This window comes from Carlito syrichta, unplaced genomic scaffold, assembly GCF_000164805.1.
Source record: "Carlito syrichta isolate Samal-C Ts95f unplaced genomic scaffold, Tarsius_syrichta-2.0.1 Scaffold141092, whole genome shotgun sequence".
Classification (NCBI taxonomy): Eukaryota; Metazoa; Chordata; class Mammalia; order Primates; family Tarsiidae; genus Carlito; species Carlito syrichta.
The window spans coordinates 85952-158040 of record NW_007085188.1 but is presented as its reverse complement, the minus strand read 5'-3'; the positions used below and the strand labels follow the sequence as shown (position 1 = coordinate 158040).

The 72089-nt window shown below is 34.4% G+C and overlaps 1 pseudogene; it reads right to left on the bottom strand.

Moving 5' to 3' along the window:
• Positions 1 to 33962: 33962 nt before the first annotated feature.
• LOC103251359 lies at positions 33963 to 35013 on the bottom strand (annotated as a pseudogene).
• Between the last annotated feature and the right edge of the window lie 37076 nt (positions 35014 to 72089).

Genomic DNA, 72089 nt, shown 5'->3' with positions numbered 1-72089 from the left:
CATGTAAATACTTTTGTAGGGTTAGGGAAATTTCCTGTTATTTCTAGTTTGCTGAGAGATTTTTGGAGGAATGAGCTTCGGGTCATGTCAAATCATGTTTGATTGCAGTTGCTGAAAAAAATGAGTTCTTGGCTAGTACACATATTTAAGACTTTAATCTTTCAATAAAACACTTGCTGAACGAGTTAAGAACAGTGGGGAAAATTGTCAATTATAAGATAAAATAAATGGTTTGTGTGCTTTTGGGGGGTCTTGATGAGTCAAGAGATACACTTTTTGCTCTCTTGTCAATTCAAGAAAAAATGCTGAGTTTGAAGTGACTAAAAAATTAGTAATACATAGAGTAGCAATGGCAATGTTTTACAGCAAAATATTAGTACTATATTATACTAATAATGTATATATTACAATTGAATATATAATGTATAATCGAATATATATACATATATATATATTAGATTCAGGAAGTACAAATGCATGTTTGGTAAATGAACATATTATGCACTGGTGAAGATTGGACTTCAGGTCGTTCATTACCCACACAGTGAACATTGTACTCAATAGGTAATTTCTAAACTTTAAGTTCCCTCTCTCCCTCCCATCTTTTAGTGTCCCCAGTATCTATTATTTCTTTGTGGTAATTTCACTCCCACATATAAGCAAGAACATACAGTGTTTGGTTTTATGTTTCTGAACCAGTTCACAAAGGATAATGTTCTTCAGTTACATCCATGTTGCTGCACAGAGCATGCTTACATTCATTTTTATGGCTGTGTAGTATTACACGGTGTTTATGTACCACATTTTCTATCTAGTCAATTGTTGATGGACACTTAAGTTAGTTTCATCATTTTGCTATTGTGAATAATGCTGCAATGGACATATGAGTACAGGTATATTTTTATTTTATTTTATCTTTATTTTATTTCTTTTCTTTTGGGTAGATGCCTAGTAGTGGGATTTCTGGGTTAATTAGTGGTTCTATTTTTAATTCTTTGAGAAATGTCCATACTGATTTCCATAGAGGTTGAACTAGTTTATAAGATTACCAACAAGGTATGAGTGCTCTCTTTTCTGCACTACTGGGCCAACATCTGTTGTTTTTTGACTTTTTAATAATAATCATTCTGCTGGTGCAAGATGATATCATATTTTAAGTTTATGACTGAGATCTTTTTTTTTTTTTTGTATTAGAAAAACTGCTCGCAACCACTATCATTGGAGTGGATTTGGGTATTTCCACAAAAACTGGAAAATGTGTGCTAACAAATTTCATCTAAATTTAGAAGGTGACATACAACATATATTCATAACTGACAATACTGTAAAATATTTTGAAAGAAAATTGCTGTTTGCATAAAAAAGTATTCTGAAGCTGTTTTATACACTTTCCATGTTGTCAAAAGATTTAAAAAATTGGATTCCATGTTACTACACAAATTTGAAACACATATGTATTTCAACCTCAAACTGTATTTCCAGCAATATTTTTAGGACTGCAATGCAAATGCAAAGGACATTTTCAAATTTTAAATCTCTGTAGCTGTGCAATTGAAGTGCTTACATCTAAATAGAAGCGATTAACATATAATTGTTGTGACACATCAAAAACAACAAATATTTACAGGATAATTTAATACAGAGATCAAGAAACATTTACTGATAAGAACCTGTGTCAAATAGTATGATGTTTCTCAATCTTTAATTATGCAAAAAATAAGAATTTCTTAACTTGGGGCTATATAAAGTAGCCTATTGGCTGGATTTGTTCAGGTCTCTAATAGAATTCTGTAAATGTCTTTCAGAAAATGAATGTATTCAATCAACATCTTATTCTCATGGCTTGATATCTTTATTTGACTATTTTTCTGTAAAAGGAGACATTTTCAAAGATGCACAAAAAATATAGTGCATATGAATACTGACAGGTAGAGACAGAAAAAAACTAAGTTGGAATGCCAATTAAGTGAAATGATATTTTTTCCCTACAATCAGTCTTTCTTTTTAAAAGATCTATATGAAGAAAATATATTCATTTTTTAATTTTTATTTTTTGTTGTCAATTGACAATCTATAATTTTATATATTAGTGAGGTACAAAGAAATGTTGCAATATATTAATACAATGTAAAATAATTAAATCAAGCTGGTTAACATATTCATCATCTAAAATATTTAACTTTTTCTGAAAATATTTAATATTATTCTCATAGCAATTTGGAAATGTACAGCAGTGTATTGTTAATTATATTCACCATTTTTTGCAATGGATCTCAAATAAAAGTATGTTCCTTCTACCTAACTGAGATTGTGTGCTCTTTGACCTCATCTCTCCATCTTATCCAGTAATGCTGGCCTTTGAAACTACCATTCTGCTCTCTCTATCTCAATGAGTTCAATTGTTACCTATTCCACATATGAGTAAGAATCTGTGTATTTGTCTTTCTGTACTTGACTTTACTTCACTTAGCATAATGTTCTTCAAATTCATTTGTATTGTCACAAATAGCATAATTTCCTTCTTTTTAGTGTTGAATAGTATTCCACTGAGCATGTGTGTGTGTGTGTGTGTGTGTGTGAGTGTGTGTGTGTGTGTAATAGCTAGAAAATAAGTAATACCCAGAAGTAAAATTGTTGGATCACATGGTAATTTTATTTTAGTATACTGAGGAACTGATGTACAATTTTCCATAATGGCTGAGTTAATTTACATTCCCACCAGCAGTACAGAAGAGTTCCCTTTTCTTCACATCCTCACCAACTTATCTTCTTTTTTGTTTCCTTTGACAATAGTCATTTTAACTGGGATGAGATAATACCTTGGTTTTTGGTTTTGATTTGCATTTCCCTGAAGACTAGTGATGTTGAATATTTTGTATGCCTATTGATGATTTATATATCTTCTTTTGAGAAATACCTGTTTAGTTCCCTTACCCATTTTTTAATTGATTTTTTGTTTTCTAGCTATTGAGTTATTTGAGCTCCTTATATATTTTGAATATGTATCCCTTATTGGATATATGGTTTACAATTATTTTATTCTAGTCTGTATTTTTCCTTGCACACTGTTAATTGTTCCTTTTCTTGTGTGGAAGCCTATTAGTTTAATATAATCCAATTTGTTCATTTTTGATTTTGTTGCTTGTGTTTTTGGGTCAAATCAATAAAACCATTGCCCAGACCAATGTTGTATGGTTTTTCCCTATGTTTGTTCTAGTAGTTTTACAGTTTCCGGTTTTAAATTTAGTCTTTAATCTATATTGAATCATTTTTTGGTATGGTGTGAGACAAGGGTCAGATTTCATTATTCTGCATGTGAATATCCAGTTTTCCAAACATCATTTAATGACGAGTCAATCTTTATCATTGCATATTCTTGGCACCTTTGTCAAAAATCAGTTGAACATACTTGCATGAGTTTATTTCAAGGCTCTCTATTCTGTTTCATTGGTCAAAATATCTATTTTTTGTCAGTACCACTGTTTTTCCTTAATTACTATAGCTTTTTAGTGCAGTTTGAAATCAGGTAGTATGATACCTCCAGCTTTGTTCTTCCTGCCCACGATTAACTAAGCTATTTTAAGTTTATTATTCCATGTAAATTTGCAGATTACTTTTTCTATTTTTATGAAAGATGGCATTCGAATTTTGATAGATATTGTACTGAATCCATAGCTTGCTTTGATTGCAATGGACATTTTAGCAACTTTAATTCTTACAATCTGCAAACACAAAATATCTTTTCATGTATCTGTGTGTATTTCTCAGTTATATTTTAAAAATATTTTTCTTAGGTTTTTCTGCTTTTGAGTTTATAAAACAGCTAAATACCTTGTTCTAGGCCTAGACATATGGATATAATTTTTCTGCATTGTTGGATAGGCATTGAGATGTAAAATCTCCACAAGTGATTCTCATGTTCTATTAAGGTATAAAGATGCTGCACTACAATCTAGAATATTTATTCACAGCAGCTAAACTATTCCTACTGTGCTGTAACTGACTAGGGACATATGGGAAACAAACCTTGAGGCACCTGGTCTTATAGAAGGTACAGCATTGATGGGTCTTCAGGTGGTTCTTCTTCTTAATAGCTCCATATGTGGGAATGGTGGGTATGCTATCTTCTTTAACTGCAGTGCATCTTCAGCCAAACTCGTATGGTCATCACCTCATTTCTTGCAAAAGAAAAGAAATGCAAATACTATGGCAATGCAATATGTAGAAATACTTTTATACTTAAAACATTCAGTTTTGGTTGCAATTAAAATTATTTTATTATGTACATTTATGATACGCAGCATGATGTTATGGAATATATTCAATCAATAGTAAATGATTATTATAATGAAGCAAATTAGCAATTTCATAATCTCATATTGGTACTCACATAACTACAGAAGCAGCTAAAATTTATTCATTTAGAAGAAGTCACTGATATAGAGTGACTATATTACCTCTGTACATTAGATTTCTAAACTTGTTCATCCTACATGGCTGCTACTTTGTATTCTCTGACCAATATCTTTCAATTTTCTTTTCCTACCCATGATAAGCACTATTTTATCCTCTATTTCTGCATTTTTGACTTTTTTTTAGGTTATACATATGAGTGAGAACATGAAGCATTTGTATTTTTGTATATGGTTTATTTTACTTGTTATAATAGCCTTTCCAAATGTTTCCATGTTCTAGTAAATGGCAGAATCTTCTTTTACAAAGATGGACAATACACACACACACACACACACACACACACACAACAGTTTTTAAATTCATTTTTCCATCAACAAACAGTTTTTTTCCCCTATATTTTGGCTACTGTGAATAATAATGAAATAAACATGATCATATCTGTCATTATTATATGAGAATTCAGTTATCTATACAAAATGGAGATTTTATTTCTTTTTGGCATAACAAATTAGAAGAGGGATTGCTGGATTATATGGTAGCTCTATTTTCAATTTCTTAGAAACCTTCACACTGTTTTCCAGAATGGTTGTACCAATATACATTCCCATTAACAGTATATGAATCACTTTTTCTCCACATCTTCACCTATATTTATTATAACTTTTTAATGATAGCCATCTAAGAGTTGTGAGGCCGTGTCTTATAGTGGTTTTTACTTGTCTTGCTTTGATAATTAATTACTCTGAGCACTTTTTCATGATACCTGGTAGCCATTTTTGCACCTTATTTGGAGAAATATCTATTCAAGTTATTTGACAATTTTTTAGCTAAGTTGTCTTTCTGCTATCGAGTTGTATGGGTTTTTCATAAATTTTAGATACTATATTCTTAACAGATATATGGTTTACAAATATGCTTTACCAACCTGTAAATTGCTGTTTAATTTTATTGATTGCTTCCTTGCAGTGCAGAAATCACTACATTTCTTTCAGAAAAACATGCAATTGCTCTGGGCAATAAAACATGAACAAATAAGTTATATACTTAAAAACACAATAATTCAGCTTGAGTCATTATTATAATTAAAATATGACATAGGTCATAAATCATAATGACATATAAGACATTTTAAACAAATTTTTTAATATAGATTATTTATTAAAATAGTTAACTGGTCTATTAATGTTGAAGAAGAAAGTATATTAAGAAATATTTATTTAGATAGCAATGAACACAAAGGAAGAAGAGCAAAGAACATTAAGAAGACAAGCTGAAGACCTTACACATGTGAAATCAAGTGCAAACTCCCCACTTGAAACTAAGATTCTGTCAAATTTATTTACTGAGGATGGGAAGAAACTTCTTGAAGTATTTTGCTATTAACTACAAAAGATCTCTAGTTATCTCTTGTGAAATGTAATTTTTAAACTGAGGCTTATGTTAATTTCGGAAGCTATTAATTATAATTGTTACAAAAATTGCCCTTTAGTTATTACAGTTGTAGAAATATAGACTATACAAATTATAATAGTTTTATGTTATAAATAATTTTTTTTCACAAAAGTGAATTTGCTTACTAACTTTAGGAAAATAACTTCATTATGTTTTCATTTATTTTAGCAGAACTCACCATACCAATGAGTAACCTGGTAAATTCTATAGTAGTTAAGAACCTACCTGCCAAAGTATATCTAGAGATTTTTTTTTCCTGTTAGTTTCACAACTAAAATAAAATTGCATTATAAACAGATTCATTTTAAAAAAACAAAATTATTTTAAGAATCTATATTTTTAACTATTTTATCTCTATCAAATCTAATATTTTCCTTTAAACTAATAGAATGTTTATAATCTAAGCACTAGAACAATACTAAGCATAGTCTTTCTCAAAATTATAATTTTCATGCTAATTATACCAAACAGTCTGTGTAGGCTTCTTGTGGGCAAAGACCTAGAAGATCTTTTTTTTTTTTTTTTGTAGTTATTCATGAATCAAGTAACACAAACATTTGCACAAAACAAGGATCCTCAATATTTTTGCAAGTATTCAATTGCTGCTTCAGCGCTTTTAATATCTAAAGAAAATGCATTATTTTCTTCTATGTGCATCTTTTTTGTTTCCTGCATACCAAGCTCAAATGTCACCTTATCCCTGAAAATTTGTCTTACTTTTATAACCCATACACGTTTGTCCCTCCTTTTAACTCCTTTATTACAAAAAACAGTGGAGACATTAGAAACATGCAATATTTCTCTATTGATTCTTTAACAGTTTTATGTGTGCACAATTGGTTCCCTAGTTGACTCCTTTATTTATGATTAGAGAAGAGGCAATTTGGGATAGGGAAAAGGAAAGCGTAGTCAAGTAAGAGCAAATAAATTCACAAAATCATTTACACTGGTTATACCTTGGTTTCCTCCTCTATCAAATGCTGATAAGTTCATTTATCAGGATTTTGTAAAGATTGAATAGTTTAACACTCAAACAGTTTCTAGCTCATAGTAAACAATGACGAAATGTTAATAGTTTATTCTGTCAAGCTGAAAAAAAATTCAAGTGAACTTTTATTCTTCCTTTTCTCTGAGAAAGAAAGGAGAGCTGAGATAAAGGCGAGGGGCTAATTGTACCGGGTTTCCCACAGTCAGGCATGGAACAGTGATGGGCAGAATTATGGCTGATCAGACATGGAACAAAGTTGGGAACAATTATGGCTACATAACCATCTATTCAAAAAAGAAAGTCAGATTTATAATACTATTAAACATTAAATGTTTCCCTTTAACCATGTTGAGGTGTTTCCATTTGACATAGATACATTATTCTAGGTCTTTAGAAACACTAACAGCTTCAGTGTAGAAACCATCAGTAAAATATATAGGCCCTGGAAATATCTTCCGCTTTAATTTAATTTGCTTTAGTACCAGTAAACTGCTGGGCTTAGAGTTAATAACAAGAGATTGATTTAATTGATCAGTTGTTTTATTTTCAAATATCTTCTGGAACAACGTATTGATATCTATATTTTCATTGTGTCTTTAAGAATTGCCCTCCAAAGTGACAAAAATTTATTAAAATAACAAAGAAGTATACAGTTTTATTTGCTATTATGAACTTCAAGACAATTCTACCTAGTTAGGACAACTCAAAGTCTTCATGCACTAGCATTAATGTCAAGGAATTCTGAAATACTCATGATTGTCATACCCAGCAATTTCTTTCCATGCATTCTCTTAATCACCAGATGTGCTAATGAGCACATATTCTATTAATCTTGGTTTACTTAGTTTTCTCCAAGTCCATATCAAAGACAAGTTAGGCTGTATATGATTTTTGTATCTTCACTTGAATATTCAGATGGCCAGTTTTTTTTAATGATGAAACTTCTAAGTAATTTCAGCACCACAGTTTTACTTTAACACTTTTTATATGGGATTTGTATTGCTACTTTTCAAAGTAGAAAATGTCTCTTAGTATCCCAAATTGAACTTAGACTGTCTTTTCTCTTCAAAGAACTGTAGTTATTTTTTGATAGAATTTTTTTAAAAAAGATTAATAACACATTTTTCATTGGCAACAGCAACGGCTTACATTATAATAGAAAAATTCAATCAAGCTATATATGATAGTCCTTGGTAAAGAAATATATAAGATTTATAAGAGTATGCATCAAGTACTTAAAATATAATTGTTGATGATGCAAAAAAAAATTCAGTTGTCTTAAGGACTATCTGGTGAATAACTCGTATTCACATAAAACATTAAGTAAGTCATACTACTCTCATACTTGCTTCTTAACCATAGCAAATGACTAAAATGATTTCTCTCCAAATCTTTTCTGATTCCTGGCATGGAAGGCATTGTTCAAATATAAATTCTAATTTGAGAAAGTTGTGTGTTGATTTTTTAAGGTCAGTAGAGCACTATATAAGGAATTATTCCTCCAGTGTCTTAAATGATATTTTAATTCTCTTAAAGAATTAATACAGCTTTTTAAATGCCCCATTTTTCCCAGAGAACAATTTGTTCTGTTAGACTTTGGCAAAACTTTTCTCTAAAATAAAAAAAATAGAAATAATCAATTTAAGATTGATGTTTTTAGTTCAAAGTTAATGACTATATTTTCCCCACATAAATAGAACTAAGATTTATTTCAATGTTTAATTAAAGTGATTTTTGAAATAATTTAACCTAATAATTAGGTGTGAAAAAAAGGATGAGGGAGTCATACATTTCTGGATAGATACACCATACCGATAATGTGCCTGCTTTAATAATTAATAAAAAGGTATTAATCTACCATTGTGTCCATGTCTCCCTTGTCATCACCCTCATCACTACCAATTTTCCTATCAATAGTCCAAACACTTCTTTTTTTTAAGGATTTTTTTTTCTTATTATAAAGATGTGGGGTACAGTTCAGGGTTAGGTATACAAATATTGATTATGCAGGTACCCTTGTTGAAGAGGTATGCCCCTCCCTCCCCTAGCAATTTCCCTCAACTGCCAACCTCCACCCCGACAATTTCCCACTACTGCCAATCCCTTTCTGATAATATTATAATTGTTCAAGATCCACTTATGAATGAATTAAAGTACTCTGTTCTTTGATTCTATAATAGATCACTTAGTAGATCGACTCTAAATACATCTAGGTTGCTGCCAAGTCCATATGTTTGTCCTTCTTTATAGCTGCATAGTATCCATTGTGTATATGTACCACATTCACTTTTTTTTATCCAGTACAATTTCAGTGGGCAACATGTTTGGTTCCATGTTTTTGCTATTGTGAATAGAGCTGCAACAAACATACTTGTGCAAGTATGTTTTTTGTAGAATGATTTGAGTTCCTCTGGGTATATTCCCAGTGGGGACGTTGCTGGATCATATGGAAGGTCAATTTCTAATTCTTTCAGAAATCGCCACACTCTCTTCCCAAAAGGTTGCACTAGTTTGCATTCCCATCAGCAGTGCAGAAACATTCCTTTTTTCCCATATCCTTGTCAACATCTGTTGTTGTTTGTCATATTAATCATGGCCATTCTTACTGGGGTTAGGTGGTATCTCAATGTGGTTTTGATTTGCATTTCTTTTTTTTTTGAGTTGGAGTCTCACTCTGTCGCCCATACTGGAGTTCAGTGGCCACTCCCAGCCACCGCAGCCTTGACCCGCTGGGCTCCAGCGATCCTTCCGTCTCAGCCTTCCAAGTAGCTGGAATTACAGGCATGCGCTACCACGCCCGGCTGATTTTTTATTTATTGTAGAGATGAGGTCGCGCCAAGTTGCCCAGGTGGGTCTCGAACCTGCGGGTTCAGGCAATCCACTCACCTCAGCCTCCCAAAAGCGTGGGATTACAGGCTGAGCCACCGAGCCCGGCTTGATTTGCATTTCTGATGACGAGTGAGCACTTTTTCATGTGTCTGTTGGCTGCCTGTATATCTTCTTTTGAGAAGTATCTATCCATGTCTTTTGCTCACTTTTTAAAGGGGCTGTTTGTTTTATTTCCCTTCCAATGCATTTGAGTTCTTTGTAGATCCTAGATATTAGACCTTTGTCAGATATACATACAGGTGGCAAATATTTTTTCCCATTCTGTAGACTGTCTCCCTGCTCTCCTGATAATTTCTTTTGCTTTGCAGAAGCTCATTAGTTTGATGACGTCCCACTTGTCTACCTTATTTTTAAGGTATGGGCATTTAGAGTTCTGGATAGGAACTGATTGCCAGTTCCAATTTTCATAAGGATGTCTCTTGAGTTTTCTAAGATTCTTATAGTTTGAGGTATTATGTTTAGGTCTTTGATCCATTTAGTTAAATTCGGAGTATGGTGATAGGAAGGGGTCCTGTTTCAATCTTCTGCATGTGATTAGTTAGTTTTCGCAGCACCATTTACTGAATAGATTTTCCTTCCACAGTGGCTGTTGTTGGAGGCTTTGTCAAAGATGAGTTGGTTGAGAAATTGAGGCTTTGCTTCTGGAATCTCTATCCTGTTCAATTGGTCTATGTGCCTGTTCTTGTACCAAAACCAGGCTGTTTTGATTACTGCAGCATTATAGTAAAGTCTGAAGTCTGGACGTGTGATACCTCCTGCTTGTGTTTTTGTATTTGTTTTGTTTTGTTTTGTTTTTTCTGTGGATGGTTTGGCTATTTGTGGTCATTTAGGTTTCCATATGAATTTCTGTATTGTCATTTCCAGTTCTGAGAAGAATGATGTTGGTAACGTAATGGGTATTGCATTGAATCTGTAGATAGCCTTTGGTAGGATGGACATTTTAATAATGTTGATTCTTCCTATCCATGAGTATGGAATATTTTTCCATTTGTTTGTGTCTTCTTGGATTTCTTTAAGCAGTGTTTTGTAGTTCTCATTGTAAAGGTCTTACACTTCTCTGGTAAGGAAGATGCCGAGATATTACATTTTTGTGTGTGGCTATTGTGAATAGGATTGTGCTTTTAATTTGGGTTTCTGTCTGCTTGTTGTTGGTATATAGGAATGCAACTATCTTTTGCACATTTATTTTGTACTCTGAGACTTTGCCAAATACCTTTATCAGTGCAAGAAGGTTTTTGACAGATTCTCTGGGATTTTCAAGGTTTTCATAGGATCATCAGCAAAAAGGGATAACTTGACTTCCTCTTCTCCTATTTGGATATGCCTTATTTCCTTCTGCTGTCTAATTGCCTGAGCTAGGACTTCCAGCACAATGTTGAACAAGAGAGGTGAGAGTTGGCAGCCTTGTCTTTTTCTAGTTTTCAGGGGAAATATTTCCAGTTTCTCATCCATTTACCAATATGTTAGCTGTGGGTTTATTGTAGATGGCACTTACTATTTTGAGGTATTTTCCTTCTATACCTAGGTGTCTGAGAGTTTTTATAAAGAAAGGGTGCTGAATTTTACCAAAAGTTTTTTTCTGCATCTAATGACATAATCATGTGGTTCTTGTTTTTACATCTGTTCATGTATTTGATTATATTTATGGTCTTGTGAATGTTGACCAGACCTGCATCCTGGGGATGAAGACTACCTGGTCATGGTGGATGATTTTTAAGATGTGCTTTAGAATCTGATTTGCTAGAATCTTGTTGAAGATTTTTGCATCTGTGTTCATAAGGGATATTGGCCTGTAGTTCTCTTTTTCATTGGATCTTTACCCGCTTTGGGCATCAGTGTGATGTTAACCTCATAAAATGATTTGGGGACAATTTCATCTTTCTCAATTGCCTGGAATACTTTCAAAAGAATCGGTATCAGCTCCTCCTCATATGTTTGATAGAATTCTGCTGGAAAGCCATCCAGTCCAGGACTTCTTTTGGTAGGTAGTTTTCATATGAGAGAGTCAATTTCCTGGGTTGTTATTGGTCTATTTAGGGTCTCAATGTCCTTTTGTTTTAACCTGGGGAGTTTTTCTGAAGTCAGAAAGTCCTCCATTTCATTTAGGTTATCAAGTTTGTTTCCATATAAGTTTGCATAGTAATCTCTGATAATCTTTGCTATTCCTTCAGGGTCAATTGAGATTAGATCTTTTGTATTTCTGATTGTGTTTATTTGGACTTTTCCTCTTTTTCTTGGTCATTCTGGCTAGGGGTTCATCAATCTTGTTAATTCTTTCAAAGAGCCAGCTTTTTGTTTTGTTGATATTTTCTATGATATTTTTGTCTTCTATGTCTCATATTTGGGTTGTTATTTTGGTGATTTGGATTCTTCTGCTAAAGTTGGGGTTTTCTTGATCTTCTCTTTATAGCTCCCTTAGCTGATTTGTTAGGCTCTCCACTTGTGATCTTTCCATTTTCTTGATGTGTGCTTGTAGAGATATAAATTCCCCTCTGAGAACTGTTTTCATGGCACCCCAGGTTTTGATAAAATATTTCCTAATTTTTATTTGTTTCCAGGAATCTTTTAATTTCTTTTTTGATTTCAGTGGTGACCCACTCATTGTACAACATCATACTGCTTATTGTCCGTGTCTTTGTGGTCTTTGGGGAAATGTTTTTGGTGTTGATATTTATCTTTATTCCACTGTGGTCTGAGAATGTTCATGGCAAGATTTCAACCTTATAGAATTTGTTTAAGCTTGATTTCTGGAAAGGATGTGATTGATCTTGGAGTATGTTCCATCTGGTGGTGAGTAGAATGTGTATTCTGTGGTTTCTGGGTGGAATAATCTGTAGGCATCTATTAAGACCATTTTGTCAAGTGTCAACTTTAGGTTCTGGATTTCCTTGTTGATTTTTTGCCTCTATGATCTATGTAGGGCTGTTAGTGGGGTATTAAAGTCCCCTGCTATAATAGTTTTAGAGTCAATATCTTTTTTTAGTTTACTTAGTAGTTGCTTTATAAAGGCTGGTGCTCCTGTGTTGGGTGCATATATGTTTAGGATGGATATTTCTTGTTGATAGATTAAACCTTTATCCTTATGTAGTGTCCTTTTGCATATTTAAAAATTTTTGATAGCATAAAGGTTGTTTTGTCTGATATTAAGATTGAAACTCCTTTCTTCTTTTGTGATCCATTTACTTGGAATCAAGCTTTCCATCCTTTAACTTTGAATTTGTGTGCGTCCCTTGTAGAGAGATGAGTCTCCTGGATGCAACAAATAATAGGGTCATGGTTCTCTTGGGAAGTGTGTGGTCCTTCTTTTTTTTTTCTTTCTTCTGTGCTTAATACCTTTTTAAGTGACTCCAGTAGAGTTGGTCTGGAAGTTGCATAATCTCTTAAGGATTGAGTGTCTGGGAAGGATTTTAATTCTCCATCACTGATGAAGCTGAGCTTGGCTGGATAGGAAATTCTTGGTTGAAATTGTTTGAGGACTTTGACATTAGCCTCCAGTCCTTTCTTGCTGGTAGTGTTTCTGCCAATAGGTCTGCTGCTATTCTGATTGGTTTTCCCTGGTATGTAGTCTGACCTTTCTCTCTTGCTACCCTTAGGATTTTTTCTGTTGTGTCTACTTTGTGTAGGTGAATTGCTATGTGTCTAGGGGTTTGGTCTTCTCATTTGATATCTTGTGGGGGTTTTTTGTATTTCTTGTGCTTGGCTGGTCACACCTCTGGTGAGATGGTGAAAGTTTTCTTGGATTACCTTCTGTAATACTTGCTCCAAGTTGTTCTAAATTTTCCTTTCTTCTGGGATACCAATAAGGTATAGGTTCAGCCTCTTGATATAATTGTACATCTCTTGTAGACTTTATTCTTCCTTTCTGAGTCTTCTTTCTATGTCTTTTATAGAGTGGGTTAATTCCATGTTGTTCTGATCTTCAAGTTCTGAGATTCTTTCTTCAGCTAGATTAATTCTGCTTTTCTTGCTTGTCATCTTGTTATTTTATTTACTGGATGAAATTTTTTATTGTCAAAATCTCTGTTACAAGTTCTTTCAGGATTGTACCTCGTCTTTTTTTTTTTTTTTTTTTGAGTTGGAGTCTCACTCTGTCACCAAGACTGGAGTGCAGTGGTTGCTCTCGGCCACTGCAACCTTGACCTGCTGGGCTCCGGTGATCCTTCTGCCTCAGCCTTCCAAGCAGCTGGAACTACAGGCACGTGCTACCATGCCTGGATCATTTTGTATTTATTGTAGAGATGAGGTCTTGCTAACCCAGGTGGATCTTGAACCTGTGCCTCATCTTTATTGAATTTTATTCACTCTTTCCATCCACTCATACACATTCATGCACAAAGGAAAATTATTTTTAAAAATAGATGAACTAACAAACAGTACAAAAATTTAAAAATTAAAAAAATTGAAAATTAAAATAAAAAACCTGCCCTCTTGTGTCAGGCTCTGTAATTGTTCCTCTAATCAGGTCTCTTCTGCAGAGCCACCTCTTTCACTCTTTCCTCAGTGTCCAAAGCAGGGAAGGAGTAGGGACAGTGGAGGTGGGTGGGGCTGCAGGCCTCCCCTCCCACTCTCCTATGGTCAGGGAAATCTCTGGTTGGGAGGTATGGGACTGTCTCTTCCCTAGGTATGTACTCTCACTGGGGTGCCCCAGTCAGGCTTATCCTGGAATGGAGCTTTCCTATTGTAACTGACGTCCAGACTCTCCCTGGGTTTGTCCCTCTCAGTCATGGCCCAGCTATGTGGGTCTGACATTCAGAGTTTGCTGGGGAGGAGGGGGTTTGGGTTAGCTCCAGACTCACCACTGATCTCTTTGGAGTCCTCTCTCAGCCTTTTCTGGCCACATCCTTTTTCCCACAGCTGGATCAGTGTAGAGCGTGGGACGCCTGGAACTCAGCACTCATCAGGTCCCTCTGAAGTTTATGCTTTTTGGATATTCCCTCTGGGCCACGATCAATCCCTGAGTAGTTGATCTGCCCATCACAGAGTTTGGGTCTGTTGCTCTATAGTGAGCAAGTTGGAGCACTTTCCTGCCCCTCCTTCAGGCTGGTGGTGGGGTGCCTCTCTTGTCCTCTTCCATGGGACCTTGCCTCTGAATGCCCTCCATAGCCCCTGCTGCCAGTGCCCTGCCAGATGCCAAAATGGTGAGGCAAAGCCAGGATCTGGTAGTCTCTCTCCTGCTGCAATGCCGGGGGAGAGCCTGGGGTGATTGTTTCTCCCTGTGGCTTTTTCACAGCAAAACTTCTGTCCACTGAAAAAAAAAAGTGGTACTTTGCTTCTGCTATCAGGGGACAGCCAGGGATAAAGTAGAGAAGCTGCAGTACCAGCTGTTGCACTACGGGCCTGACAACCCGCTTATGAGTCCCCACTTATAGACAGTCTCTTCCAGCATTTTCTTATCAGGGAGTGTTTGTTGATTAAAAGAAAAAAGAAAAAGAAAAAGAAAATGGTACACAGCTTCTCTGTCCTGGGAATCCCTAGGGTTCAACCGAGCAGCTGTGGCAGCAGATGCTGCACTAGGAGAGCCCTGGCCGCCAGCTCCCTAACCCTAACTCAGTCAGCCACTCACATGCCCACTTGCACACCAGCACATACACAAAATTTTCCATACACTCACTCACACGGAGACTCACATAGTCCGACTGATTCGGCCGCCATCTTTCCCAATTACTCCTTAAGGGGGGAGAAAAAACAGTTTTAATTGCCATGAGATTTAATCAGGTTCCCTATGTACAATTGACATCTTCACTACAAAACTGCATCTTATGTGTAGTATCATGTGCTCATCCAAAATCTAGCATTTTATGGTGTGTTTGTGGATTAGATGCTGATTGTTTTACAACTATCAGGGAAGACAGGAAATCACAGTGATTTTTACATTCTCATAGTTAAAGTTATTTAGTAGGCTCTTCCTCTGAGATGTTGGGACTGCAGGAGTTGGAATACCAAAGGCTTCATCCTAACCAACAAAACAAATCCAGTGTCTTGCTTATACGTATAGGTGTGGTTGCTTAAAGATGCTGGCATTTCCTGAATATCGTTACCTCATTCCTCTGAAGCAAGATGAGGAATAGAGCTTGAAATACGAGTGTTGGCAGGTAGAGGTATTCCTCACTTCTTCCCTAGGTTTGAAATCTTAGTGGGGCGAAAGCCATTATTATTTACTAGGCCATGAGAAAGATGAAAACTGTCTTGAAATTTTTGTACAAGAAAGTATGCTTTCAGCCGGGCTCAGTGGCTCAGCCTGTAATCCCGCGCCTTTGGGAGGCTGAGGTGAGTGGATTGCCTGAGCCCGCGGGTTTGAGACCCGCCTGGGCAGCGAGACCTCATCTCTATAAATAAAAAAATCAGCTGGGCGTGGTAGCGCATGCCTGTAATTCCGGCTACTCGGAAGGCTGAGGCAGAAGGATCGCTGGAGCCCAGCAGATCGAGGCTGCGGTGGCCAGAAGCAGCCACTGCACTCCAGTCTGGGCGACAGAGTGAGACTCCAACTCAAAAAAAAAAAAAAGAAAGTATGCTTTCAAAACGTATGTAAACCAGTTTCAGTTTATGTACATGTGCTATCAAATTTCAGCTCTGATAATAAAACTTATCTACTCTGTTTCAATAATTTCACTGTACAATATCTAATTTCACCCACACAACCTATCAGCAAACTATTTTTATTTAATTTTACATTAAAAATAACTGGGGCATGGCCGGGCTCGATGACTCAGTCTGTAATCCCAGCACTTTGGGAGGTTGAGGCAAGTGGATTGCCTGAGCTCGCAGGTTTGAGACCAGCCTGGGCAACTTGGCAAGATCGCGTCTCTACCGTAAATCAAAAATAAGCCAGGCACAGTAGTGCATGCCTGTAGTTCTGGCTACTTGGAAGACTGAGACAGAAGGATTACTTGGAAGACTGAGACAGTAGGTCAACTCTGGGTTGGCCATAAGTATGCCAATGCACTCCAGCCCTGGTGACAGAGTGAGATGCCAATTGAAAAATAATAATAATAACTAGGGCTTAGACAGGGTAAAATCAGGTTCATAATATCAAAGTTGTCATTTAAGTCTAGATGTGTCTGGTTCCAAAGTCCATGTTCATCACTACCCTGACTTGCCATTCCTCTACTTTTGGAGGACTGAGTTGTAGTATCTGGGCTGGTTGGAAACATGGTTGAAAAGATTCAGACTACTGAATTTCTATAATTCAAGCAAAGAATCTTTGCCCAGACAGATTAAGAGTTGAGCTTTTATTTTGTAATTTTTTAAGTCACACATTGTCTTGTAACAAATTCTCTGCTAGAGTATAGAAAAAGAGTGAATGCTTTCCAGTTCATTCTTTGACAGTTACGTAACCCAAAACTAAAACCTGAGGGAAAAAAATAGTAATATACAAACACTGACCTATCTTATTACTTCATATCCTTTTAAAAAATACTAAATTCTTCAAAAATTTTGAAAGACTAATCTAGAATGATTGAATACAGAGTACAAGAATGAGGCAATAAAAAGCAATCTGCTATAAATTCCATCTCATCCTTATAGATTATTCAAAGCCTATATCCACATTTTTATTTAAAAAGGAAATAAAAATAAAAAAGATTACATAAACAGTAGCAAGCATATAAAATAATAATAAATTTATTACTTAATTTTATAAACTGAAAGTCATTTTCATTATATTTCCATTGTAAAAGATTCTTTTATTACCATTAATTTAATTGTTCTGGAGTTTTTCAACAATAAAAGATTTAGAAATATTGACATAAATGTACACGCAAAAGTATATTACACAAATATTTAACTCTGATTCATATCAATATTTTTTTTTTGAGTTGGAGTCTCACTGTCGCCCCAGACTGGAGTGCAGTGACTGCTCCTGGCCACCACAGCCTCGACCTGCTGGGCTCTGGAGATCCTTCCGCCTCAGCTTTCCAAGTAGCTGGAACTATAGGCGCACGCTACCATTCCGGGCTAATTTTTTTGATTTATTGTAGAGATGAGGTCTTGCCTGCCTCGGCGGGTCTCGAACCCATGGGCTCAGGCAATCCACCCATCTCACTCTCCAAAAGGCGTGAGATTACAGGCTGAGGCACTGACCCCGGCCATATCAATATTCTTTAAAGAAAGGGTACAATATTCTGTAAACAGACAAACAATTATTAGTTTTCAAAAATGATAGCTTCCCCCTTGTTGATTCATATTAAATATATTTTAGATAAATGTTATTATTAATAAAGAATCAAATTATAAATACATGGAAATAGCCAAATTACTCTTATCTTTAAATGAGAAAAGCAGTTCTAACATAAAAGCAAGGAAGTAAGCAGTAGAGATTGAGCAATGCGACTATTAAAAAATCTTTGGTATTTGACAGAGTGCAGCGGCTCATGCCTGTAATCACAGCACTTTGATTGGCCAAAGTGATAGGTTTTATTGAGCCCAGGAGTTTGAGATCAGCCTAGGCAACCTAGTCTGTACAAAAAAATAAAAATCATAAATTAGCTGTGTGTGGTGACACCCACCTGTAGTCCTAGGTATTTGGGAGACTGAGGTGGCAGGATCGCCTAAGCCCAGGATGTTGAGAGAGAGGTGAGCCATAATTGTGCCACTGCACTCCAACCAGGTCAACAGAGTGAACTCCAGCTCAAAAGAAACAAAAGTAGAATTTATTCATGTCAAAAGATACTAAAAACAAAATTGCAATATAAGTGACATCCTTGCCTCTAGCTTCCCAAGAACTCCCATTGCCTTGAGTGTTCTGGTTAAGTTGAGTCTGAGATGCATCAACAAACCAACAAAGGTAGGATGAAGAGGCAAGAATTATTCTGAGAGAGTTGCTTTTGACACTGCTTAACAAATCAGAGCTGTTCTCAGAATGAAACAGTCGCAGTGTGTGTAACAAATGATTACCTTTTGTGACTCAACAATTAAAATACTTGGAAGAAAAAAGTCAATAGCCAGGCATCTGCCTCTGCTAATAGAGAATCAAATCAATACATAGCTATAATTCTTTAATCAATCTTTTAAATTCCCACTGAAATGGCTGTGTCTACAAGTAAAACAAAATTTATTCCTTTACTAAATAACTGAATTCACTTTCATTTTAATGATAAAATTGTAATCAAATCGTGTTAAGAATCCTCACATGCCGGTCTCGGTGGCTCAGCCTGTAATCCCGTGCCTTTGGGAGGCTGAGGTGAGTGGATTGCCTGAGCCCGCGAGTTCGAGATCTGCCTGGGCAGCGAGACCTCATCTCTACAATAAATAAAAAAATCAGCCGGGCGGTAGTGCATACCTTTAATTCCGTCTACTGGGAAGGCTGAGGCGGAAGGATCGCCGGAGCCCAGCAGGTTGAGGCTGAGGTGGCCGGGAGCAGCCACTGCACTACACAGTCTGAGTGACAGAGTGAGACTCCAACTCAAAAAAAACAACAAAAAAAAGAATCCTCACATTATTTTGAACACCAACAGAAGGTTTTGACTTGGTGTGAGCCAATGTTAAATCTGTTAAAAGTCAAATGCAAGAACAAAGTCAGACATCCAAAATTACATATTCAAAATCTAAACACATTAAACATATGTTAGGATCTATGGAGAGTTTAAACATTATCTTGGAAAGAAAAATTACAAAACTCCATTTTATTTAGTGAAAAATAGGGGGAAAGAATATGAAATGAGGATTAAGACTTCCCTTTGGTTCTAAAGAGCTATAAATGTATAGAGCATGTGAAAACTTCCGTATTTCTTTACTATAAATATACGCTGAAAGAAACCTTCATGTTTTAATGTAAATCTCTCGGGAATTGTTTTTGCATTACTAATTTAATGCTGATATACTTTAGACAAGTTTTAATCTTTTAAGGGTTCTCTGTTCTTCTGAGAGCTGAATTACTTTCTCTGGAGTTTTGAATTTGGCATTTCATTTGACTTTCTGTATAATAATTGTCATGTGCCAGAGAAGTGACGGATTGAAATTTTCACTAAATTCAAGTATAATTAGTAAATCTGTCCTAAACACTATACTGTCAAAAGATAGACAGTTTCCATCTAGCATTTAGCTACCATACTTAACCAAGAATTAATATAACTCAAATTACTTACAAATGTTGCCTTTTATTTTATCATATGTAGTTTAATTATAGCAATTTTTAGGATTGTACATTTTGAAAGTATATATATATATTTTTTGTGGAAAGGACGCAACATGTAAAGTAATAAAAAATAAGACAAACTGACTATTTGGAAAATGAAGGCTGGGAGTCCACAAGTATTAAGTTCAAATATTTAGGTATGCTCTTTCTAGAAATACTTGTAAACAGCTTTATGAATTAGAATGTCTACAATTAGGAGACATATTCTATTGGTCAGTATTTTTAGATACATAAAAATCACTATGTAGGTTAAAGACAGAACGATTTTGAAAACTAGAATATCACATATGCTTCTATGCAGGGACAATTTTTAAGAACTATATGATATGCTCCAAGAAGTTTTGGCTCACAGAGTTCCAAGTTGACGATTAAGTGGTCCAATAGTCAATATAGCTTCCATTAGGCTCCACCTCCAACATTGGGGACCAACTTTCAACATTAAATTCAAAGGATCAATTACTCAAAATACTGAAAAACACTTTTTCTTTTTAGGCATGATAAAGCCCCTACTTATAAGTTGTACTATTTTTAAGACCCATCAGAAACATAATCCTTTTTGTTTGTCACAAAAAAAAGTTTTTATACATTTATTTATTTATTTATTTTTTGAGTTGGAGTCTCACTCTGTCGCCCAGACTGGAGTGCAGTGGCCGCTCCCGGTCACCGCAGCCTCAACCTGCCGGGCTCCAGAGATCCTTCCGCCTCAGTCTTCCCAGTAGTTGGAATTACAGGCATGCGCAACAGCCCGGCTGATTTTTTGATTTATTGTAGAGATGAGGTCTTGCTGCCCAGGCGGGTCTGGAATCCACGGGCTCAGGCAATCCACTCACCTCAACCTCCCAAAGGCGCGGGATTATAGGCTGAGCCACCGTGCCCGGCAGTTTTTATACATTTAAATGTTTGTAAATAAGAATTTTTATTTTCTTTTAAAATTTATTTTTGCTTATTATGGCAATATTAGGCATTTAAAATATGATTTTAAATAATATTAAAAATTTCAGCATAATTCACAGATTCACTATGATTTGAATTTTACAAATTAAAACAAGAAAAAAGACTAATAACAAAATAGAAAAGATACATGCAGAAACTGATTTGTATTAAAATAAGGATGGAGTATTAATTTTCTTCTATCACATTGTTTACATATAGAGTGTTTAATGACAGGGTATTTTTAAGGCTACAGAAAAAAATATCATTAACTTTCACTGGTAGAAATATAAGTCATTCTGACAAGTTAGGAGAGCAAATTGACAATATCAATCAATATATGCAATCACAATTCCCTTTGTTCCAGCAATTTTATTTCTGGTTTCTATCATGTAAAATAAACCTGGGTATAGCTTTAAATATGTAAATTGTGTTTGTAATATCAAAAGTCTGAAAACAATAATAAATACCATGCAATAAGAGATCGGTTATGCTTACACAAGAAAATATCACGAAGGTACTAGTTATTAAAGTAAATCTCCATATGTTGACACAAAAATTGCTAAATTTATCCTTGAAGTAAATTTTGAAATAATGTGTCACAAATAACATATATTGTTATATGTGCTTTATTCATATATGTATATATGTGTGTGTGTATATATATTATATATATATATAATAAGAAACTGTTAAGAGTGGTTGTATAAGAGGAATAAGACTTAAGGGTATGGAGTAGAATTAAGACATCTTTTTGGTATACATTTTTAATATTTGAATTTGTATTTTATATTTTCTAAAGTATAATGAAATATTAAAATGAAAATCTTTGTGATGTAAGTTTTGACTAAATCTATAAGAAAGGTCAAATTATCTCATCTTTCAAAATAAAATACTAGACCACATAAGTAAGACTTTCAAAAGTAGTAACCAGTTACTGGTTGTATAACTTATATCTAGACAGGAGAGGGGTTGTATTCTTTAATTACTGTTGCAAAGGTCTAGGAGGAGTGAGAGAATCTTTCAGGTCATTTATGGGAAATTTCAATGGGACTTCTAAGAGAGCTCATATTCTTCTGTTCGAAAGATAAGAGGGATCACCTTTGAGTCACACTTGACAAATTGAAAGAACAGAAGTGGTTGTTTCTGAATTCTCATACCTTGATGCGAAAACAAGAGATAAGTCTATTCACTCTCAGAATTCGTTTAATAAATGGTGTGTTTTTCCAAGAGTGGGGAATATGAGGAATATTTAGTCTGAAGTTTTCTTGCTTGAAGGTGAAACAAAATCATAAGAAAAATTCTGCATGGGGTTTATCAATTGCACAATATGTGGAAAGAAATATAAATGACTCCTCATCCATGGTAAATTATTCAGGATGGAAAAAATGCAGGTGACTATTTCTCAGTATTAAGAGTGAGAAGAGCCAGGCTCGGTGGCTCAGCCTGTAATCCCACGCCTTTGGGAGGCTGAGGTGAGTGGATTGCCTGAGCCCGCGGGTTCGAGACCCGCTTGGGCAGGTGAGACCTCATCTCTACAATAAATCAAAAAAATTAGCCGGGCGTGGTAGCGGGCGCCTGTAGTTCCAGCTACTTGGAAGGCTGAGGCGGAAGGATCGCAGGAGCCCAGCAGGTCGAGGCTGCGGTGGCCGGGAGCAGCCACTGCACTCCAGTCTGGGTGACAGTGAGACTCCAACTCAAAAAAAAAAAAAAAAAAAAAAGGAATGAGAAGACAGGATCTTTAAAACTATTATGAAAGCCCAAAACTGACAGAGCATTAGCTATAAACACTTGATAAATGTTGATAAATCATACAGCCATGTAAACACCATTATAATTAAGATATGAAAACTTTCAGCTATACCCAAAAGGTCTCTCACTGCCCTCTACAATCAGTCTTTTCCACACTCTGACCCTAAGCTGTCAAAGATCTATTTTCAATGACAATAGATTGTCTCTTCCTGTTCTAAACTTTCATAAAATGGATGACATCTAGATTTTTTAATCAAAATAAGTCACAGGATGTGCAGTTAGTCATTGTCCTAAAGACTTGAAAGTAGCATAAAGAAAAATGAAAGGTATATAACAAAGATTCTATCTATTAGTCTAGACTTTTTCAGAAAATGAAAAGTAAATGTGCATACATGTTTTATACCCAGTGCCTTGCCAGGGATATTGAGTTACATCTTGTTCAAATGGCTGGTCATAAGATATTTTTAACATTTTTGTTAATAGTTGGTTCTTTCGATTACTTGCTAGTAACAAAAAGCAAAATATAAATTTTCTGGCCTTTGGCTTGTTCTGAAGTTCACTTCCCATTGCACTCATAGAAATAGTGTATTTGCATCAGGCATCAGCTGTGCATCAGCTGTGCGTTTTCTGATTAGTTTCAACAGAGAACTATAATACAGTAAACTATAAAATATGATATCAAACAATAATTATCTAGTTATTTATATGTTTGGGATGTGAATTATTTGTCAGATTTAAGATTTGCAAACATTTTCTCCAAGTTGGTAGTTGTCTTTTCATCTAACAAAATCTTTCACTGTAAAAAAACACTTTTTTCCAATTAGATGAATTCCAATATATTTATTTTATTTCTTTATGGATTATTCCTTTGTGTACACTCTTAGAACGTTTCACTAAGCCTTAGATGCAGAAGTTTTGCCCTATATCTTCCAGAAGTTTTACAGTTTTGTTATGCATTTAAATATATAATATATTTTGTGGTACATTGTTTTCCTTAAGGATATCAAATTGTTTTAGCACCATTTGTTGAAAAGACTAAATCTTTTGTTACTAATCTTTTTATAGTACCTTCATCAAAAATAGTTTGCAAACCTATGCTTGACTATTTTTTGGTTATCTGTTCTGTTTCCTTAACCTGTGTATGTTTATAGTTCTGCGAATACAATAGTTTTGATTATTGTACCTATATAACAAGTCTTGAGCTTTGGTAAAATAATCCTTCTAATTTCTTCTTTTTTTTTTTTTCAAAATTGTTTGGGTCTTCTAGATTCTTTATATTTCCATATAAATTTCAAGGTAATTTTGTGCATAGCTGCCAAATATTTTTGATGAGATTTTGATAAAAATCTATAAATTTTAGGAGAACTGACTTACTATATTGAGTCACTCAATTCACTTAAACTTATGTCTATGAATTTATTTACATGAGGTCTGACAAAAAGTTTCTGAACTCATACTATAAAAAGTGCCCCATAGCTCATTGCCGAATATCACTACAATTACCTTCCAAATACTTCCCTTGGGCAGCTATGCATTGATTCCAGTACCTAGTCTACCCATCAAAACAATTTTGGAACTCTTTTTCTGAAATGATCATCAGTGCTGCCATCATATTACTTTTGATGTACTGAATGCCATCAAATGTCTTTCTTTCAATATTTCCTTTATCGTTGGGTAAAGAAAAAAAATCATTGGGGCTAGATCAGGTGAATAGGAAAAATGTTTAATCCATTTGTACACTGACATTATCTTCATGACATTATCCTCATAAACTTGGACTAGCATGTGCTTGATTTCACTTGCACCATTGCCAAGTTCATCAAGGCATTTAATGTTAGTTCATTGTTTTAATTCGAGCTCTGACATTCTTGCAGTGGCACACAAAAACATGAAACTACAATAATGAATGTCACTAAGCAAGACAGTGCCATGTGCCAACACAAACACAGTTCTGAGGCACTGATTTACCAAGGTTATGAAACCATATTGAATTGTTTGTACAGTGCAGCCAATGTAAGTGCATAGTGACAAGTTTGCAAACTTAATTGTCAGAACTGGTATCTTGTTTTATAATATCCACCGTGTAAGTCTTGTAAATGTTTTCATAAGTTTACAAAAAAAGTATTTTTTTAATCTAGTATAAATCACATTGTTTTCGCTTTGGGGTATTTATTTCTAAGATCTAGATATACAATAAAGTTTTGTTTGTCTTTTATACTGAAATCTTTCTGAATTCATTTACAGTTTGAGGAGTTTGTTTACACATTCCTTGGAATTTTCTATATGAACCATCATATGCCTGCAAATAGAATGGGGCTTATTCACATTTTCAAATTTTTATGTGCTTTATTTCTTTTTCTTGCCCTATTGAGCTGGTTAGAACTTCCAAAATTAATCTGAATAGCAGTGATGACTTGGGACATCACTGTTTTATACCTGGTCTTAGGTGAATATATCTCTATCTTTTCTAAGTAAGCATAATAGTACCTATATTTTTGTGAGATATTATCTACTTTATAAAATACTCCTGTATTTAATTGACAAATAATTATAGATATTTATGGGATACACAGTGATGTTTCCAAAAATTTAATGCATAGTGATCAAATTAAGGTAATTATCATTTCCATCACCTCAGATATTTATCATTTCTTCATTTTGAAAACATTCAATATTCTTCTAGTCATTTGAAAATATATATTACTAAGCCGGGTTCGGTGGCTCAGCCTGTAATCCCATGCCTTGGGAAGGTGAGGTGAGTGGATTGCCTGAGCCCGCAGGTTTGAGACCTGCCTGGGCAACTTAGTGAGACCTCATCTCTACAATAAATCAAAAAAATTAGCCGGATGTGGTAGCGCGTACCTGTAGTTCTAGCTACCTAGAAGGCTGAGGCAGAAGGATCGCCAGAGCCCAGCAGGTCAAGGCCGCAGTGGCCGGGAGCGGCCACTGCACACCAGTCTGGGCGACAGAGTGAGACTCCAACTCAAAAAAAAAAAAAAAAGAGAAAAGAAAATATATATTACTGCTAAGTATAGTCATACTATGGTGTTATACAATACTGGAACTTGTTCCTCCTATCTAGCTGTACTTGTAAATCCTTAAACACAGTCAACACCATATTTTATTATAATAAAATGAATGAGTGCTGATTTTGTCAAAATGATTTGTCTGCATCAGTTAATATTACCATGGAATTTAACTTCTATAGACTGTTGATACAATGGATTTTGCTAATTTTTCAATATTGAACTAGCTTTGTATACCTGGAACAAACACCATTTGGTCAGGATGCATATTTTTATATATTTCCTTTTTTTTTCTTGTGAAGTCTTTTTATTTTACTTTTATTTTAAAGATATTGGGAACAATATAAATTGTCATTGTACAAGTTATGTTTGGGCCTCACATTGGTCCCCACTTCAACTGGTTTGACATCAGGTACCCTTATTGATGAAGTACGCCCTCCTTTCTCCTGGCAGTTTCCCATTACTGCCAATTCCTTTCTTATAGCATTATTATAATTGCTCAGGTCCACTTATGAGTAAGAACATGTGGTACTCAGTCCTTTATTTCTGTTATAGATTACTGAGTACTATAGACTCTAAGTTCATCCAAGTCGCTGCGAAATTCATAATTTTGTCCTTCTTTATGGCTGTGTAATATTCCATTGTGTATATGTACGATTTTATTTTATCCAGTCACTTTGGATGGGCAAAATAGTTGGTTCAATGTTTTTGCTGCAATAAATAATGCATATGCAGTTATCTTTTTCACAGAGTGATTAGAGTTCCTCCATGTATATTCCCAGAATGGGCATTGCTGGGTCACATGGAGGGTTGATTTTTAGATGTTTTAGGAATCACTACACTGTTTTCCACGGACTTTATACTAGTTTACACTCCCACTAACAGTGTAGAAGTGTTCCCTTTTCTCCACTTCATCTCTAGCATCTGTTGCTTTTGAGTTATTGATGATTGTCACGCTGACGGGAGTTAGGTGGTATCTCAGTGTGGTTTTAATTTGCATTTCTCTGATGATTTGTCAGGCTGAACCCTTTTTCATGTATTTGTTGTCTGCTTGTATGTCTTCTTTTGAGAAATGTCTATTCTTATATTTTGCCCACTTTTTAATGGGGCTGTTTGTTTTTTTTCTTTTCGGTACATTTCAGTTCCTTATAGATCATAAAAGTTAGACCTTAGTCACATATACAGTTGGTAATATTTTTTCCCATTCTGTGGATCTGTCTCCCCATTCTCTTGATGGTTTCTTTTCCTTTGAAGGTTTTCAGTTTGATGAGGTCCTACTTTTCTAACTTATCTCTTATGGCATGGATACCTGGTGTTTTGATCAGGAATTGTTTCCCGGTTCTGATTTCCATAAGGGTGCCTCTTGCATCTCCTAAGGTTCTTAGAGTTTGAGGTTGTATATTCAGGTTTTTGCTCCATTTAGAGCTGATTTTTGTGTATGGTGCTAGGTAAGGGGTCTTGTTTTAATCTTCGGCATGTGGTCAGCCAATTTCCTTAGCACCATTTACTGAATAGGTTCTCCTCTCCCCAGTGATTGTTAGTGGAGACTTTGTCAAAGATGAGCTGATTAAGAAATTAAAGTTTTGCTTTTGGAAACACTATCCTGTTCCATTGGTATATATGACTGTTCTTGTGCCAACACCAGGCTGCTTTGATTATTGTAACCTTATAACAAAGTTTAAAGTCTGAAGAGTGATACCTCCTGCTTTATTTCTCTTGCTAAGGGCAGCTTTGACTATTCTTGGTCATTTATGGTTCCGTATGAATTTCTTTATTGTCATTTCCAGGTCTGAGAAAAATGATCCCAGTAATTTAATGGGTATTGTGTTAAATTTGTAGATTGCATTTTGTAGGATAGACATCTTAACAATGTCGATTCCTTCAATTCATGAACATGAAATATTTTTAAATTTGTTTGTGTCTTCTTGGATTTCTTTGAGCAATGTATTACAGTTTTCATTGTAAAGATCTTTCACTTCTCTGGTTAGGAAGACACCAAGGTATTTTATTTTATTTTTGTTGTTATTGAGAATGGGATTGGGCTTTTTATTTGGTTCTCTGTGTGTTTATTCTTGGTGTATAAGAATCAACTGTCTTTTGTTCTTTGATTTTATATCTTGAGACTTTGCAAAGTCCTTTATCAGTGCAAGAAGATTTTTGACAGAATCTCTTGGATTTTCAAGGTATAGAATCATATCATCAGCAAGGAGGAATAACTTGACTTCCTCTTTTCCTATTTGTATGCCCTTGACTTTCTTCTCTTGTCTGATTGCTCTAGCCAGATCTTCCAATACTATTTTGAACAGGTGGGGAGAAAGTGGGCAGCCATCTCCTGTTCCAGTTTTCAGGGTAAATGCTTCCAATTTTGGTCCATTTAGCAATAGGTTGGGTTTATCATAGATGGCTTTTACTATTTTGAGGTGTTCCCTCTATGCCTAGGTATTCAAGGGTTTTAATCAAGAAGAGATGCTGGGTTTTATTGAAAGTCTTTTCAGTGTCTAATAATATAATCATGTGGTTCCTATTTTTACACCTGTTGATGTATTTAATTACATTTATGGTTTTGTGGATGTTTAAACAGTCTTTCATCTGGGTTGAAGTAGGGGATGAAGCCTACCTGGTCATGGTGGATGGTTTTTGAGATGTGTTTTTGGATCCTATTTGCTTGAATCTTGTTGAGTATCTTTGCATCTATGTTCATCAGGGATATTGGCTTGTAGCTCTCTCTCTTTGTTGAATTTTTACCCAGGTTTTAGTATCAGTGTGATGTTAGTTCATGAAATGATTTAGGGAGAGTTCCATCTTTATCAATTCCTTGGAATACTTTCAATAGAACTGCTATCAGCTCCTCCTTGCATGTTTTGTAGAACTCCACTGGAAAGATGTGTGGTACAGGACTTTTTTGTGTGAGTAGTTTTCTTATAACAGAGTTGATTTCCTGGGTCGCTATTGGTCTATTAATGTCGCGATTTCTTCATGTTTCTACCTTGGGAAGTTGTGTGATGTCAGAAAGTTCTTCATTTCAATTAGGTTTTTTGAGTTTATTTCCATAAAGGTACGCATAGTAATCTCTGATAATTTTTTGTATTTCTTCAGGATCTTTTGTGACTTGATCTTTTACCATTTTGATTGTGTTTATTTGGGCTTTTTCTCTGTTTTTCTTGGTCAGTCTGACTAGGGTGTCCATCAATCTTGTTTAACCTTTCAAAGAACAAGCTTTTGTTTCATTAATTCTTTTTTTCTCTGCTATTTTTGTCTTCTATGAACTGTATTTGGACTTTTAGTTTGGTGATCTGGATTCTTTTGCTGAAGTTAGAGTTTTGGTAAACTTATATTTCCAGCTCCCTTAGGCGATTTTTTAAAATGTTAACTTGTGATTTTTCCATTTTCTTGATTTTTGTTCATAAATAAATGAATTCTTCTCTCAGTACTACTTTCAGGGCATCCCACAGCCTTTTACAAGATGTGTTTTTATTTTCATTTGTCCAGAAATCTTTTAATTTCTGCTTTGATTTCTGTGTAGACCCAGAAGTTGTTCAGCATCATGCTATATAGTGTCCATGTCTTTGTGGGTTTTGGTGTAGCTTTGTTTGTGTTGATATTTATTTTTATACCATGGTGATCTGAGAAGATGCATGGCAATATTTCAATCTATGAAATTTGTTTATGCTTGATTTATTACTGGAGATGTGGTCGGTCTTGAAGTGCATTCCATGTGGTGATAGGTAGAATGTATATTCTTGTTGTTTGGTGGAATATTCTGTTGGTATCTATTAAGTCAATTTGGTTAAGCATCAAGCTAAGGATCCTAATCTCCTTGTTGAATTTTTATTTCAATGATCTATCCAGGGTTATTATTGAGGTAATGAGTCCTCAACTCTAATAGTGTTAGAGTCTGCATTTTTTTCTTGTTTACTTAGAAGCAGCTTTATAAAGGTTGGTAATCCTATGTTGGGTACATATATGTTAAGGATGGATATTTCTTATTGATGGATTGAATCTTTTATCATTATGTAGTGACCTTCCATATCTTTTAAAATTTTTGATAGCTTAAAGGATATTTTGTCTGATATTAAGATCACAGTTCCTGTTTTCTTCTATGTTCCCTTCACCTGATAATTTGTTTTTAATCCTCTTACTTTGTCTGTGAGTGTTCATTTTGGTGAGATGAGTCTCCTGGAGACAGCATATTGTTGTGTCATTTTTTTTTCCCAACTTTCCATTCTATGTCTTTTCAGTGGCACATTTAGTCAATTCATGTTCTGGTTAATTATTGAGATGTGAGAGTTTACTCCAGTCATGAGGTTCTTAGAGGATTTGCTGTTGCTGTTTGCTTGTTTGGTTTTTGATTTTGGGGGTTGATATATGTCTGTGTTTTCTATCTTATTCCTAAATTCTTGGGAAGAACATAGTCATTTTTTTTTCTTTATTTCTTCTGTGTTTATTACTTTCTAAGTGCTTCTTGTAGAGTTGGTTTGGAGGTAGCTAACCTAGAATTGTATGTCTGGAAAGAATTTGAATTATCTATCATCGATGAAACTTAGCTTAGAAATTCTTGGTTTGAATTGCTTATCTTTGAGAACTTTGAAGATTGGACTCCAGGCTCTTCTAGTCTATAGTGTTTCTGTAGATAAGACTGCTGCTATTCTAATTGGTCTTCTCTGTTAAGTAGTCTGACCTTTCTCTGTTGTTGCCCTTAGGATTTTCTTCTTTTATATCTACTTTGTGTAAGCAAATTACTATGTATCTAGGAGTTGATCTTCTCATATGATGTCTTGCAGGAGTTCTCTGAATCTCTTTTGTTTGAATGGTTACATCTTTAATGAGATGAGGTACATTTTCTCGGATAATTTCATGGAATGTTTGTCGTAGGGTGTTTATCTGCTCAGGAATGTCAATTAATCATAGGTTCAGCTTCTTGATATAATTGTGTATCTCCTGGAGGCTTTGTTCTATCTTTTTAAGCTTCTTTTCTATGTTTTTGACAGTCTGGGTTAGTTCCATATTTTCATCCTCAAACTCTGAGATTCTTTCTTCTCCTTGGTGTATTCTGTTTTCCATGACTATCAGTTTGTTTGTTATTTATTTTGTGTACTGTGTTCTTTATTGTCACGGTCTCCATTATCAATTCCTTCATTTATTCCTCTTGTCTCTTCTCATTTCTATTCATACTCTCTATTAATATCTTGATCTCTGGATTTGTGCTTTGAGACCACTCATTCTGGAGGCTCTTCATTTTTTGAGTTCTAAAGTCTGTGTTCTCAGGTGCTGTCTTCCCAGAGGTCTATATAGGATCAATATTCTTCCTTTGATTTATTTGTGATGGTTTTCCTTCTCCTTTTTCTCCCCTTCTTTAATCCTGCTGCTCATTGATGGGGGTATAGCTTTCACTTCTGTTTGCTCAATCCCCTATTCTTCCTTACGTTAATCCTCTAGTTTTATTCAGTTTTGAAGTTGGACTGGGGATGAGGGGCTGTGGTTTTGCAGTTCTGAGATTTGATTAAGGTGTAATGGGGAATCTATAGTTCAGAAGCTATCTGAAGATCACAGTGTCTGCTGACAGGTGTGTGAGTCCCCTAGAACCCACTTCCTACTAAGTTACAATGTGCCCCTGAAAGCAAAATGAGAGAAGAAAAGGGGAAATAATGGAAAAAGGAAGAAGAGAAAGGAAAGAAAGATGAAGAGAGGAGAAGGAAAATAGGCACATCAACTAAAAAATAAAGAAAAAAATGCAAACAAGACAAACAAAATCTACAAACAAACAAATAAAAAACCCTGATGATGCACTCACCCTCAAAGATCCCTATACGTCCTCCAGTCCCTCATCTCTGCTCTCAGTGCAGGCCTGTTGGGTTGCTCTTAGCATGGATCACACACCCCACAGACTGCTGTGAGAAAAGAGTGAATCACATCTGGACTCATCCAACTCATCTGATGCTGCTGCTGCCACCAACTCCCCCACTCAGATTAGATGTGTTTGTGCCTGATCCAGCCTAGGGGTTGGGTGTCCTTCTCTCTATGTCTGCTTCTGAAGTTCCGTCTCTGGGTCAGTGATGGTCAGTCCCGGATGGGTACAGAGATTGCCTCAGGGTTCCAGGTTGGAGGATGAACAAAGTTAGTGAGACATCTCAGGTCTCTGCCTAGTCTGGGGATAGAGAAAATGGGGGTAGTCAGTGTCTTCTTGCTGGCTGTGGGGCTCAGCTCCAAATTTCCTCACCACGCCCTCTTCACAGTTCCTTCTACCAGCACAAGGCTGCTGTTGTGGGTGGTGGCATGGGTGGGGTGCCAGGTGCTGAGAAGCAGCTGATGTCTGCTGCCTCTTCCTGACCAAGAATGGTTGATGATCCTGCATGCTGGAGACTCTGATCTCAGGGCAGTGAGATGGTTCCATCTGCCTCCAGGTGCTTGATCCCTAGTCTCCCCTCAGATGGACTTTCACTCACCCAGGTGCACTCACCCACTCACACAGACTCTTTAAGGATACTCACCCTTACAGAGACTTTCAGGTTCCCACTGGTTTCATTGTCATTTTGTCTCTCCTATTTATATATATTTCTGATTCCATTAACTAACCATAACTTTAATTTCTCCCCAACCCACCACACATAATTGTCCTCAAAATTTGCATCTATTCATATTTGTACCATTTAATATAATAGTTATTATATTAAAACATTTTTATATATTTAAAACATTTTCATTTTAACTTTTATACTATAGTTATAAGCAACTTACCCACCACCATTACATTAATATAGTAAGTAGTATTTGTCTATATATTTACCTTCCACAATTTGTTTTATACTTTCTTCACTATCATGTTGCTGTTTAATATCTTTCCACTTTACCTTGAGAATTCCCTGTAGCACTGGTGATTAACTTTCTCTGTTTTTATTTGCATGGAGAATATATGCCTCTCCTTTATTTTTGATGGACAGTTTTACCATGCATACTATTCTTATTTGGGGAGGGGTAGAGAGAGAGAGAGAGAGAGAGAGAGAGAGTGTTTTACCACTAAAATATATTATCTTCCTCCCTCTAATCTTCATGGTTTCAGTTGAAAAAACTGCTGATCTTATAGGAGGTATGACAAGTCACTTTTCTCTTACTGCTTTCCAAATTTTCTCTTGTCTTTATCTTCTCTTATGATTTGATTATAATATGGTTCAATGTAGATATATTTGGTTTTAGTTTATTTGGTGCCCTTTGGATATCTTGGGTCTGGATGTATATTTTCTTCCCCAGATTTGGGAAGTTTTTAGCATCATTTCTTTGAGTAATCTTACTGGTTCATTCTCCTTCTGTGGTTCACATAATGCACACATTGGTTCACTTGATAGTGTCCCACAATTCTCTTAAGCTTTCTTCACTCTTCTTTATACTTCTATTTTTTTTATTTTTATTTTTTATTTTTTTGTCCCTGGGACTGAATTATTTGGAATGACCTCTCTTTGATTTTGCTGACACTTCTTTTCTGTTTGATTTAGCTTTCTGTTGAATACTTCTAGTAAATTTATTTAGTTCATTTTCATTATTGTACTCTTCAGCTCCACAATTTGTGGATAGTATTTTAAAAATACATATTTTTAGTCTGGGTGACAGAGTGAGATTCCAACTCACAAAAAAAAATACATATTTTCTTTGTTTTTGTTGAAATTATGACTTCACTCATGCGTTGTTTTCTTGGCCTCATAAATATCTGTATGACAGTTATTTTAAATTTTCAATTATATAAAACAGAATCTCATTTAACTAAGATTAATTTTGGAAGTCTCATCTTTTGTTGTTATTTATTTGTTTAAAACATTTTTGCCTGTTTTTACTTTTTTTTTCCTATGATGAATAAAAATTTATCTTTATTTTAAAAATGGCAATCAGGAAGTAGGATATGCAGTTTCCCTGTGGCTTGTAGGGGGAGCGGTGAGTAATTGAGGCCATAGTTCTTGAGCCACTCAAGAGACAGTTTTGATTTATCCTTCAGTTGCAGCAGCACTGGGATACTAGTGCCAAGAAACAATCCTGAGGAGGGTCCTCAAACCACTCAGTCACTGCTTAGTGTGCAGAGGCACTATCTGCAGAGTCCTGTCGAAGGCTACAGTAAAGTCTTGTGCTAAACTGTCCCTCCAGCCCAGCTGTCCACGCTGCAGGGTAGAGCACTGTGCCCAGAAGGGTCTGTTTGGGCTCATAAAGCAGTAGAGAGGCCCAGAGACTCACTAGGAGATCTCAGCTTTACCAAGGTCTGGAACAGTCATTGGCAGTTGGGGAGGGTGCTGAAGCCAGACTCTAGGGCAAACCGGGGAGTCCTAATGCCCAGGGGAGGGCCAAGGGCTCATGGAGTCTCCTGTGCTGGAGCAGCTGGGCCACATATGCACACAGCTCACCCATCCATCTCTAGGGAAGGTCCTGGGCTTAGGTTTGGGTCTTGGGCTGCATCCTCCAGACGGTTAAGGCCCAGCTAGCCAAGCTTCAGTGCTCGAGGAAGACAGTGACGGCTGAAGAAGGACTGCAGAAAACAGCGCCGCAGGCCCTCAGGCAGGTAGTAATGGATGAAGTACATGAGCCACAGACCTTGACCTGAGTAATAGCACAGCGTGGCCAAGCTGCCAGCAGTGCATCAGTGATGGCATCTACAACCAGGCTGAGGTCTGGCAGCGCCAGGCGTTAGGTATTGCAGGAACTGCCTGTGCAAGTGCTCATAGGCCTGCAGCAGCTCTTCAGGCAGGTTGGTCAGCAGCTGTTGCTTGCGCTCCTCCCACTGACCCACATTTGTCACTGACTCTGTCTTGAAGCAACCAGGCTGGATGATGCTGACCCTGATGCCCCAGGGAAGGAGTTCACAGCTGGATGTGTCCATAAGCAGCGCCACGGCCGCCTTGGAGGTCCCACAGGTCGCCAAGCATGGATATGGCATGTCTCCTGCCGGGCTGCCGACAGCCACGATACGACCCCTGGAGCAGCACAGGATGGGCAGTAGGCCCTTGGTCATTTTTAGCACACCGAAGAAATTCACCGCCATGCAGCTGCAGAATGTGGCCACCGGAGACAGTTCCGCATTCACCACTACCTCACTGTGGCCTGCATTGTTGACCAGGCCCTGCAGACCTGTGCTGGTAGTGTGGTCCTTGGTGAACTCTAGCACGAGACTAATGTCCTCTGGCTTGTTCAGGTCCATCTGCAGCATCAGGTGATAAGCATCGTGCAAGTGGCCACGGGCAGGCGCAGCGGGGGCGCCAGGCGGGACAGTGCGATCCAGCTAGTGGCAGGTAGCACTGTGAGTGCGGCCGGAGCGGATAGCCGGTGCTGGCACAGCCAGCCTAGCGCTGCCAGCAGCCGATGGCCCAGACGAAGGTCTGCGCGCAGCAGCTGCGGCAGCGCGCGGCAGCCAGGAGCAGCTAGGCGCCACCAGATGGCCAAGGCCAGCGCTGCATGATTCTCCGGCGGGGCCAGGCCAGCTGTTTTTACATTTTCCTAGATTCTCTCTGTTGGTGTCAGCATATTAGACAAAGCAGGTATCTTTCACAGACTTTACTGACTGACCTTGTACAAAAGAAAGCCAATTGACCCAGACAAAAATTTTGGAGGCTTCTACCAAGCTTTTTCCTCCCCAGAAAGAAAAGGCAGCTGTGGTTTTGTCTGCTCACTCTGTCTCATAAACCAGGAAAGAAACTAGGACATTTATCAGCCTAAGTTGTCATCTCTTTTCTTCCCCAGGCAGCTAGACTGTCCCATATCCATCTCAGTTCAAAGACTGACAAAGCAGTTACCGGATTTTTGGGAAACGCTGGAGAAGTTAGAGTGTTGGACAAATGAATCAACTATATCTCTCTTCAGGGTGAACCTGAGAGATGGAGTCCATCATTTTTCTTTTCTTTCTTTCTTTTTTTTTTTTTTTACTCTCCTGAGCAAGAATGATGATCAGATGTGCATACCAGCCAAAGCTACAATCTCCATTTTTTTTTTTAATTTTTGAGTTGGATTCTCACTCTGTCACCCAGACTGGAGTGCAGTGGCCACTCCTGGCCACCGCAGCCTCGACCTGCTGGGCTCCTGCGATCCTTCCGCCTCGGCCTTCCAAGTAGCCTGAATTACAGGTGTGCGCTACCACGCCCAGCTAATTTTTTGATTTATTGTAGAGATGAGGTCTCCCCAAGTTGCCCAGGCTGGTCTCGAACCCTCAGGCTCAGGCAATTCACTCATCTCAGCCTCCCAAAGCGCGGGATTATAGACTGAGCCACCGAACCAGGCCAATCTACATTCTTTTCCAGGCAGAACACACCAGAATTCCAATACTGGCAAGACAGTATCTAGTTCTTGGGGGGATTCCTTGAAAAAGTTGACACGACACATAAATCAAATTTTATCCAACCTTGAGAAAAGCAAGAAACTATGGGGTCTCCTGATCATACGGTTCTGTGGTTCAGTAGAGATTCTTATGAGTGGGAGTGTCACGTTTCTCTGTATTTCAGTGAGCCAGCTTATATATCAACCTAAAGTACAGGAGCCTTTTCATTAGATTATGAATTTCTCATGGGAGACTATGTCCATGAATTGTTGCTGAATCATTGTGTTTGTGGAAGAAACGAGGGTCCAGGAATTTTTACTCTGCTATCTTGCTGAGAACACTTTTAGACAGTCTGTTTTCATGTAATTATTGATAAGTTAAAACCTAATTATTCCATTTTATTTTATTTTTGTTTTATCTGTTTTTGGTCTGTTTTCCTCCGCTTATATTTTTCTATGTCCCTGTGGGTGAATGTAACATTTTTATAAATTTATTTTGATTTTTTTACTTTAATCTATATTATTTTATGTGAATTTCATTTTGTGTTTATAATTAATAAATATTTTGTATTTTAGTCATTAGTGTTGTGTGCAAGCCTTACCTTCCTTAGATCCCTTTATCCTTCTGCATGTATAATCAAATGTCTTATTTTCCTGTATACATTGAGCTATACATTAAAGACATAAATTTTGCCTCAAATATAAAACATAATTTATAAAACTGAAAAGGAGGAGCAATGTGTCTTGTATTTTTCTCATATTTTGCTGTTATTATTTTCTCTTCCTTTCTATTCTTCAAAATTACAAATTTTATTTTTTCCTTTTCTTTATCTATTCATTTAGAATAGATGAACAGAAACAAAACTGTCTTAGGTTTTGTTCACCTGAAAATGTCTTTAAAAACATTTTTTTGTGTGTGTGTATATTTTCTCTTGGCAAGAAATTTGTTTGACCTTTTGTTTGTTTGTTTTTTTCTCAGCACATGAAAAATACTCCAGTTCTTTCTGGTCTCAATGGGCTTTCAAAGAAACCCCCTATAATTTAAATTCTCCATTTAAATATTTATTTGCCTCTAGGTACCTCCTCCCCTGCAGCTGCTGTCAATATTTTTTTCCTGGTCATTACTTCTCAGCAGTTTGTGACATTTCTTAATTTGTGTTTATTTTGGGTTATACTGTTCTGGTTTCTCAACTTAAGAACCTATCACTTCAGTCATTATTTCTTAAAATAATTTTTGAGACCAAATTTCTTTCTCCTATCTGATGAAATTTCCAATAACACCAGTGTTAGACATTTTGTTGTATTCTCCCACATTACTGAGTCTCTTTTCATCTTCTATTCATTGTTTTTCCCATTCACATTGGATAATTTTTACTGTACTCTTTGTATACACTGATTCTTTCATCCATATTTTGTATTCTAAAGATGAACACATTGATTATGTTTTCAAATGCAGGGCCTTGTATATTTTATCTAATATTTTCACTTCTATAGTGCTTGTATTGTTTACTTTTTTTTCCCTTTGGATACGGCATTCAATTTCTTTATTTATTTCAATAATATTTATAATTGCTTGTAGAAGCATTTTCATCATGACTGATTTTAAATCTTTATTAGACAGTTTTCAAGTTTGTGTCAAGTTTTGTCTTTTCCTATTGAAATAGAGATTTCTTGTTCTTGACATGGTGAGTAATTTTCCCTTGTACGTTTTACGTATTGTGTTATGAAAATGTGGATATTATCTCAGTACTGTATTTTGATACTACTTTATTGTTGAAGATGAGGACACTCTATACTTTCTGAGAAATAAAAGCACACAGGTGAATATTTGTAGCGTATGTCATTGTAATAGCCAAAACCTTGAAACACTAAAAATTTTCCTCAGTTAAGTGAACAATTAAACAACTGCTATATGGTATTCCACACCATAAAATACTACTTAACAATAAAAGAAAATAAACTATTGACACATTAAATCCCTTAGTTGAATCTCAAGGTTATTATTCTGATTGAAGAAACTCATTTTGAAAGGTTACATGCTGTTTGATTCAATTTGCAAAAAAAAAATCATCTAAATGGAAAAAATTACAGAGATAGAGAACATAGCAGTGGTAGTCAGGATTTGAGAATGGTGTGTGTAGTTTTCTAAGACTACTGCATCAAAATACAGTAAACTAGGTCATTTTGAACAAACAAAACTATTTTCATATAGTTCTGGAGGTTAGATTTCTGAAATCAAGATGTTGGCAGAGTTCTTCTGGATGCTCTGAGAATCCATTCCATGCTTCTCTTAGCTGTTGGTGACAGCTGGCAACCCTCGGCATTCCTTGTCTTATTGCTGCATAATTCTAATCTCTGTTTCTGTTTTTACATATTCTTCTTCTCTGTGATTTTGTTTACCCTTCTTTTCTTGCAGGGTCATCAGTAATTGAAGTTAAATCCCACCTTATATTTTGGATTATTTCATCTTAAGATCCTGAACTAATTATTTCTGTAAAAACCCTGTATCCAAAAAGGTCTCATCCTTAGTTTTTGGATGGAAATGATGATGAAGAATGAGGTGACTGTGACTTGTGTCTTGGTTGCAGTGATAGTTATATAAATCCACATACATGATAAAATGGCAAAAATTAATAAATACATATTTTTTTGGTTTTCATATTTCGTTATAATTATGGAAGACATAATCATTAGGGAAAGCAGGCAAAAGGGTACAAGGGATCTCACTCTACTGTCTTTGTACATTTTTGGGAACCTATTATTAAGTCAAAATAAAAATTTTAAAAGAGGTCTAGTAATTTTCTTACATGTGACAACTTCTTCCTTAATTATGTGTATATATGCATATATGCACACACACAGTTTCCTTACTATTATTTCTGCCTGATAAAAAATAAGATGATATCTGTATGAAAGGGAAAATATGAATAATTGTTATGTCATAGTCATATGCCCATTATTAAATACATTATTTATATTGTCACAAAGTTTATATATTTGTTCAGAGCTGTAAGAATGAGATTTGGTAATTGTCTTGCTGACTACTCCTGAATTGTATATCAGGGCTGGGATATCATTTTCTAAAAAACAAGACTAAATTAAAACCCAAATTAATTGTAAAGTGTCACATTGCACCTTACTCAAACAAAACTTCTTTCTACCCTCAAATTGGTTTATATATATTTAAAGGGTTTAGTTAAAAATTGCAGGAGTCCTGCTCCTGCAAGGTTCAGAGGTTCCTGGAGGTGGGCCAGCATCGGCAACTAGGCAGGAGAAAGAAAGGGGGGAGAAAGAAAGTGGACTCCTGTTCAAGGTTGAGCAGAAACCATTTACTGAATGTTACCCAAGCACTTTTATCCCCAAACTTTGCAAAGTCATCATCACAGGACACACAAGGTAGCATGTGCCTTTCACATGAACAGGTCCAGGTGCACAAGGGACACCCTTCACTCTCAAAGGATACCCTCCACTCTCAAGCAAATGTTTTTTCATACATGAGGAAGAACATGAGGAAAAACATGAGGAAGAACAACCACAAATTGTCTTTTTGTTTCTTATGCTTGCTTAACGTTCCCCAAACCAGTTTCTTATGTGCCCTTAATTGTAATACAACTACATCATCTTGAAATAACATCACTCAATGTCTAAACCTGAAACCACCATAATGAATTATTAACTTCTACTATTCTGTACTAATTCAAACTAGTTTCTATTAAAACAATTGCTGCTATGGCTACACTCTCCTAGCACCAGCCGGCCTAATTCAAACTTCACTGGCCCTCCTAAATCAAACTAAACTAACCACACTTCTACAATTAAATACTTACCTGAATTTTCTTCAATCTATGTAAACTATTTCCTAGAACCTATATCTATAAATTTCTAAAATCACATCAAGAGATACTGTGTACTAAGGCTCTTCAATGTGACTCAGAGTTGAACTTTAATTGTTTAAAAGCAAAAACCATAAACCATGGAAAATGGGAACAATAGACTCCCAAGTTTAGCTGTGTACATTCCGGTCTCAGAGTTTTCTGTTAGAGCCAGCAGGAGCCTTTCCTGGTTGCAGTGCCAAATGGAAAAAGAGGGCGGGAATGGAGACAACAGCTCCCAAACACATCCTAGTGGTCTCGGGGTCAAAGGCCCTTCCTGATCCCTAACGCTCAGTGGGCCTCCATGGCTGGCTCCCAACAAAAAATGGTAATGATAAATGATTAAGGCTTTTTAAAAGCACAAAGCCTTTACCCTAAAGGTAAAAAGGGAACATATGCTACCTTTGTATTTACATGATTCTTTTACAAAATTGACAAAACATATTGGAAAACCATTACTACCGAATATTTATACACACATACACACTCAGTTGTAAATGTGTCCTTTAAAGTGGCTTAAATGTGCTATTACTAAATGAATTATTTTACAATCATTTTGCCTACTAAAACTTTCATTTCTAAAATGTATAAAGGGATTTCGCCATGGTTTAATGCTAAGTGATAGCTATATTTAGATAGATGACTGGCAATTGTCTGTTATGTTAGAAATAAGATTCCTCCTTCTTTGTTCACCTCAAACTTAACATAGAACATATTACCACTGAGAATTTAGATATGACTAGGATTGACACTTCTTTTTAGAGGAAACCTCCATAGGTGGAATAAAGATGTCATAAGGGAAATAATACTGTAACAGAACTGCAAAGAAAGGAAAAATCACAAATCATGCTATGGATCATTTGTAAGAAGAATGATGTTATTTTCTTATTAGACTTGAATTTTCAATTGTGTATATGCAGACAGAAAAAAACAATGAATTACAATTTTGAATATCTTTCCTAATTTCAATGTTAACAGGTTTACATTGAAATTTTAAATGAGACTTTTCTCCACATACTAACATAGCATAAACATTAATATCAAAATTAAGCCTTACATTTATTTAGTGTCTTAAATGTCAAAACATCAAAATATATTGTACTGATTAAATTGCCTCACTTCTATAGTAGAAGACATTAGACATTTAAAAGTAGCTATAGTACATCACAAACTGATCTATATGTGAAGTAAATCATTTATTTTTTCAAAATCAAGTTAAAATTGTCATGATAAAATAATTAAATAAGAAAAATTGTTAAATATTTATTATGAGTAAATATTGAGCCAAGTATAAGACCAACTCTATCACACACACCATTTCAAATTTCCAGGATGTTATTCAGGATTTAAATGTGTCTCAGCAAACTCATATGCAAATGCATTGACCACAACACAGTGTGATGCTGAAGGTGAATGGTGATTAGTTAGGAAAGAGATCTTGCAGGCACGATCTTTATAAGCAATGTTGTTAAATTGCATTGCAATGAAATAATTTAAAGTAACAGGAAAAGTTCACACACAAAAAAAGTTGTTTCTTATGATTCCTGTGGTTGTTAAATTTCAGAGTGCTCCAAACCTTACAGTCAATTAATGGACTATATTAAAGTCAAATTCATTCCATTGTTTCATTTTGCCCCTGTGTTTTTTCCTGTTTAATTCTACTTTATTCCCAATTACCAGCACAAAGTGCATTCTTGTCCAAAGTGCTTCTTTACTTTCTATGCCAGGATGCATATCCTATTTCATAGTGTTCTGTTTAACATTTATTTATTTTAGTACAACCATTTAAGTATCAGTATCCTTCACTAGTCAGTTAGCTTTACGTGAATAAAGGTAATGAATTATTCATGTCTGTTCCCCCAAGTGCCTAGTACAGTGTCTGGTGCATCTGACAGTCGTTTCTTTCAGACTATTTTCTCAAATACATTTTTATAGCAAAATGCCTTGGAAGATATAGTGTCTATGATATAGTGTCTACTTACAGAGCAAGAGGATTTTTTTTTTATATTTTAGGATAGTAAAATAACATCTCTCTCCCTGGCAAAGGACAGGTTTGCTTGCAGTCCATTATAAAATATTTGTGCCCACTAAACCCAGAGTTCCTCAGTTATAATTCAAATACACTGCATGCCTAGTATCTACCTGGACTACTCTCTGTCATTCCCATTGGACTTACATTTGAAGGGGAAAAAAATGATATAAATATGAACTTCATACAGTTCTTTGTGCCATAAGAAATAAAAATATTTTGTCTCTGTCCAAGAATCTCAGTTCTCTAGTATTAGCATCCATAAAACAATGGCAGACTAACTTATTAGCAGTCAAGTAGGGTAAAATCTCAGATCCTGCACATTTCTTGAAATTAGTTACTTAGTAGATATATGCTAAGTGTGTTTCATTGAATTATGAATGATAAAAGAAAAAATAAAAGCCAAATCAGCCATCTAGTTTACATTTCTATTCACCCATTTACACAAAGAATATGAAATTCTGAGAAGTTAAGTGACACACTCTGAAGTGATTATTTAAGCATGTTTGTTTGAACTCTTAATAATTTATGGATAATTATTGTCATTTTAAAATGCAGAATAGTTAATAAATCTTTAACCATGCGGAAAATAACTGTAAATGCAAATTTCCATATGAAGTCAGTGCTAATATTTGTCATTTGCATTTACAATTGCATCAGCAACCACAATTTACTTATTTAATTGTTAAGGAGACTAAAAAAGAACAAAGATAAAAGAATATATATATGCATATATAACTCATGATAAGTCAGGCAATATTATGTTATGACATACTACATGAACAAAATTTCTTTTAGTTTAGTTAGAAAAAAGTGGACTTGTTAATTTTTCAAATGGTTCATAGTAAGATAAGCTTATATGTATTGGCAAATTTAAATTATCTAATATCGAAATCTATGTTGTCCAACACATTAAATACATGTTATTGATCCAAATTGCACTGATTTTTAAATTAAGGTCATATTCAGTTGGTAGTTTTGTTTTTTAAACCTGTATGAGCTGTGAATGAGTTATTTCTACTGTTATATTTTTAAATATAAGTAATATTGTATTATAATAAATTGACAGACAAATATCACAAGAAGATTTTCTTTAAAATCTGTGCAAGTATATTAGCTTACATTTTAGACACTTTGCTGAAAGACATTGAACCAATTAATGAAAGAACACATAGTACAGTTGTCCCATAATATACGTGGCAGATTTATTTCAGCACCGACTCCCATATATTAAAACCTGAGCATACTCAAGTCTCCTAGTCAGTTCTGTAGAACCCATATACATGATTTGATCATCTACATAAGCAGGTTCAGCATCCTAGGAATACTGAATTTTCAATCTGTCTTTAGTTGAAAATATTCCACATATAAATGGCCCCATGCACTTTAAAACTGCTGTTCATGGGTCAATTGCATATTAAAGCCAAGCTCTTTCCATTGTGTCATTTTGATCCCCTCTTTACTTACTATTTATCTAGAGAGAATAGTAGAAAATTTTTACTCTTGTCTATTAAACATCGATGAAGTGAAACTTAACTTGAGAATCCAATTATTTGGTTATAAAGACTAATAAATGGCCTAACAGCTGTGATGCATATGTTGGAAGTTATATTGACAAAATAAGATAGCCAAAATATAAATCACTGCCCTATTATTATTGATTCTGTATTGCTATATACTTGAAAACAGATTTGTGAAAATCAATACTTAGTTGTATTTCATTCAATCCCTTTATTTTCTTATGATAAAATTACAACTTAAATACATAATTATGATCCTTCCCACTTCTTAAAATGTTCAACTTATCAAAAAGTAAATGTGATAGTTTGGGATATAATCCTATTTTTTTAGTAAAGTGAGTACATTGTTTCTTCAGTTTTATTATTTAAATTGTTCTTTATTACATAACTGTTTATTATTCTATGCTAATTCCTTGTGACATGAGCCAGTTATCCTCAGACAGCTTCTGAGTTATCTCCATTGTACTCTTCTTACCTTTAATTGTTATTATAATTTTTTTATAACAATTTATAATTTTATAATAACAATTATAAGATGGTAGAAAGAAGTAAAACATCCCTAGTAAGAATTCTTAATTTATATAAAAATAAATTAAAGTATATTTTCAAGCTCTGTAATTTTTTATTTTATTAAACTGGAAAACCTACTAGACAAATTCTAAAAGAGCTCTAACAATTCTAATTTTGTGTATTTTAAATTGACTTTAAAATTTTAATTTTAATCCGGGCTCGGTGGCTCAGCCTGTAACCCCATGCCTTGGGAAGCTGAGGAAGACTGAGGTGGAAGGATTCACGGAGCCCGGCAGGTCGAGGCTGCGGTGGCTGGAGCGACCAGTGCACTCCAGTCTGGGCGACAGAGTGAGACTCCAACTCAAAAAAAAATAATAATAATTAATTTTATCTGTTGCTTGTATTAGCATAGTTTATACCACACTACTGATGATTATTCTCAACAGCAGGGCCAAGAAGAATTAAATTTTTTCTGCTAAATGTCAAACTTAAAGATATACTTTTTGAATCAAGTAGCAGGATTTCATCACTAGTAATTGAAATTCTGTTGCCTTTTAAGTAACATGTATCTTGATAACAGAACTCTGCCAAGAATCTTGGACTGGCTTAATGTTGTATAGAGAGGTATTCTGATGATTGTTATATTGCAACAAATCTAGGTTTCTTAAAGACATGTATTGTTAACAAACATGAGGATTTAAGAAGGAAACAAATCCCAACTACACTGTTGTCTTAATAATAATAAAATAATAAATTAGCAACCTGAAATTCTATAATTTTTTGTAACTCAATATCTGTTGATTTTCCATTATTGACTGTAGAAGTTTTTGCAACCTAGTGTCAACAGAACTCATAGAAGTGATATTTATACAACCCCAAATCCGAGGAGGTGGGGAAAGGAAAGATCTGAATGACATGAAAGCTTGTTTTCTCCTTCATTTTGAAAATTTAATTTAAATCCTGTTCAGTAGGTCTGAGTCAATTCAAGAGAATAATAGACTGATACCATTAGCTCTGTTCTGGATATTGAGCCATTCTGACTACTTTCTGAACAAGGAAACTTCCATTGTCACATGTTCACTCACGCTTCCTCTGGTGTCTTTCCTCCACTTTGTTCCTATATATAGGTTAACATTATGAGGATGGAATTCTATATTAGGACATAGGTTATAATGCAGGTGGATTATTTTTTGCCCAGCATATGCTATAGAATAATAAAATTGCCTGGATGTTCACTGTGTAATTATCTACTTTCTTTTTTAGCCCAAGAAAACTCTTTTGTATCTGTAACACAAACACACAATAAACAACAATAAAGCAATAAATACTTATTGATATCAAAGAAAGAAAATACTATATGTATAATTTTAATATCTATACATACATAAAATATTTTAGTGGTTTTTATCTAACTTTATCATGACTCCTGGGAAATAATAGCAGAACAGTTGGTGTATAATCTCACTATCCTAGAGCTATCTAGGATAAATCATCAGGTGAAATATCCTTTTAAATATACTAACAAGAACTTCACATAGGAATGATTAGTAGAAAAATTACTTTATCCTTAAAATTTTTCAGGAGAAGTACATTTAGATTGCTTTTGGCAAATAAATTAAGATTAATATGTTTATGAAAAATAGCCCACTAGAAAATGTCAGTCTCAATTTTATAATTGTTTAAGTACAAAATATAGACATCCCATGACTGAAATAGCTCTCTTCGTGTATGCAATAACCTGCATGTATTATTAGATCTGATCCAAGGCTTATCCTAATGTACCAAGGAAGGATCCTGAAAGTCCGGATTTCTACATGGTTTGTACGTGTCTAAAAATTTCCTATATTGGAGGAGGGACAAGATGGTGATGGAACCAGTTGTAGTGTGAGTCTCTGCCTGGAGGAGTGTGCATAAGAACAAATCTACATGTGCGTGTGTGTCCATGTGGGTGTGTGATTGTTCAACTGAGGGAAGACACAGGAACAAGCCACCGGGGCTCCCCTGTAGAAACAGCTACAACTTACCACTGATCTGAATTCAGCACCTGCTTCACTAGGAACATCCACCATTCTCAGGGCATTTCTCATGAAAAAGTGGCAGAGATCAGCTGTCTCTCAGAACCTGGTACCTGACTGGACACCACAAACTGCAACTAAAGGTCAGGCACTGACAGTGGGGATCATGAAGAAAACCCAGGTAGGAGTCCTGGAGCTGAGTCCTGTTGGAGGAGGAGACGGCCAGCTGGCCCCATTTTCTCTGCCCAGAACCCAGAGAGAGAAGTCCTTTGGAGAGCCCAATGCTGAGAAGACTTCATCCTGGCACTGAGGAGCAATCGCAGTATCCTGCTGGGATCAATCATCATTTTCTAGGGAGGATATGCCAGGTGCACGATACCTGAAGACAGTGGTTGGCTTGGAAACTCAAATGCCCCCATGCTCCACACTAGCCCATTCATAGATGCATATAGTCAGAGTGGGAGATCTAGCAGCACATGAGTAAGGGTGAGTCTTGATCTGATAGAGTCCCCTTACTCCAGTGGTCTGTGGGGCATATGACCCATGTGGAGAGCAGCCTGATCACCCGAGGGGAGGGTCTACAGACCAAAGTACACTCCCTCCTACACCAAGCCAAACGTAACGGTGCTTGGGACATGCCATTAAAAAAGGAACCTGAAGTTCCAAAGCAGCCAAAAGAGGGAGCAAGAAGGCATTCAAAACTAATAAAAAAATTGGATCTTTGTTTTTACCTTTTTTGCTCACCCTCTCCATACATATCTTGGTGCATGTGTGTTCTGATTTGATTACTCCCTTTTTCTTTCTTTTCTTCTTCTTCTTTTTTTTTTTTTTTGCATATTGGCACATTTAAATGTGAGTGCATCTTCATTTCTGCTTTTTTGTTATTGTTTTATATTTTGTTTTATTTTGTTTTGTTTGCTTGTTTATCTGTTTATTTGCTTGCTGTTTGATTTCCTTTTTCTTATTCTTTTCCTTCGTCTTCCTTTTTCTCCTTTCTTTCTTTCTCTGTTTTTTTCCTTTCTTTTATCCATTTTGGTTTCAGGGTGTATACATACACTCCCACTGCATGATCATAGTGTAAAGTAGTAGGGAGTCAGTTCCAGGGGGCCCACACCTCAGTCAGTGGATACTGCGATCATCAGGTAACTTCTAAACTTTAGCTCCCCATTACACCTTAATCAAATCTCAAACTACAAAAGCAGCACAGCCACCTGCCTTCAAAATTGAACAAATGCAACGCTCTGCCTGAGGAAGACTAGGGGGATGAGTAAAGAGAAGTGAAAGCTATCCACTCTCTCACTGAGCAGCAAAATTAAAAAGAAAAAAATGTCTCTTAATATGTTCATCAGAGATATTGGTCTGTGGTTCTCTTTCTCTGTTGGGTCTTTTCCGGGTTGAGGTATCAGTAGATGTTAGTTTCATAAAATGATTTGGAGAGAGTTCTATATTTCTTGATTGCCTATAATACTTTCAATAGGATTGGCATAAGCTCCTCCTTGTATGTTTTGTATAATTCCACTGGAAAGCCATCTGCTCTAGGATTTTTTTTTTTTTGTATATAGTTTTCTTATGACAGATTCAATTCCCTGGGTTGTTATTGGTTTATTTATGGTCTCAATTTCTTCTTGTTTAAATCTTGACTTGGTCACCTAAGGGAGCTGGAAAGGCAAGACTAACAAAACCATAACTTCAACCAAAGAATTCAATTCACCAAAGTAAACGCTCAAATATAGGACAGAGAAGACAAAAACATCATAGAAAAAAATCAGTGAAACAAAATACTGACTCTTTGAGAAGATAAAGAAGACCAACAGATCCCTAGATAGATTGACCAAGAGAAAGAGACGAAAAGTCCAAATAAACACAATCAGAAACACAAAAGATCAAGTCACAATTGATCCTAAAGAAATACACAAGATTATCAGGGATAACTATCCAAGCCTGCATGGAAACAAACTCAGTAGCCTAAATGAAATGGAGGACTTTCTGAAATCACACAACCTCCCAAGATGGAAAAGAAGGAGAACCACAGGCCAACATCCCTGATGAACATAGGTGCAAAAATTTTCAACATGATTCTAGCAAATCAGATCCAACAACACATGACCACATAGACTTCATCCCCAGGATGCAGGACTAGTTTAACATTCACAAGATCATAATTAAATTAATCAACAGATGTAAAAACAATAACCACATGATTATATCATTAGATGCAGAAAAGGCTTTCAACAAAATTCAGCATTCATTTCTGATAAAAATCCTTGAAAACCAAGGTATAGAGGGAACATATGCAAAATAGTAAAAGTGATCTTCAATAAACCCACAGACAACGTGTTACTAAAGGACAGAAACTGAAAGCATTTCCCCTGAAAACCAAAACAAGACCAGGCTCCTCACTCTCACTCTTCCTGTTCAACATAGTGTTGGAAGTTCTAGTTAGGGGAATAAGACAAGAGAAGGATATCAGGGGCACCCAAATAGGAAAAGAGAAAGTTAAGCTCTCCCTCTTTGCAGACAAAACGATCCTATACCTGGAAAATCCAAGAGAATCTGTCAAAAACCTCCTTGCACTGATAAAGCCCATTGGCAAAATCTCAGGATATAAAGCCAACATGCAAAAGACAATCACAGTTTCATACACCAACAACAAAAAGGCAGGGAACCAAATAAAAAGTACAATCCCATTCACAATAGCTGCCAAAATGAAAAATAAATGAAATAAATAAAGTGGCATCTTCCTGGCCAGAGAAGTGAAAGATCTTTACAACAAAAGTTACAAAACACTGCTCAGAGAAGACTCAAATAAATGGAAAGTGCTCATGGATTGAAAGAATTTACATTGTTAAGGTGTCTATGCTACCCAAGACAATCTACATTCAGTATAATACCCATTAAATTGCTGTCATCATTCGTCTCAGACATGGAAATGACAATACAGAAATTAATGTGGAAACAACAACCATGAATAGCCAAAACAATCCTCAGCAAAAGAAACACGGCTGGAGGTATCACACTTCCAGTCTTTAAACTTTATTACAAGGCTACAATAATCAAAACATCCTGGTTTGTCTACACGGTCAGGCACATAGACCAGTGGAAAAGGATAGCGATTCCAGAAGAAAAACCTCAATTTCTCAACCAACTAATCTTCAACAAATCCTCTACTAATTACCACTGAAGAGAGAACTATTTAGTACATGATGCTGGGAAAAATGGCTGACCACATGCGGAAGAATGAAACAGGACCCCTACCTATCACCATACAAAAAAATCAATTCTAAATGAATCAAAGACCTAAATATAAAACCTCAAACTATAAGAATCTTTAAAAGCACAGGAAACACCCTTACAGAAATTGGAGTAGGTAAGCAATTCCTGATCAAAACCTTAAATGCCCATGTCAAAAGAGATAAGATAGACAAGTGGGACCTCATCAAATAGAAAAGCTTCTACAAAGCAAAAGAAACCATCAAGAGAGCAGGGAGACAGTCCACAGAATGGGAAAAAAATATTTGCCAACTGTATACCTGACAAAGGCCTAACATCCAGGAGGTACTAGGAATTAAGATGTGCCAAAAGGAAAAACAAACAAACAAACAAACAACCCCATCAAAGAGTGGGCAAAAAAAAAAAAAAAGAAAAGAAAAAAAAGAATAGACACTTCTCAAATGAAGACATAGGAGCAGTCAACACACACATGAAAAAAAAAATGCTAAGCCTGACTACTCATCAGATAAATGCAAATCAAAACCACACTGAGATGCCAGCTAACTCCTGTAAGAATGGCCATAATTAATTCAATAACAAAGCAACAGATGCTGGTGAGGTTGCAGAGAAGAGGGAACTATTCTACACTGTTGGTGGGAGTGCAAACTAGTTCAAGCTCTATGGAAACAGTGTGGAGATTCCTAAAATAGCTAGAAAGTAAGCTTCCATTCGACACAGCAATCCCTCTTCTGCGAATATACCTGGAGGAATTCGAATCATTCTATTAAAAAGCTACCTGCATACTCATTTTTATTGCAGCACTGTTCACCATAGCAAAAGCACAGAACCAACCACACTGCCCATCGAAAGTAGACTGAATAAAAAAAAAATGTGCTACATACATATTATAGAATATTGCGCAGCCATAAAGAATGAAGAAAACAACAGCTATGGACTTCACAGCAACATGGATGGATTTGGAGTGTATCATTGTGATCTATCACAGAAACAAAGAACTGAGTACCACATGTCCTCACTCAAAAGTTGACCCTGAACACCTATCATAATACTATAAGAAAGGGATTGGCAGTAGCAGGACACTGACCGACTAGGTGTGTGGGAGGGTGCCTGATCCTAATCCAGGTGAAGTGAAGACCAATGGGAAGCCCAAATTTCACCTGTACCTACACCACTTATATACCTAGTCCTGACTTGTATCCCACATCTTTAAACTTAAAAAATTTTTTAAAAGTTGTTAAAAATGAGAAAAAACACTTACGTGGTAGGGCAGATACCATAATCATGAAGGTGGTTTTCCCAGGACGAGGCTTATCCATTGTACTCCAGGTGTGCTGACCCCTTTGATTTGCCCAAATGTGGGCAACTCTTCTGCATAATTTGTGGTAGTAGGGGACTGTGTTCGTGCTCTCCCGTGGTTAAAAAAAGAGAGAGAAAGAGAAATAATTGCCTGTATTGTTCTAATTTAGTAAAGTTTAATTCTGGAAAATATATCTGATTCTTATGGCAATAATTTTACAATATCACCCATTACCCATTTTCATTATTTGAGTTATATTTTAAAATGTCTTCTTTTCTTTGTTCACAGAATGTTGATATTCTAGCCAGTAATGGCAAACTAGTAAGATATTTGATATAGTGGAATAAATGCGGCTCACTTTTATAATCTTAGATTTGTCAAACATCTTTCAACTTGCCATAAAAAATAATGCAGTCTATTGTTTATTGAACCCTTACTGAGACACAAACAATGCCCTTTGTCTAAATTTGCCATTGACTCATAGTACCAAACACAAGTCATGCATTAATATTCTCCTTTGACAGGTGAGAAAACTAAGAACTAGAGAGGTAGGTTAACACTTATTTGGAAACAACTATTTTTATCACTGAATGAGAGTTACTCTGAATTACTTTTTCCAAAATATCTGTTGGCCAGGATAATATAGAATGTTCAAAAATATTAAATTTTATACTTACTTTTAACAATGCATGCATTTTCTCAACATATTGAGTTTCTCTTAGCATAGTCCCCTGGATAAGCATACAAAATGATAAATTATTTATTTGCCTATAAATAATTGTATAAATTTGATTATTTTTACAGCTATACCTGTAATAGACATTTTTTTCAAGAAAAAGCTTCCTTATGAAAGCACTGTAGTAAAAACAAGAGTGACATAATAATAACTGTTATAAAGAAAGATAGTGTCAAATATGTGGTCTTTACTATTCTTTCTAGCTCCAAAACATTTAATAGAGATACTCTGGGTCCATTAATTATCTAAACACATATATTGTGAATAAATTCAATCGTGTAAATAAATTTGCATATTATATTCTATCTGTGCAAATTCCTTGTAGTTAATTTATTTTTTTATCAAGTATACAATTTTCTTCACAGGATTTTGTTTCACTGGACAATTGGGGCATGGGTAAATAGAGTTTTTAAACATTCAGATACCAGTTCCCTATCTCTTCATTTGTAAATTTATTCATTCTAAACATATTTGAGTAATTACTATGTCTCTGTTGTTATTTTAGGGAACATGGATGTAGTTGAGTGAAAACAAAGTCCCTGCCTTATTGAGTTTATATTCTAGAAGGAAAGGATAGACAATAAAGATCAGATTATAAACATAAGGCAATTGCTATTGAATAGAGACATGGAAAGAGGATAGATGAATAGATAGGTGGGATAGAGGGCTGTTTTTAGGTATTGTGGTCTAAAATATGGAGACAATTGAGACTGGTCCTAAATTAAATAAAAGAGAGTAAAGAAAGGAAATAGACAAGAAGGCAAAGAGAAAGGAGAGCCATGAGACTAGTTGATGAAAATAGTAAAAGCAGAAGATAAATAATTCACTTCTGTTTCTCTCCAAAAAGTAGATTCAAAATTCAGGTTCCTGAGAGTACCATATGTTTTCACTCATAAGCAGACCTTGAGCAATTATTATAATACTATAAGAAAGGGACTGGCAGTAGTGGGGAATTGTTAGGGGACAGGGTGGGATTGACAATTGAGGGAAACTGCTAGGTGAGGGAGGGGCAGACCTCATGAACAAGGGGACCTGCATAATCAACGTTTCTATAACTCACCCTGAATTGTGCCCCACATCTTTAAAATAAATTTTAAAAATAATAAATAAATTCAGGTTCCTGACAAGGCTGTCTTTTCCATTCTTTTCAATTTGAGATTGGAGTTGTAGAAAATGTGTGAATGTATCTGATGTTAGAGTAGAGGCAGCAAGGCAACTTTTTATCCTATTCAGAACTCTGGGGAAGTGTCAAAAATTGTTGTTGCTGTGTTTGACATATCTTCTAGTGATAAAACTGGTCCCATTGGCATTTGGGCAGCACAGCATGTATTGCAGCTGACTCTAGATCTTACCATCTCTACATTCATGGAGTCCCCATCCTTGACAGCTCTGTGATCAGAGGACTGACTCTTCTGTGAGTTTATTGGCATCTGATCTTTCACTCTTAATCTATGTATTTTTGTCGTTTAAAATTTCCCTAGTCAGAAATGAGGAACTAGCAACTAGTTCTTCCTCTATGGAAAGGCCTTATCTTTGAAATAGCCTCTTCATTTCTTGGAGCACTAATCCTGGGCTAACATTAAAGGTGTGGTGAGGAAAACACACTTTACAGATTAAAAACAAAATAAAACAAAGCAAAACAAAAAAAATAATAATAAAACAAACACCACCACAGTCATTGGAAAGTATTTCAAAAGATTATTACCTTTAAGCATATAAATATTTTTATATAACATAGTCTTGTCTTTAACATAAATTTAAAGCTAGTTATTTATTTATTATTATAAATTTTCCATCAGACCCTTTCTTCTGTGCAAATGTCTAACATTAATAAAGTAACTATAAAGTGTAACTATAAAGCTTAATTATAGTAATTGTTTATTCAATTTCAATCAAGGGTGAAACCCTGAAATCAAAAGAAAAAAAAGTCATGTTTCTGTTGAGAGAAAAAAAAGTAAGCATAGCACTTAAAACATTACCACAAAAGCAATAAAAAATTATCACTGTAAATTATATCGAACTTTTTAATGTATACATACTACAAGCAGGATGGTTGTAAATGTCAAAGAATTGGAAAACTGAATTACTTACTTGGCCAAAAACTAAATTTTTAAAAACATTTCCTTATAAAATAAAATAAAATAAAATGCATATTAAAGAGTTCGGAACATTTTGACTTTTTTCTAATTCTGCTTAAGATGGACTATTTGCATTTTAGCTATTATTTTTTTCCTTTCTCTAAAGAGAAATTTTAATTTTAATATATCAACTTCAGACTTGTCCCTTCTAAGAGAAGGGGAAACACTTGAATGTAGGAGAGAATCACCAACAGTCACTGGAAACCATCAGAAATTCCTCCCTGAATAAGTAAAATCCCAATAGGTCTTAAATATTCAGTTCTATATCTCCACATCTTTTTTGGTTATTACCTTAAATATACTATAATTTATCAGGAAGCTTGAGGACTACAACACCTAAGATACACGAACAGTAGTATGTGTGCTGTATCATATACAAGGTAAACCCTAAAAACAAAAGACAAAAACTGGTGTACTGTCAAGTAATACTTATGAATTTTAACCACATGAGGGAGTTACCTGAGGAGTTTTTAAAAAGCCTGGGTGCCACTCTTGAGATTTGATTTATTGGTCTTGGATATAGTCTGCACACCAAAATATATAATATCCTTCCAGATTATTCTACTCTGGCATTCAAAGTTGAGAACCACTAAAGTCATATTTAATTTTGACTACTTAATTTTAGTGAAAACATTTTAGATGAAAAATTAGTAGTTATAATTGTAAATAGAACGTACCTCATTTTCACGTGATTCAGTTTCAACTTGGATCCAAAATACCCTTAAAAATATAGCCCCAAATACAAATACAGTGTTGAATCTGTTAGAATAAAGTGTATTTAACTGGGCACATTGGCTCCTGCCTACAATCCTAGTACTTTGGGAGACTGAGGTAGGAGGATTGCTTGAGTTCAGGAGTTTGAGATCAGCCTCGCCAACATAGTGAGAACTCATCTAAGCAAAAAAAATTAATAAAAAAAAAAGTAAGTGAACATAGTGGTGTGCACCTTTATTCCCAGCTCTGTGGAAAACTGAGATGGAGGGATCACATGAACCCAGGTTGTCAAGGCTGTGGTGAACCTTAATTTTGCCACTATAATCCAGTCTAGGCAACAAAGTGAGACTCCACCCAAAAATAAATAATAAATACATGCAGTTGAAATAACTTCAAAAACTCTAAATTATTTAATTATGAATGTCTACATAAAAATGAATGTGATTCTATTAGAGATTAGTGTTTTCTAATGGTAGAATATTGGCTATTTATTCTTCTCTCTAGTAGACAGATATTTGTGGCACACGAAGATAAAAAAGAATATGAAGCAAAAGTACAAACAAGGTCAAACTCCTTACTGCTAGGGATGTTCACAGCAGAAATTCTTTGAAGGTTTGTTTAGGCACCCTGTATACTAGCTAAGCCTTCTATCAGAGGCTCGTAAAATGCAATACATTTTATTTTAGACCTTAATATAATAAATTGATATATTTTCTTATAGTTTTCTCTCTACTCAAATGTTATTTTACTCAGTTGTAATTACTCCCCATATACAGTTTACAGGTTGACAAAATGATATACTTTATTTTTTTATTTTGCATTTTATTTTTTTTTCTTTTTTCTATTTTAAAAATGTGGGATACAATTCAGGGTTAGGCACATAAATGGACATATAGGTGCAGTTAATAATTTTTCAGAAATGTTAGTTCATAATTATATATGTGTTATAAATACACCTCAGTTTATTTTTAGTTATATTATTTGTAGATAAGTTTTGATACTCAAAAACTTTTTCTAAAGGAACATTTTAAAAGTTTTTTTCTATTATTTCTGATGTCTTCACTGTTATTTTCTATATGCTTGAGGCATAAATAAGTGGTCAACAGTAGTAAAATGAATATAGGTTATTGAAGAAATAGATATACTTAGTTTTTAATAATGCATGAAACATGCCAAGTGACTTGGGTGTCTATATTAAAAATGTGTTTTCTCCTGATCATGAGCTTTCCACTACCCTCCCCCCCTCCCCCGCCCTGGTGGTAGAAGTATACAAACTGAGTTTGTGAGTCAATTACTGTGTATATTTTTTAAAATCTTTTTCTTAATGTAACAAATAAGTAACATAATAAAGACATGATATATTGATACTACATATGCATATAACTTTTTAAATAGAAAACTGCCTATCAGAACAATCCTGACTTAAAGAATGTAATTATAAAGTAACTCATGCAGACCAATACCTTCTCTGATCATTTACAGGATGTTTAAAGTTATGCCCATACTTAATATTGCAAAACACATCACTAACTGGAATTAAAATTTTAACTCAAAATAATAAAGATTCAAACATAATTTTAAAATTTTGTCACCTTCACCTCCCTCAGTTTAAGGCTCTTGAATTAAGGAAACTACTTTTGGGAAGAAAATATGGTTAGTTGTTTATTTCAAATTTGTTTAATTTTGGGGACTGTAGCACTATTTTTGCTTATAGAAGATTTTTAAATAAACCTAATGAACTTCTTTTATATATCTATAATGAAAGAATACTGAGGATAAGGCCGAGATATTCATTTTTCAACCTACCTATTTATCAATCTATAAATTGGTCTATCTAGTTATATTTTCAGCATATATATCAAATAAATGTTTGTTGATTCAGATAAATAAACAAAGAGCAAGATAAAATAAATAAGGTCATTTAGCAAGAAGATTGCACAACTACAGAGAAAAATAAAAAAAGAAGTAAGAGAGTTTGGTAGAAGCAAGTAAATGTGCTGATTATTTTCACACGCCTAAGGATAAGCTGTTAAATGTCTGGCTTTGGGTTTTTGAGTAGATGAAGCAAAAAAGTCAATGAAATGTATGATTTTAGTGCCCATAAGACAAAAACAAATAATCTGATTAGGAGGAGCAAATAAATGCCTGGAAGAAACTTGTTCTCTATGGTCTCATAAAGAGACATTAGCTAATGTTATGAAAAAAGTTTTCGATGTTAAAGCACAATATTTAAAATGAAAAATCATGACTCTCATGTAAATACAAATTAAAGTGTCAAATACCCTATCCAATTCATTAATTAGTGAGGAACCAGTAAGTTGTTATGACAGCTTTAGAAAGCATTGGAAAACTAGTTTTTTATAGGTAATGTTAGAATAAGATTGTTGAATTAGATACAAAACTGATTAATGTCCAATAGGGTCATACAGTGTAACCCACGGGGTCATTTCTTCCCCTGGAGCAAAAATCATTTACATCTCTACCAGTCAAAAATCTACAAGTTAGCCATACATCAAAAGAGATGTAAGATATTCAGAAGATAGAAAACTGAAGCGGGTACTGCACTGAGAATATATCCAATAATTTTTTAATACATCATTAACAGTTGAGAGAGCATTATAAGACACTGAAAACACCACTGGAAAAATAAGAAATTAAAGGAAAATAAATGAAGATGTCTTGAAATCTAGATTTAAAATAGTAAGTAATTAGATAGTAATATAATAGTAACAAAAATGGTAAGCACGAAAAATGTTTAAAAATATTTAAAACCTCTTTCTTTTCACTGAAAATAGTTTTAAATGTACACCTTCCCATAATAAATACAGCTTATTGAAATAAATTCTGCTTGTGACTCTTACAGAAAAAATTATTTAATTAAAGAAGGCTACTTATGCATAAAATTATTTTCCAACTTAAGGAAAGGAATGAGAACATGCATATTTAAAATTTGAGAGTTTTTTAAAATAACAATTTAAAACATAAAGTCATTTTGAAAGCTCTGATTTCAGTTATATTTAACTTGTTATTCACAAAATTTTCTGGCTTAATTTGATCTTCAATTAAATACATATACAAACCTGGTTCGGTGGCTCAGCCTGTAATCCCGCGCTTTGGGAGGCTGAGGTGAGTGGATTGTCTGAGCCTGAGGGTTCGAGACCCGCCTGGGCAACTTGGCGAGACTGCATCTCTACCATAAATCAAAATTAGCCAGGTGTGGTAGCGTGTGCCTGTAGTTCCAGCTACTTGGAAGGCTGAGGTGGAAGGATCGCCGGAGCCCAGCAGTTCGAGGCTGCAGTGGCCGGGAGCAACCACTGCACTTCAGTCTGGGTGATAGAGTGAGACTCCAACTCAAAAAATAAAGTAAAATAAAATAAAATAAAATAAAAGAGTATTTCACAAGAAACTGAAAAATAACTCATCAATAATTCTAAAATTATAGAAAAAAAGATTAAATGGAAACTATCAAAACAGTATTTCAGTGTCAAAACTCAAGAGATAGTATATTTAAGTAATTATGACATGCTCTTCATCAGTATCTATAATTATACATATGACAAAATTCTGGAATTGAAAATACCCTTAAAATTTATCTGACTGTCCATTCCAAATAGTGGAGGAACATTTTTAGGCATCTTCTTGATTATTTCCAGTGTTTGGAAATAAGTTACCCTATAAAGCATTGTTGAAAATATTTTTTAACATTTAGATTAATTTTTTTTTACCATTTCTATTTATGGATATTTGCTTTTAAATCAAAATAGCTAGTCTGTCTTAAACATGACACACATTTAAATACTTAAATTGGTCTATGTTACCATGACTTGCCTTAATAATTTTACTCTATATACAAAACACATTCAACATTTTCAGTTCTTTACATGGCAGCTTCAAATATCTACTCCATGTTGTTTCCATACCTTTGATCTAACTCAAGTTAATATACAGCTCTTTTAAAATGTGTTGTTTAAATAAAATTATTATAGATAAATATTCCTGCTCCTATTCAAAATCTCCATCTATATGCTACATATTTATTTTTAAAAATTAGGAAACAACCTTTCCACTGCAGGTAGGATAGAGTAATTCATTGCAAGTTAACAGTCCAACTTAGAAAAACCTGAAAAACTATATGAGGTTTTAAATTATTAAATAACTTAAAAATAAGAAAGAATTTCAGTGACTAAAATTCAAGAGATATGAGATGTTTTCAGTGGTGATCTGCAGCTGTATTTACCCTAGGGGACATTTGTTAATTCCAAATGGAAGCTAACCTCTGAAAGTTTGGACTTCACAAGGAAAAGGAGCCCTGTCCCGAACAGAGAAACCTGAAATTTTGACTACTTTGAGCAACTGGCAAGAGAAAATTAGAAATTCATAATATTTTAAATACATTGCCAGTTTCTTCCTTGTGACATTTGCTGAATGCTATAGATGCAAGAAGGTTGAAGTTAAAGGGCTGAGCCAAAAAATTCTGAAAAGCAGAGCCGAAATACCTACAGTCTCTTGTTTCTAAGGAGAAAAAACAAACATTTCAGGATTTTTATTGAAAGCTCTAAAAGACAAAGCTTTTATAATAGAGATGAATCAAAGAGTAATCTAATACCCAGAGGACAACCAATCTCAATCATTAATATGATCAACACTGATTAACTAATTAACTAATCAGTGTTATCACCTTAATTTTTTTTCTTTCACCAGAGGTTTTCCTGAAAAACTTGTTCCTTCTATTTAACTGTTTTTTGGCATCCACTGACCCACTTTTTTCATTCCCTTTCCTCCCTTTTCCAGCCTCTGATAACCACCATGTACTTTTTTTCTGCATGGAATGCATGTTTTTGTTTCCCCATGTATGTGAGAATATACTATATTTCTTTCTTTTCTTAGCTGATTTCACTTAATATCATGTGTTCCCGTTTAATGTTTGTTTTTGCAAATTACAGAGTTTTATTTTCAATGGCTGAACAATATTTCATTCAAAAGATACCACATTTTCTTTATCTATATCATGACTATTGTGAATGATACAATAAAAATGGTAGTGCAAATATCTTTTCTGTATACTGATTTTCCTTCTTTTTGGATTCATGTTGAGTGATGGGTTTGGTGGATCATATGGCATTTCTATTTTTAGTTTTTTTAAGGAACTTCTGTATTGTTTTCCATAATGGCTGTACTACTTTACATTTCCAACAGTGTATGAACTTTTCCCTTTTTCCAAATCCTCACCAGGTTTTGTTGTTTTGTTTCATTATTTGTCCTCCTGATAATAGCCATTCTAACAGGGGTAAGATATTCATTGTTGTTTTGACTTACATTTATATGATGCTTAGTGCTGTTGAACATTCACTATGTAACTGTTGGCCATTTGCATACCTTTTTTGAGAAATGTTTGTTCAGATCTTTGACTTATTTTTAAATTAGGTTAGTTGTTTTTGTTACTATTGAGCCATTTTAATTTCTTATATATTCTTGTTATTAAGCCTTTATTTGAATGGATAGTTTGCAAATATTTTCCTCTGTTTTTTAGATTGTCTCTTTACTATGTTGTTTTCTTGGTAGTGCAGAATCTTTTTAGCTTGATGTAATCCTAATTGCTTATTTTTTATTTGTGTTGCCTATACTTTTGAGGTCATAACCAAAAAAAAAAAAAAAAAAAATTTTTGCCTAGACCAGTGTCCTATACCATTTTCCAAGTGTTTTTTTCTAGTAGCTTTATAGTTTGAGGTCTTACTCTTTAAGTCTTTAATCCATCCTGAGCTTATTATTGTATAAGGTGAAAGAAGCAGTTCTTTTCTTATTCTGTATATAAATATTCATATTCCTCAACTATTTATTGAAGAGACTGTCTTAGCTCCATTTTATGTTTTTCATGCCTTTGTCAAAAATGAGTATGCTGCAATGTATGAACTTATTTCTGGGTTCTCTATTCTGTTTTATTGGTGAATATATCTGTTGTTATGCCTGTATCATACTGTTTTGATGACAATAGCTTTGCAGTATAATTTGATGCCCCTGGCTTTGTTTCCTTTGCTCAGAATTGTGTTAGCTATTTGGAGTCCTTCGTGGTATTTATAAATTTTAGGACTGTTTTTTATATTTCTATGAAGAGTGTCATTGATATTTTATGTAGATTGCATTGATTGTGTAGATCATTTGGACATTTTAACAGTATTATTTTTTCCAATCCATGAGTGTGGGAACTCTTTTCCTTTTTTGTGTCCTTCCAATTCCTTTCATGAGTGTTTTATATTTTTCCTTGTAGAGGTATTTATTTTCTTGTTTAAACTTATTCCTAATTATCTTTATAGCTATTGTAAATGGGATTGCATTCTTGATTTCCTTTTCAGGGTTATAACTGTTAATGTATAGAAACACTACTTATTTTTGTATGTTAATTTTGTATCTTGTAACTTTATTAAATTAATTTATCAGTTCTGAGAGTTTGTGTGTGTGTGTGTGTGTGTGTAGACTTTAGGTGCTGCTTATTACAAAATCATGTAATCTGCAAAGAGGGCCAATTTCACCTCCTCTTTTCCAAATTGCATGCCCTCTATTTCTTTATCTTACCTAATTACTCTGGTTAAACCTTCCTACACTGTGCTGAATGGAAGTGGTAAAAACAACATTATTGTTTTGTTCCAGATCTTAGTGAAAGTGCTTTCAGCTTTTCTCATTAAGTATTAGCTGTGTGCTTGCCATGTATTCACTTTATTGTGTTGAATTAGGTTCCTTCTATGCCCAAACTGTTTTGGTTTGTTATCATGAAGAGCTTCTAAATTTTATCAAATATTTTTTCAGCGTCTATTGAAATATTATGGTTTTTGTACTTGAGTCTGTTGATGAGTTGTATCACATTTATTGTTTTGTTTATGTTGAACTATCCTTTTATTCCTGGGAAAAATCACACTCAATTATGGTGAATGATTCTTTAATGTGTTGCTGAATTCTATTTTCTTTTCTAATTTTTATTTATTTTAAATTTTATTTTAAATTCAGGGGGGTACACATGCATACTTGTTACAGAGACATATTGTGTAGTGGTAGGGCTTGGGTCTCAGGTAGCCCATTATTTAGATAGTGAATGCTGTGCCCCCTAGGTGGTTTCTGAACCCTATCCCATTCCCTTCTCATTGGTGTCCCCAGTGTCTATTGTTTCCTTTTTTGTGACCATTTAACTCCCTTATGAGTGAGAACATGTGGTGTTTGGTTTTCTGTTATTTAGTCAGTTTACTTAGGATGATGATTTCCAGCTCCATCCAGGTTGCTGCAAAGAACATGATTTCATCATTTTTTATGGCTGCATTGTATTTCAGTGTGTGTGTGTGTGCGTGTGTGACATTTTCATTATCCACTGATTGACTGATGGGCATTTAAGCTGATTCCATATCTTTATAATTGTGTATTGTACTGCAATGAACACATGGGTGCAGGTGTTTTTTTTAATATAATGATCTGCATTCCTTAGGGTAGATATCTAGCAGTGGATTGCTGGATCAAATGGTAGATCTACTTTTAGTTATTTGAGTAAGCTCCATACTGATTTCCACAGAGGTTGTACTAATTTACACTCCCATCAACAGTGTAAAAGTGTTCCCTTTTCTCCACATCTGCACCAGCATTTATTGTTTTTTGATTTTTAAAAAAAATAATGGACATTCTGACTGGTGTAAAGTGGTATCTCATTGTGCTTTTAATTTACATTTCCCTGATGATGAGTGATGCTGAGCATATTTTCATATGTTTGTTGGTCATTTGTATATCTTCTTTTGAGAGGTGTCAATTCATGTTCTTTGTCTACTTTTCAATGGGATTATTTGCTTTTTTATTATTGGTTACTTTGAGTTCTTTGTTGATTCTGGATATTAGTTTTTTGTCAGATGCATAGTTTGTGACTGTCTTTTCCCATTTGGTAGGTTGCCTGTTTACTATGTTGATTATTTTGCTGTGCAAACTTTTTAGTTTAATTAAATCCAACTCCTTTATTTATGTCTTAGATGCAATTCCATTTACAAAAGGAGCCAAGAAGCTAAAATACCTAGGAATGTATTTAACCAAGGAGGTGAATGGTCTCTACAAGAAGAACTACAAAACTCTGATGAAAGAAATTTCAGAGAACACACAAAATAAAGACATACTCCATGCTCATGAACTGGAAGAATCAACATTAAAATGACCATGTTACCCAACATGATCTACAGATTCAATGCAACCCCTATTAAACTACCAGTGGAACAGAAGGGAGAATCAAGAAATTAACCCAAATACTTACAACCAACTGATCTTTGACTAAGAAGTCAAAAACATATGCTGGGGAAGAATAGCCTATTCAACAAATGATGCTGGAAAAATTGGATATCTACATTCAGAAAATGAAATTTGAACTTTATCTCACACCATATGCAAAAATTAGCATAAGTTGAATTAAAGACTTTAGTATCAAATCCAAAACCACAAAAATTTTATAAGAAAACCTAGGAAAACTCTTATATACTCAGCCTAGGCAAAGAATTGTTTTTAACACCCTGAAAGCAAATACAACAGAATTATGTTTTCTAGTTTTTTTTAATCACATTTCTTGTTTTTTTTTTTTGTTTGTTTGCATTTATGTTCATTAATAATATTGACCTATAGTTTTTTTGTTTTGTTTTGTCTTTGTATGTTTTTAGAATCAGGGTAATGCTATCCTTATAAAATGAGTTCAGAACTATTCCCCCCTTTTTTTTTAAATTAGTTTGAGTAGAAATAATATTTGTTCTTTAAATATTTAGCAGAATTCAACAGTGAATTTATTAGGTCTAGGGTTTTTCCTTGATGGGAGACTTTTTATAGTATGATTTTATTTCTAATTATTGCTATTTTCAGATTTTCTATTTCTTTGTAGTACAATTCCCAGGCATAGTAATTTATATATCTTTACCTATGCTACAGCATCATTGTAGTTGAAATGTACTTCCATGCTATATGACTTTTGGTAGGTTGTACACGTCCAGGAATTTATCTGTTTATTCCAAGTTTTCCATTTTGGTACTTCCTATTTGTTCAGAATTGTCCCTAATCTTTTGTATTTCTCTGGTATCAGCTGTAGTTTCCTTTTTGTCATCAATTTTACTTATTCAGGTCTCCTCTCTTTTTTTTTTTTCTAATTTAGTATAGCTGATGGTTTATCTGTTTCGTCTTTTTAAAAAAATTTTTTTGTTTTGATGATCTTTTATTTTTATTAATCTCAATTTCATTCATGTCTACTGTAATTTTTATTATTTTTCTTATGTTAATTTGGTGTTTGGATTATTATTGCTTTTTTAGTTCCTTGAGGTTTATCATTAGGTTGCTTATTTGGAGTTTTTTATTGATTGACTGACTGGCTGGTCAATGTAAGCATTTATTGTTATAAATTTCCCTCTTAGTATTGTTTTTGTTGCATCCTATTGGTCCTGGTTGTGCTTTCCTTTTCAACTGAAGCAGAAGAGAAAGTATATATGAAGAAAGTTAAAAAACAGGACAAAAAAGATGTTGATGTGGCTAATGGTGATAATTCTCCAGATGCCACAGAGCATCTAGCTTTGATGACTAGGGGTGCCCTAATCAAAGGAGATTTGCTTACTTAGAAATAATATTTTTTTTGCCGGGCTTGGTGGCTCAGCCTGTAATCTCACGCTTTGGGAGGCTGAGGTGAGTGGATTGCCTGAGCCCGTGGGTTCGACACCCGCCTGGGCAAATTGGCGAGAACTCATCTCTACAATAAATCAAAAAATATTAACCAGGTGTGGTAGTGTCCCCCTGTAGTTCCAGCTACTTGGAAGGCTGAAGCAGAAGGATCGCCGGAGCCCAGCAGGTCGAGATTGCAGTGGCCGGGAGCGGCCACTGCACTCCAGCCTGGGCAACAGAGTCAGACTCCAACTCAAAAAAAAAAAGAGAAGAAAAAGAAACAATATTTTTCAGCTTCCATAATATTTTTTTACCAACTTTGCATTCTTAAAACAATGACAGCAAGCACTTAGATTCTCATGACCAAATATCAGAAACTTCTCAGATCTTTCTGCCTTTGTTAAAACAAAATAAATTCTCTTTATAGACATTGGAATAGTTACATGATGCTTGTAAAAAATAACTGTTTACAGTAAAATATTTTACATCATATACTTGTATGATAGACAGTATTTAAGAGATTTTGAAAAATGTATTCACATTTATTTTAAACGTTGCTAAATTGTTACATGACAGTCTGACACTGAGTAGTAATAATTTAAAAAACAATTACAGAAGGCTCAAAGTAAAATCATATAAATTATAAGATGGAAGAGACCTTATACATGCTTTCTACAGCTCATAAATTAATTGTAAACAAATCTACCAACTGAATTTTATAACAAAAATACTCCCATAACTAAGAGAGCTTGTATGCTGTTCAGTAAATCTAATAACAATTGCAATGTGTTCAGATCACTTATTGATATCACTTACTATTCTTGAACACTAAATAAGATAATTTTTATGAAATAATTTGCATTCTTATACTTAAGCCTAATTTACTTCATATTATTCAGTGTTTCAGACACTTTTGTCATTAAAAACATCTATCCACAAAAAAGATTGAGAATAATTTAGCTACAAACATTTTTTCTATGCTTACAATGTACTAGAACTTTTGCCTTTAAATTCATTTTTAATTTCCTTTAAAGGAGTTTTATATTAGCATTTCTTAATACCTGTCCAAAATTTGCTAAAATATGATGGCATTAACGAGTTAGAAAATAAAATATATCATCAGAATTTTAATCAACTCCAAAAATAAAAATTATTGTATGTGTTTTTCATCTGTATATAAATACTTTTCTCCCTAGGATTGTTTTACTTGTATGAGATAGTTTGCTGTTTTATATATATTATTAAGAGAATCTTATCTATATTAAGGCATATTGGATTATAATCCAGAACTTCCCAAACAAAATATGTAAAAAATGTTCCATACTACTAGAGAGATGTAACTTCAACCTTATAAAAATTATGGAAATTAAAATGAGTAGAAGCCATAAATTTTTTTAAAAATCTCAAAAAAATTAGAATTATTTATAAATAAGATCGAAAGCAAAGTACCATATTATTTTTCACTCAACTTTTAAATTTTCACTTATATCACTATTTATTATTGTAATAACTCCTTATAAATATAAAATAAAGTGGAACAGAATTCACAGATGCAGATTCTAACCCTGAAATTCTAGCTACCAGCCATTATGAAGCACCATTTTGGATAATAATTTAAACTACATGGAAATAATTTTTCATGTGAAATGTAAGATAATAGAACAATAATTTATATTAGCTTTTCTAGGAATTTTGGGTATATTCTAATGATTTCAGTCTGTATTATCAATACATTATTATGATTTATATTATAAATTTTAAAATTAAGCTTAAGAACTACTTTTACAATATTCGATGTATTTTATTTATTTATTGTTCTAGTAAAGTATATTTAAAGTAAATTAATATCTGGCAATATTTAAATATAAAGATCTCTAATTAATGAGTAAGACATAGGTTTTTATAGACATGTATTTGTGGTGCAGAATGATGGGCTTGTAGACACTCTGCAAGTATTCTTTATTATTTCAATTATAGTAACTCTAAGATCCTCTCATATGATCCCTAATCTATTTCTGGTTTTTAACAAAACTGCCTTTTGAAAGAATAAATTATTTCATCTAATCTCCATAAATTTATAAATATGTCAATGACTGATGATTTAAAATAGATCTGAACTGGTGAGCTTGAGCTAAAAGTCTTAGCATCCCATTATAAATCAACCCTCTTAGTCTTCTTTCATTCCATTTGGGTTTTGTTGTTTAAGCTGTTATTATGTGCATGCCTGAGTATTGTTATTTAAAGATACATTAGCGCTCTTAAGCACTTACTACTAAGCAACCCTGGTTGCTCCCTTGTTTCCAGGAAAATATATATTAAATATTTATCATCAGATAAACAAAGACTACTTACACCATAATTGTGATTCTCTTAAAATAAATTTTATCATGTAAATGTGCTAAACCACCTGTAATACTCAGAGATATGCATCTCTTTCTAGATTAAAAATAAAAGTATTAATATAGTAGCATTTTGAAAAATATTATTTCTTAGAGGCTTTAATACTGAGGTATCTATCACAGAAACAAAGAACCAAGTATCATATGATCTCACTCATAAGCGGACCTTGAACAACTATAATAATACTATGAAAAAGGGATTGGTAGTTGTGAAAAACTGCCAGGGGAGGGGAGACACATCTCGTCAACAAGGGGAGTTACATAATGAACATTTGTATACCTAACCATTAATTGTACCCCACATATTTAAAATAAAAAATTAAATAGAAAAAAAATTTCATTCAAGGAATAATAATGCTATCATTCTTGAGCTACCAAGGAAAATGCTGAAAATGTGTGTTTACCTAGAGTAAAATCAGGTCATGTAAAGTTCTATTCTAGAAAAACTCATCCATTTATCTATTATTCATCCATCTATCCAATAAATATTTGTTGAATTCTAACATATCTCAGATACAATTCTAGATGCAAAAAAACAAAGCAAGGCCTCTGTTCATATAAAAACAATATATTTTCTGTAAATTTCCTTTTGGCTTGATCAGACAAAGTAGGTTTTTCTGTTCCTTCCAACATGTATAATGCTAGGCAACATACAACATTATAGATATTATCAATTTATTTGACCTATTTTCTCTCTCTCTCTCTCTCTCTGTCTCTTTCTCTCTCTCACACATTTGCTCAATTTCCCCTATGTCTCTGTTTTTCAGTTTTTGATGCTCTTGATTTTTTCATTGCTGCTCATTATATTTACATATCAAAATATATATTATTTGGTATTGGTAACTAGGATGGGCTCTTGACATCAAATATTTACATCCCTGTTTGATTTTTTTTTTCCCCCTGCAGGTCATGCTCACTGCTGAACTCTAAGCAAGTACCAGTTCTGGATTGTTGAGTGCCTTCTGCAAATCAGTATAAAGTTGCCACTCCTCCTTAAGTGAGAGGAAGAAAGATGACCTCAAAGGGCCTACCCTTCAGCTCAGCTAGCGGTGCCAGGGTTTGAGAGGCAGGTATAATTCTCTTAAGTACAGCAAGTAGGGATGTGCCTTTACTAGTGTCCTCTGACAGCAGAAATGTAACTGATAAATTTGACTTCTCTATGAGCTTCCTTCCAAACACATTAACTAAAATAGAAAGGAATAAGCCTCCTTAGAGTGATGAGGTTATAGACTTCAAGCCTGGCAACAGAGCATAATCCTTCATGTCTCTCTTACCAGCACCTCTCAAAATTTCAGGTGGGGCTGAGATATTTCTTTTTCCCACTGACTATATTTAGAAAAGTTAGAGTAAAGAACAAAATTTACTTGCCTAGATTAAGTTCTATGAGTCAATATTTATAATAATTTCTATTGGAGCCTCTATGTCAATTAGAGCCTTAATATTGCTCCTCGGTTCATGCGTTCACATTTAATGATCATTAGTATTATCTACAACAGTCTATAAAAGAAAAGCAGGAAGGTTGACTATGACTAATATTTAAAAGTTGACATGCTATATTTTACTTTCTTTTGTGAAGTTTGTGAAAGGAAACCCTGAAGAACAACACTGTATATGAATTTATAAAACATGTTGATTACAATTACACACATGCAAAAAATTCATGGTAATCTAAACCTTGCTTTATTTGAATAGAAAATCTGTCAATTTTTTCAGTATCATGCAACATTACTCTCAGATTCATTGGTTTAAATCCTAAACCTAGATGTACGGTGTTTAGAGGTAAGGTCTTTGAAATATAAGTAGGTCATGAGGGTGAAGCGCTTGTGAATGGAGTAGTGCCCTTAGAAGAATAATAGCAGAGTCCTCTCTCTCTCTCTCTCTCTCTCTCTCTCTCTCTCTCTGTCTCTCTCTCTCTCTCTGTCTTGTGAGGATACAACTAGGAGGTACTTTCTTTAAACCAGGAAAATGACCCTCACCAAGAGCCTGTGTTGGCACCTTGATTTCAGATTTTCAGGATGCAAAGATGTGAGAAATCAATACTGGTTCTTCAAGTCAATGATACAGTGTTCTATTTAGTCACCCAAATTAAGACAGAAATATGGATTTTTTTCCACTAGAGATTATGTATCTTTTTCAGGTTAATTTTTGACATAGGCTTTGTTTTGTATATCTTCAACTTGTATTCAAATAATTTTTTTTTTTTCTGAGTCAGGGTATCACTCTGTTGCCCAGACTGAAGTATGGGAATGATTACGACTCATTGCAGTTTCGAACACCTGGTATTAAGTGGTCCTTCCACTTCAGCCTTCTGGGTGGCTGGAACTACAGGCAAACACCATCATGCTTAGCTAATAAAATGTTATTTTCTTCTATAGTGATCCAGGAAAAAAAAAATAACTGGAGTGGTAGAAGTATTTATGGGCAACAATTTTTAAAATTTACTCAACAATCATTCTTCCCTCCTCTAATGACATGACCACTCGTTTTTCTTTGAAAAACCATCTCCTCATGGAGTTACTTTGGAGAGGATGTAAATCAAAATGCTCCATTCTCCATTTGGTATGAGATGTCAGAGACTAGATTACCACCTTTGTTATTTCCATCAGATTCACTCTGAAAACTTCTGCAGGGTAAGACAAAAGCTGAAAACTATAATAAGTCCTTTTTCCCTAAGATGACTCCTTGGATACTGTCTACTAATTGTTGTTTCTCAGTTTCTTTAATTTATGAAAATCTTGTCTCTTATTTTTTATTCAGTAACCCCATATTTATGATTGTCTTTGTACTTATGTTTCTAGTCCTTTGTTATTATTATTAAAGAAGAATTCTGTCTGATAGAGAAAGTCCTGTGGAAGATACTTTAGATTCAAATAAAACATATGAACTTGAAAACATGTTTGTACTGTGAGTCAGAATAGATTCAGGGTGTGGTTACATTTGTCATACTATAAGTGTGGCCATGGTCTTAAATGAGCATTGGTGTAGGGTTTTGTTTTCCCAAAAGCTTTTACATGTTAAATTAATTTTAGTTTTTTTTCCATATTATGTGTAGTGATTACTGAGTAGAACTGGTATTTCTTTACCCAGGAGCATTGCAGTTATAACTGTATGCAGCCTTGCTTGATTATACTAGCTATTTTTTTAAAACCATGCTTCGGGATATTTTGTAATTATTCAGCAACATTACAATCTTTAAATGAGTCCCCTAAGGATATTTTCAAATAACTTGTGTTGTCGTTTATATCTACTATCATTTATTGGATGTAACACTTAGTAAAATCATGGTACTTCATTCTATTCTGGAAGACTGGAAAGAATTAATGTGCTTATGAAAAAATGTTACGTCTCAAATCTAACTGAGGGTGTTTTAGATTTTCTCAGGGGTATGTCAACTAACACAGTTATTTAATTTCAAGCAACTTTACAATTAAGTCATATGTAGCAATAACATGTTTTACATATGAATTAAACTACTTAGGCTCATTTGAAAATGTATTCCTTAGTCGTTCTCAATTAAATCCTTGTGTCAGTCAGTATCAAATGAAGAAGGAATATGAACATTTCTGCTATAGTCAGGGAAGATGTCTCTTTTAACAAGAAGGCATTAACTTTATATGTTATAAAAGAAAGATGAGACAAGCAAGTCTTGTCATCGAAATTTTGGAATAACTTATTTTTATAATACTGTAACTTGTTGTTCTGTTGTTTTCTTTTAGAGCTTCTCAGAAGTCATTGGCTTAGTTGGTGAAAGAAAGGACTGGAAGGTGAGATTGCTGAGATTCAATTAAAGACCAGATTTTTAATGATAAGCCTATTCTTGATTTGCTTATTCTATTCTATTATACATAAAACTTTCCTGCATGTGTATTTTTAAGGAAAATCTGGCTTATGAAGTTATCAATCATTAAAAAAAACAGAAAATTTGAGGAGATAGAGGAAAATAAATGCATTTATCATACACTTTTAAGAATATGTTTATTTGCTTTGGGAGGCACAATAACTATTTTAAAGTCTCCATGTCTTCCATCATCTACTTATACTATTATTTCATGAGACTTAAAGAAAACCTTGGTCAAGGTTAGGGAAGAATAGAGGAACATTATTAAGTAAAGGTTTAGTATATTTCAAAAAAATACACTTATATTTATGTCCTTGGTCTTCAGTTTTAAAATATGAAGGCAGGAATAAAGCATATCAATAGTTAAAATGTGCACTTTTATTTTTTTGTAAACAAGAAAGTTATATTCAAAAAAGACACCTACTAATTCATATAGATATCTTCCATGAGCCAGTCCTGGAACCTCTTAACATAACAATAGTGTTAGAAAACTAGAGCACAGAACAAGAGAGACATGCTAATTAAACACAATTGATTCTGAAGCAGGACCATTTTGAGACTTCAAGTTAATGATTTTTTTCTGGGGTACTCTCTGAGTTACTGGCTTCATTGTTTTAGTGGACTTAATGTTTTTAGAATTATGTAATTTAGAATGCCAGGACATTTTGCAAAATAACAATTTAATGTCATATTTAAGACTACAAGAGTACAGTTATCAACATTTATTCTAAACAAAGACAGAGGAAGAATGTAGAGGTTCTTCAGTCCTTATATCCTTGCACAGGAACACGTTTTTATGTGGGTATGTTTCAGAAAGAATAACATGAAAAGTAAGTCTGATGACTATCTTTGTAATTGTGTTTCTAATCTTGTAGTATATATCTCAATACTATACAAAGCACAATTAAAGTGTAAGTTATGAAATTGAAAACAAAAAGAATAAATAGAAAGGAGCAACTTGAGATAACCACATTGCTATTCCTTTTGAGGAGTGATTTTGTAGTCTTTGAGTCTCTGGGTATGGGTTTTAAAATTTGTTTATGATACTTTGTAATCAGCATAGTTTCCCAGAGAGGAGAAATTTTGTCAAATTTTCTTCATTTTTATGAGCAATGCTTTTATACCAATGACTCTGTCACTATTTGCTTTATTTTATATTAGTAGAGTCCCTTGGCTACTGTAACCTGTAAAACGAAAGCACAATCTGTTTGTTTTGCCACATAAGTCATGCTTGAAATTTGGTCAGAGTTCATTGTGCTGCTTGTGTCTCATTTAGGGCCTAGGCGTGGAGGAACATAAAAGTAAAAACTTAGCTTGAGGCACAGACATAATGGATTTTAGTTTTGTAAGGAATTAGAAATTGCTTTAGGATAGATGGATTCTATACAGATTCGAAATAAACGTCCTCAAAGAAAAACTAGCCAGTAGAGGAAAAGAGTATAAAGACTACTGGGAAAAGGGACAAGCACCCACAGAAAAGGAAAATTCTAAAGACTTGTACATAAAAGTCATTAAGAAGGAATGTTATGAAAATGTGCACACTAAAACAGAAAGCAAATGCAGCTAACAGTCTGAAAGAAACTAATGCTTGTATACCTAGCCATAACCGCAAAAGAAAATAAATTTGATGACGACAGTTATTATCGAGTCTGTGTAAGAAGAAAAAAACAAGAAGATATATAAGATTTGGGATCATATACACTTTGGTATAAGAGTGATATTGTTAGAGTAATTGAAATTTGACAAAAAAATAAATAATGCATATCTTTATGGTAAAATATAAGCTGCTTTCGAAATACTCAGGGGGTACTGAGAAGATAGAACTTAAACACATACTTTTACTGTGGAAAAAATATATTACTTTCATATAAGAAAGTATATTATACATAAATTTTATACTCTTACTGATTGCCTTGCTGAATACAAACTGAAGTTAAATTAAATTGCTGTTCTTGATCAAGGTTAGAAAGTAAAAGTAAAATATCTGAAGCATTTTTTTTAAATGTTGCTGGAATTTTAGTGCTTTCTAACTACACACTGCACTTTTTTTCCTTTGGTTCCTGAATATATATGTATATATTTTTGGCAATTACCCTGTGACTAATTGTCCCACTCTTTATAATGTCAAAATCACTACTTTTTTCATGATGCTCAGTTATTTACCTTTTTCGTTTGTTATCTACATATCTACCTATTGTTTTTCCAATTATATTTTTATGCATATGTGTATGACATAATAAATACATATGCACATATATTTATTTATTATTTTAAAA